We start from the raw sequence: 70,948 nt of genomic DNA on the forward strand, positions 1-70,948 counted from the left end.
AAAGAGAGGAGGACGATCGCTCGAGACGGCTGCAGTAATCGAGCAGTTTGTCGTAACGCTTCTGGATGAGTTTCTGGGGGGCCGTGAACATGCCCTGCAGGCTGGACAACGGGGCCAAGACCAAACGCTCCATCCTGTCTCTCTGGAAAGAAAAAATCAACAAGAACTTTCTGACACTCAGTGAAAGTCCTTTTACAACCCTTATCAGCTTCAGCTGATCTGTGCGTTTTTAGGGTTTTCACGAAAAGTATGAACTACTTCATTTGTTTTGTTTTTTCTTAGAATAAAGATGCTTTCATGTCCGTCTGATCAGACCATCTTATGAGGAAGTAGTTGGTGAAACTCAGCAGGTCAGTGGGCCAGAGGAGGGGTTGTTGGCATAGCGGCAGATGAATCATGGTAACAGGACGTCAGGGAGGCACAGATGAGCAAAGCAAATTAAAGCCCCGACATGAGCTTTTGGAGTTTTAAACTAAGATCATCTTATGACAACAAATGATGGAATTATAGTTTATTAGGAAAAATCTTGAAATCAAAAGCAGACCTGAAACCAACATGTTGATCAGATTTAAGAGGTCATACTTACAAAGTGCTTATAAGGATCATTGCCATTGTTGTGAGATGAACCATTCGTGTCGTTTTTACTCGGATCGAGGATAATGTTTTCCAGTTCCTTCGCGTTCTGGACAGCAACAGACACCATCTCCTACACAGAAGTTTGGAAAACTCAACTTCAGAAGTATATCTTGAAGTATAATAGATTTTCCAGGTTTTTCATTTGTTTTGTTTGGAAATGTGCTTCCTGGTAGGGCGGATGACAGATTTGAAACCCTGTTTAATCATGTTTGAGTTTAAATCTGATCCAGAATATCAGAGTAAATGTCCCAAAGTCCAGTAACCAAGATCACATCCATTTTATGCTCCTAAGTTTGCTATAAAACAACATCTGATTCACATTATTTACCACAGGAGTCACATAAATGTGACATGTGTCTTGCTGTTTTGTCACCTTTAAAGAGACAATGTGTAGTTTTTACTATTAATCTCTGAAAATATCCACTGAAATGTTGAAAATGAATAAAATGATGTCCAGTTGTTGAAAAATATTGGTGGCTTTGTGCCATATAACCATAAAGATTGGGTACATAGGGTTCTAGCATCTTTGGGGGATGCCATGTTTACTTCTGGCCAGCTCTGGGTCCTGCGCCTGTTGATGACATCACACTAGATGATTGGCTGGATCTACAACTTAAGGAAGTTACTTTACCGTGTTCCAAAACATTCAGACAGTAAGAAACACAAATTTAATAACAAAACTGCTAAACTCACGCAAGAGGGTAATGTCGTCGGTCGCTGCGAGCGAGTTGTAAACAGAGCAGCACGGTAGAAAGAACGCACGCTAAAGCTTGGGTCCACTTCACTAAATGTGATGGGTGATCACTGGGTGATGATGAAACCAGCGACAACGATCTAAGTGAGACATCCTCATCTTAATCTGCTCCGGTAGGTAAATAAAATGTTTAAGATAACGTTAGCTTGATATGTTAGCTTCTGTTCCGCTAATGGTGCGTTCGCTTTCTCCTCGGAACTCCGAATTTCCGACTAGAAGAACATGAACGCGCTCTAAAGTTTGGCTTCACTTTACTAAATGCGACGGGTGATTGGGTGAAGATGAAACCAGCGACAACAATCTAAGTGTGAGGCATCATCGTTTTAATCTGCTCCAGCAGCTAAATAAACTGTTTAAGATAACGTTAGCTTGATATGTTAGCTTCCATTGCCACCATTGTTATCATCTAATGGTGCGTTCGCTTTCTCCTCGGAAATTCTAACTTCCCAGTAGGAAAAATCAATTGAAAATGGACGGCAAAAGGAATGAAGATACACAGTAAATTTAGTTCACAGTAAAGATGTTTGCTTCAGTTTAATTATCAGCTTATAAAACTACAAGGACGATGTTAAAATACAAACAGTTGTATGTTATTTATCGTGATATTTATCAAATATGGTTATATATTGAGAAAAATATATATTTAATTATAGAAGAGAATTAAAATATTAAACACTCAAAAGTATCGAAAACAGGTACCGTTAAGTACCGGTATCGATTCGTAGGTACCGGGAATTAGTACCGAATCGATTCAAATGTCAAAGGTACCCATCCCTAGACTGTGATATGGTGTATAACTACCCTGAAATGTATGTGCTGCCACCTAGCACCAGGAAGCTACACACTTTCACATTAAATGTTTCAGATCATCAAATACATTTCAATATCAGGTAAAAATAACACAATTAAATGCTAAATGTAGTTTTCAAATGATGATTTCGTTAAAAAATTATATTAAAAAATTTAAGCATCCTCAGCTATGATTAATATCATCATTTGTGTTCCTGATTCCAATTCCTCCACACTCAGTCCTGTCACTGCCAGCCCTGCAGCAGAAGTAAGGATTTGCTTCAGTAGAAGCTGTATGATGACAGGAAGTGGGCTAAAAGATCTCAAAAAGCAACACATCATCCCTCATTCTAAAAAAAGGAAGAGAAAGCATCTAAAGGGCTGTGATGGGATGAATATGTTTCAACCAGATTGTGATTAAACTTTATAAGTTTGTGTTTCCTGGAGGAAAAGGACCATAAACGTATGTAAATCTGCAACACACTGATGTCAGATCAGCACAGGAAGCTGTTGGAAAAACTGTTTAAAGAGCATTAAAGAGCCTGTGACCCGCACCTTGATACACCATAAAATGTTGCTGTTGCAGCATTTATTTGGGATAAATAATTAAAAAATAAACTCCCATAAACGGTTGCTTCTGAAAACCCAGGTGAAGGGAACTCACCTGAGAGTGCTGCATGTAGCAGTGGACGTTTTTGGCCAGCAGCCTGACTGCTTTCTCCAGACTTCTGAAGAGTTTCTCTTCTCTGTCAAACACTTCATCTCTCACCTTCAGAAATAAATAACACGTCAGTTACACAGCTCCACCACTACACCGCAAAAAAATAAAATAAAACTTCAGTCAAAAAAAAGGCTTGTTTTCAGACATTTTATTACATTTGTAGTCCAAAAACAATCGTTTCTGCAAAAAACAGCTCTACTTGAAATAAAGTAAATATTCTTAAAACTAGCTAATTTAACAGCAGATTGTTTTGCTAAGAATTCTAATCAAGCAACTTTTGACAATTTTTTAAAATCTAAATAAAAAATATAATTACACTGAGGAATATTTACCTTATTTTAGGTAGTGCTGATGTGCAGACAAGAACCACATTTTCTTTAAAGACTACAGACTTTCTTGAAAATCAGTGTTTGCAGTGCAACTGGGGTTTTGTTTCTCATTCAGAACCTCGCTGGGAGACATTTCTGTGCAGCTACAGTTTACCTGTGACTCGACTCCGGTGAGAATCTTGAGGTAACCAGCAAACCTGTCTCCTTTCTTCCGGATCGAGTGGATGTTCAGCTTGTTCAGTTTGCCCCTTAGCGTGCCTTCGTCCTCTAACCTTTTGTACTTCATTACTGATGAGCAGCAGTGACGCAAAATTAAACGAGACAGAAATGACACGTTTGAACGATAAATGATCTAAATCAGAAGCCACACCTATGTCCTTTCTCCTCTTGAACTCGTTGATGTTGACGTTGATGATCTTAGCAGCGGTCAGCGCCTCCTGCAGAGGAAGATAGTCGGGGTGGTCCTCTGGTGTGGCCTGCCAGAGCTCTCCGAGCAGCAGCGGGTACTTCATGATCCTCTGCACGGGTTTGATGATCAAGGAGCCCATATCCAACAAATTAGGTTTACATCTGCGGAGAAACCTTTTTTTGGTCAACGAATTAAACAAAACAGCGAAATTTTGCGAGGAAACATCGCACTTACTCTTTGTCGTATATTTTTCTGCAACACAGAAGAAAACATTACAGATATGGATAGTTCTCTCTGGTTTATGGGACGTAAATGACTGGGTGATGGAAGGGGGTGTGACTCACTTTAGAGCTAATACACATGCAGTGAAATGCTGCTTGATTTGTTCGTCTTTCTCGTAGGATTTGAGCGACATGTTGGCATCGTCGTGGTGATAACAGTAAATCTTATACACATCTTCTAAAGCTGCCTTGGCCTGGATGAATACTTCACCTTCAAATCGGAATAAATAAAATGTTTGTTGACATGAAAAGAGACGGTTAACAGCCGTAAACCTGGAAAAACAAAGCACACCTATAACAACCGCTTCTGGGTCAGGGTCGGCCATGGCCTCATTCAGTCTGTGAAGAAGTGCTGCAGAAACCTCACACACGGTCTCCATGTTGGTGAAAATTCGATCGACATCCACAACCTGAGAAAAGGACGAGGAAACGGAAGAAAAGTGTTGTGTGTGGACAAATTTAGAAGAATATTTGAAAGTGCTGCTGTTTGTCTGCTCCAGTCCCAAACCCGTAGGTGTCCCATTAATCCTCCAGGTATCAGAATGAAAAATACTTGTTCAAAAAGTTTCATGTCCAGACAGGATGTGGAGAAGCTCGTTCATCTCCAGCAGGCTGGACTATTGCAACGGTCTTTTGTCTGGTTTTCTTTAAAAAGCTGTGAAGCTACTGCAGCTCATTCAGAACACTGCTGCACGAGTCTTAACAAGAACCAAGAGAACCAAGCACATCACTCCTATTCTTAAATCTCTGTACTGGCCACCGGTGAACTACAGAATCCATTTCAAAGTGCTACTACTAGTTTATAAATCACTCAGTGGACTGGGGCCAGAATACATGTCAGATCTCCTTCCTGTATCTACGCCCAGCAGGGCTCTGAGATCCTAAGTAGCCAGCTGGTAGAACCCCGGGTCAGAACCAAACATGGTGAAGCTTTTAAATCAAAATTGAAAGCTTTCATGTATTCATCTGCTTTTGAATGAAGTTTTCTTGTGCTGCACCTTCTGCACTGTAACTGCTCTGCCTTTTTATCTTATTCTTACATGTCATTTTATTTGTGTATTTTAAATTTGATTGTAATGTTTTTTTTTGTTCTTGCTAATCTTGCTCCTGGAAATCACCTTGAATTGTTTCTGTGTGTGAAATGCGCTTTATAAATACAGCTGCCTCTGTAGTTTTATTGGAACTGATTCAGAATAAAAAGCATTTGAATGTCTCTTTTGTAGCTTAAGGTACATTCTTCTCAGTTTTTCTGTCCAGTTGCACTAACTGTGAACTTTTAATATGATTTAAATAAGCCATGTTAGACGTATCTGTACATACCTGTAGATTTCGTAGAGGCTGGACCACTTCTCGGATGCACAGCTCCAAGTCAGTGAGGTAGTCCTTTTCCGTTTGCACGAGCTCCTTTATCACTTTCGCTCTGCGGTTCATCTTCTTAGAGCAGACCTCCTCCAGGTCCATGACGGGAGAGGGAAGTGTGGACAGGTCACAAGGCATCAGTTTTTCTTAAAGAAACGTAAAAATAACGTTAACCTTTCTTTATTGTGAAACACAAATGGCCCAATGACCTATTAGTGACCATTTCCTTCTCTAAAAATGATTCCCACACAAATAAGGGATCAGGATATTCTAAAATCATAACACAGGCAATACGTTTGCTCTGGATTGCATACTTTAAAATAAACAGACACATTCTTTCCCACCTGCTTGACATCTGAGTAAAACTCAGGATTTCACCATGATCTAATTATTTTCTACCCCATTGCCAAAAGCCTCCCTAAACATGCCAGTCAAGCTCACTTTTAACGCTCTGCTGCCTAATCAGTCCCAGGCTGTTTCCATACTTTGCATGGCAGGCAGGAGTGTGTTTTCAAGGAAGAGAGATGCTTCCTCACTGCCTAATCGATGCCAAGCAGCGCTTCCTCCTCCAGAGAGAGAGAGAGAACAATAAAGAGCAGAGATGGAGGTGAAGACGGGGAGACAGATGGCTGTGAGGCTCACGTCGGGTTACGAAACTAATCATGCTGCTGATGTAATTCAGCCGTGTGCTCAGGCACCCCATCTTCTCAGACTGTTTGTGTTTGAGTATAGGTGTGTGTGTGTGTGTGTGTGTGTGTGTGTGTGTGTGTGTGTGTGTGTGTGTGTGTGTGTGTGTGTGTGTGTGTGTGTGTGTGTGTGTGTGTGTGTGTGTGTGAGTACAAACATAGACACACACACACACACATGCACATGTAAGGACACTCAATCACTGACACTGATTTGCTGTGAAAAGCGACAAAAACTAAATTCATCCCCCTCTGCCCAGCTATAGACTCATGATCTTTATCATCATCATATTGTTAATTTACTAACCATTACTTTAACTTATTTTTGATTTTTTTTCCCTCTCAAAAAGGAAAAATGTATGCAAGAACCAACATGAATGATGGTATCCGTGATATATCACCACGTCTTCATCATTTCATGGTAGCAGAGGCAGATTACAGACTGTGACAGGGGATACGATGCCACGAAATCAACAGGTGCATTGTGTGATCCTGGCAAACACAATGCAGCCTGTGTTTACATGTGAGTGACGGGGGGGGGGGGGGGGTTGGGGGGTTTGATCTGATCTGCATGAAAGCTAGTGCCTGTTTTTAAACATCTCAGCTGAGGGAGCCATTCTAATGGTCAATGGCAACTCATTCCACAGCCTATGGACCACAACCGCTGAAGCTCAGTTCCCTCTTCAATTCTCTCTTGCTGTCGGAATGACCAGCAGGAGCTGATTGGTCGACCGGAGTGTGTGAGGATGCTCATACAAGCACAACAACTCGGAAAGATATGAAGGAGAAGTTTCACGCAGCGCTTTAAAAACGAATGCAATAAATTCTAAAGTCTTTATCAAACCAGGGTGCCAACGTCAAGACCGGGCTGATGTGCCATCTCCACTTGGTGCTTGTCAAGAATCTAGCTGTATACTTCTGGACCATCTGCAGTCTAGGATGGAGGCCTGGCTTAGCCTTGCAAGCAGGGAATTACAGTGGTCCTGACGTGAGGTCGCAAACGCACGGATGACAGTTTCCAGATGAGCCCTCGATGAAACAGACCTAATCTTGAGATGCGTTTAAAAAAACAGGATCTGACAGTCGTGTTTATGTGTCTTTTCTAGAGTGAGACCGTTGTCCATTTTTACTCCCAGATTAGAAATGACCTACTTCCTAAATGGGGCAAATTTAAACATCTATCATTTGGGCTGAAGAGATAAACCTCAGTTTTGTCATTATTACGACTGAGGAAATTGCGATCCAACCAAGCTTTGACCTTCAATAACGGATGGACCGATGATGCACCATGTTTCAGGGGAGCATAGACCTGGATATCAGCTGCATGTAAGTGAAAACTCATCTTGTGTGTATGGAACAACATGCCTAATGGCAGCAAATAGAGAACAGAACAGGGCCAAGAATAGATCCCTGCGGTACTCCATCATCATCATCATCATCATCATTATTATTATTATTATTATTATTATTATTATTATTATTATTATTATTATTATTATTATTATCATAATGATAATTATTATTATTAGTAGTAGTAGTAGTATTGTTGTTGTTGCTGTTGTAATTGTTATTTTTATTATTATTATTATTATCATAATGATAATTATTATTATTAGAAGTAGTAGTATTGTTGTTGTTGCTGTTGTAATTGTTATTTTTATTATTATTATTATTCAGCAGGATTACTCTGACCTGAATGACTGAGAAAAATAAAATAAACAAACAAATGTTGCATTTTAATTGTAAAAGTGATCTAATCTAAAGAGGGTGTGATATTGTGTGTGAGTAGAGGAGGAAGTGCCGTGTGTGTGAAGATCCTCCGCCCAGTGACAGCCCGGGCGATCTGAGAAGTGCTCGAGGAAGGTGACATTCTATTTTTCAGACATTAAATCTTCTCATGTCGCCTGTTTCTGTGACACATTTCTAACCAGCAGATCTGAAGCTGACCTGAACATTCTGCTTGGTGTGGTTTCCAGGAGTTCCCATGAAAGTGGATACAAGGCTTTTTGCTGCTCAGCCCGGTGAAAGGAGTCCCCCAGAAAGAACACAAAGAGCAGCGGATCATGTGGCTCGATTTGGAAAAACGACCCTTTATGACCCGGAGATCATCATTCAGAAAACAGACTGACAATATACTCAAAATGAAAACACGTATAATCACGTATAATTGAACGTTTGTATAGAAATAAAAACAAAAATCATCAAAAAAATTTGCTAATAAGTATTTCTAATTATTTAAAACATACAAAACCTAATCAATATGCCTTTTTATGGGTGCAAATGATTGAACTTTTCATATTTTAGTTGCTGTAATTCATTAGACACTGATATTCTGTTGCCACGGTTTCACAGCTCAGGGGTAAAAAAAAAAACTTGTCTGACGAGCCGATGAGAACAGTCTGCTCATATGTTTCCTCTTTCAGCGAAGTCATCGTTCTGTCAATATTTGCATTGGTAATACCCTTGTCAATATGTAATACTGCTCATCAGGTGAGTGCAACCTGGGAGTGTGTGTGTGTGTGTGTGTGGGGGGGGGGGGGGGTGCTTTACTAAAAACACCTGTGTGTGTGTGTTTTATTGACAGTTTTCCCCATCATGATGCAGGTAGGCAGGATGGGAAAAGGAGAGAGTGGCTTTGCTGCAGGTAAACAGAGCCGCTGTTGAGAAAGTGTGTGTGTGTGTGCGTGCGTGCATGCATGTGTGTGTGCGTACGTGCGTGCGTGTGTGTATGAGTGTAAAATTGAATATTGTATGTGTATATGTTTCTCTTATTTCCCTCTGGTATTAATAAAGTATTGATTGATTGATGTGACGTGTGCAGAAAAAAAAAACAGGTGGCACAAGAAGACCAACGTACTTAAGCTCTCATAGTTTTAAAGTGACCCCACCACCACCACCTCCTCACACACACACACACACACACACACACACACACACACACACACACACACACACACACACACACACACACACACACACACACACACACACACACACACACACACACACACACACACACACACACCCTCACAATGACGCCGGATGTCATTTTGCCTGAAGTGCAGCATTCCCAGAGCCTGACTGCGCTCCAGGACTGGTGGGGCCAGTTTTTAAAAATGTAAATGTGAGTTCAACTAAAAAGACTCTGTCAGCAATTATTAATCTCACACACATCTCTTTCAGTCAGGTTCTACTTCATGATCTTTTCATTTTAAAACGTTTTGAGAGAAAATGCTTAGCAGAACTTCAACCTTGTTTCCCCTCAGTATAAAACAAGTATTTTGGGAACAAAATGTCCTTTTTCCATCTATCCATGTGTTGTTTACCCGCTGGTCTGGAACACTGTAAAGGCCACTCCTCTGGGCCTGAGTTTGGGATCACTTTGCATATGCGGCTTCATCCCTAAGGGAGTATCTTGCTTTGCTCTACACATAGCAACACAACAGGTGCCCAGCACGGAGCGACGCTCACTCACTGGGAGCGGGTCTGTTAAATTATTTCCTCTGAAGTCACAGGTGCTCTTCTAAAATGTGTGACTTTCTCTAATGTCACTCTAGGAAATCAGATTCTTTTATGTTTTTTTTTTTTTCAAAATAAAATGCGGTGTTTAAATAGTTCCCATAGTTTGGCCCCCAGGGAGTGTGATTAGCTGCTGTACCTTTAAGTTTGGCGCTGTACTCCGTCTTGTCAGACTGACTCCTCCTCACCAATGTCCCCAGGTTAATGTCACCTTTGGCCGTGTCATCAGCTACTATAGTGTCCGTCTTTCTCCTCTCCAGGTAGCGCAGGAACACAGGCCTGGGCCTCTTTCTGATCACTTTCTCCTTTTCCTTCTCAGTCCCGCTGCCCTCCTTGGGATCCATGGTAAGCCTGTCAGTCCCCCTGTGCTCTCAGGCTGCTGAAAGAGAAAGGAAGGGAAGAAAAAAAAGAGAGAGAGCCTGGGAAGTGCAACAGGTGTACTATTCAATGTACCCTGGCTGCCAACTCTGCACAGGTAACTCCTCCCCCTACCTGTCACGAAGGCCACACCTCTCCTCCCTTCAGGTCATCACGTCTATACCAGCAAAAGAAGATGACACACTTCGTTTTTATGAAAGTTTGTAGACAGAAAATTCCTGCTTCTTAAACTAGATGAAACATCCTGAGAAACTCGTTTTTTCTGGTGCTGCCAGCGCGCCAAACGCAGACGGGGAAGTAAAAACAGGTAGTCATGTAAATGACCCGACTGTAAATCACCTGAGACAATAAAGGCAGCTTTGTGTTTACTCAATGCTGAATGGGTGCTTTTATATAGCCTGTCCAACAAGTTGTCTAATATAATTCAACAGGATTTAAGAAAGTAGTCCGATCTGGTTGGATCATCAGGAACACGATAACACAATCAGAAAAATGTTATTTGTCAAAACAGTGAAGGAGTGTTTCATTGTGAGGTCACAGTGATGACTGCCTGATCCAATATGATGTCATCTGTCAGAATTTAAAGACGGCCAAGAATTGACACATTAAAACAAACATTAACACACTCAAAGTCGTTGTTACATTTTAGTTAGCATTTTTACATTTTTTTCTGATATGATTAGATAAGATAATCTGGGTAATTTAATTTTTTTAATTAACTGTCATGTTTCATTTTGACTGTGAATTTTGTGGGAATGCTCATTTAGTTTAGTTTATTTCAAACAAAGAAAACATACATAATTTTTTAAAAAGTACCACAAACAGAAAAAATACATATCATCCCATCTGTGTTTGAAAAGGAGTAGGCTGAAGTGGAAACTTATATATCCCTACCCCTTTATACAAGTCATTTTTACTTGTTTACTTAAATCTAACACAAAACCTACATTAAAACAAACATTAACACACTCAAAGTCTTTGTTACATTTTAGTTAGCATTTTTACATTTTTTTCTGATATGATTAGATAAGATAATCTGGGTAATTTTATTTTTATTTATTAACTGTCATGTTTCATTTTGACTGTGAATTTCGTGGGAATGCTCATTTCCATAAAGTGTAAATGAATCTTTGTGGTGAAACCTCCAGAAAAAGCTTTCCATCTGCAGAAAGTAATCAATCCAATGGGAGGTTTAAAGATTGAATATGGAGCAGTTTACTAAAAAGCTACATAAAAAAATATACCTCCATGGGGCCTTTAGAGGTGTGCAGAATGAAGGTATTTGCTTTAAAAGCCATACATTCATTTGAAAAATAATCAAATATTTGTTTAGACGACACAACACTGGGTTTATGTTTACATCTAGCAGCCAGTAGAAGGCATTGTTGTTGGTTGCCAAATACAGGAACCAGGGGTTTTATATTCTGGTCCTGGAGGGCCGGTAGCTATTTTCTAATCCCACTTATCAGGTGCCATAGATTTCACATATGATGTCCGTGAATTTTTACCCTGTAGAACCAAACCCCTTTTGAAGTTGAACACACATTGGAATAAATACATCAAAATGTAGAAAATACTTTAATAAATAATAATAATAATAATAATAATGACATCGAACTAATATAGCACTTTTTAGGACACTCAGAGACACTTTGATGCACTCTCACATTCACACACTGCTAGTGATGGTAAGCTACTTTGTAGCCACAGCCGCCCTGGGGAGGTCTGACAGAGGCGAGGCTGCCATTTGGCGCCGTCGGCCCCTCTGACCACCACCAGCACAGGCAAGTTGGGTGAAGTGTCTTGCCCAAGGACACAACAGCAGAAGGCCCCTGGTGGGAGCCTGCACTACCTCCTGAGCTACTGCTGCCCCCAATAAAAAATAAATAAATAAAGAAGTTGAAACATTTTCAATATATGTATGGATAGAATGTCACTTGGGATTTTCAAACTTGAATATTTGACTCAAGAAGCAATTTTGCAGATGTTTGAAATTGGTTGTGACATCAATGTCCCCACGGGTCCTGAAGGGTTAAATACACATTTTGATACCAAGAACGCGTTCATTTTTGAACGGGGGAAAATGTTATTTTAGGTTTTGTGTGAAAATAAGTCCAGGACTACAAATACGCAGCAGTAAAGTGACATCACAGAACCAGACACGGAGAAAAACCGGAGCGAAATGGCTGTAAGTTCAGAGAACTTCAAATTGTTCCTTCAGGAGGAAAGAATCACCATAAATCTGGCTGTTTGGTAAGTAGCAGCCACGCTAGGGGAGAGGAGATTCAGTGGTGATGTCATATGTGCAACGTGCCGATATCTGGTTTGTGGTCATGCTAATTCTAAACTTTTACAAGCTGATAAATCTCAAAGTACGTGACTGGCGTGGTTGAAACACCCAACATTACTTTTCATTTATCCCTCTCAGGCTCAAAATACGTTTTGATAAAAGACGAACAACTAAGTCCTTCCGGGGTACTTCAAAGTAAAAAAACGCTCATGAAATACGTACGTGAAGTAACCAGGTAGGTAGGTTTAAATGTTGCAAATCTGCAATGCCTGCCTCCAGAGGTTTAAATTGAAGCACAGCATATGTGCGATCCAGGGCGTAAGGCAAAGTGGTTGGAAAATAGCTCTTTTAGTCGCGTTGAATTGCAATAATTTTTTTGTCCTTCCAGGAACCCATGAGCCAACTGGAAAGGGAGGTGACTCAGGCTACCTATGTGCTTGCACCATGGAGTGGTGACTTACAGTGGTGCTTTGTCGTAATGCAGTCCCAAGTCTAACTCCAGTAATATCTCTGTGTTGTTATTTTCATTTACAGTGAATGTGATTAATGAGGTCACCCAGGAAAGCATAGGGGTCATTGCTGAGTAATTTTCACAACTTTTTCCTCATGAAATGCTAGCTGTTGCCATTCACTTACATTGTTTATGCTAAGCTAAAGCTAACAATCCTTCCAGATTAGGTGAATGGCTGGACTGGTTACATAATGCTTTTCCCCACTGGTCTTACTCCGGGAAATACAGTAACAGACTAAATTTCACTTAAGGGTGGACTATCTCTTTAAACATGAATTTATTCTGCCAAACAAACTCAATTAACCTGTGATGAAAAATAAATAACATAAAAACAAAACAAAAAAATAAACGTGAACTTGATCAGGTTGACAGAAATAAATGTGAAAAGCACAAAGAAGGAAACAAAGTTACCTGTTTGTTTAGTAGGATGAAAAGATGATCTTTGGGGCTGTTTGTGCAACAAAAGGTCAGTTTGTCTGAAATGTCCTGAGAGAAAATCCAGCTGAGAATTTTTCACCATATAGCAGATTTTAAAACTGCTTAAATACCATTCAAGGTAAAGAAGAAGCTCGAAATCAACTGGATGACATTTTTGTTAATCCCTGAAAAAGTTCAAAGTGCTCTTCACTTCTTTTGTTCGTGTTTATCCTCGTCGTCACAGATTTACCTAAAAAAGAAGCAAACTTTTAAACAAACAAAAGCATTCCACCAGAAAACTTTTACAAATCTCTAAAGAAATTTGGATTTTGACTCAATTTACATAAATAATATCAAACAAGCCCACGCCATCGTCTCCAACACACAGAATAAACAGAATATTTGTACAAAGCAGAATCAAAGCTGGTTGGCAACAAACTCAAAGAGAAGCGTGCTCTTAAAGCGGCTTTTTATGGCAGCTGTGTTACCTGCTGAGTTCGTCATTTGTTTGAAGAGACCAACACTAAAAGAGGCACATGAAGGTACGTGGGATGGGGTGTTTGTTTAGGATATAATAAACACACACGGACTTTGATCTCACCGTGTATTGAAGATTAGAAGCGGAGGGTGGGTGGGCACTAAAGCAATACTAAAACCTTTGTTGGTGCGTTTAGATGAGTCAATGCAGGACACAGGTCCAGACCTAAAATCCATAAAGTTAAAGGGACAAATCTACTTTTTCTGTTAAGTTTTAAAAGGTCCGTCCATCCTTCTGTCAGTCCATTCATCCATCCATCCATCCATCCATCCAAGCATCCATCCATCCTTCTGTCAGTCCATCCATCCATCCATCCAAGCATCCATCCATCCTTCTGTCAGTCCATTCATCCATCCATCCATCCATCCAAGCATCCATCCATCCTTCTGTCAGTCCATTCATTCATCCATCCATCCATCCATCTGTCAGTCCATCCATCCATCCATCCAAGGATCCATCCATCCTTCTGTCAGTCCATCCATCCATCCATCCAAGCATCCATCCATCCTTCTGTCAGTCCATTCATCCATCCATCCATCCATCCATCCAAGCATCCATCCATCCTTCTGTCAGTCCATCCATCCTTCTGTCAGTCCATCCATCCATCCATCCAAGCATCCATCCATCCTTCTGTCAGTCCATTCATCCATCCATCCATCCATCCATCCATCCAAGCATCCATCCATCCTTCTGTCAGTCCATCCATCCATCCATCCAAGCATCCATCCATCCTTCTGTCAGTCCATTCATTCATCCATCCATCCATCCACCCATCCATCCATCCAAGCATCCTTCTGTCAGTCCATCCATCCATCCATCCATCCATCCATCCAAGCATCCATCCATCCTTCTGTCAGTCCATCCATCCATCCATCCATCCATCCATCCTTCTGTCAATCCATCCATCCATCCAAGCATCAATTCATCCTTCTGTCAGTCCATTCATCCATCCATCCATCCATCCTTCTGTCAATCCATCCATCCATCCAAGCATCAATTCATCCTTCTGTCAGTCCATTCATCCATCCATCCAAGCATCCTTCTGTCAGTCCATCCATCCATCCATCCATCCATCCAAGCATCCATCCATCCTTCTGTCAGTCCATCCATCCATCCATCCATCCATCCTTCTGTCAGTCCATCCATCCATCCAAGCATCCATCCATCCTTCTGTCAGTCCATTCATTCATCCATCCATCCATCCATCCATCCATCCACCCATCCATCAAAGCATCAATTCATCCTTCTGTCAGTCCATCCAACTATCCATCCATCCATCCATCCTTCTGTCAATCCATCCATCCATCCAAGCATCAATTCATCCTTCTGTCAGTCCATTCATCCATCCATCCATCCTTCTGTCAATCCATCCATCCATCCAAGCATCAATTCATCCTTCTGTCAGTCCATTCATCCATCCATCCATCCATCCATCCATCCAAGCATCCATCCATCCTTCTGTCAGTCCATACATCCTTCTGTCAGTCCATACATCCTTCCATCCAAGCATCATCCATCCTTCTGTCAGTCCATCCATCTATCCATCCTTCTGTCAGTCCATACATTCTTCCATCCAAGCATCATCCATCCATCTGTCAGTCCATACATCCTTCTGTCAGTCCATACATCCTTCCATCCAAGCATCATCCATCCTTCTGTCAGTCCATCCATCTATCCATCCATCCATCCTTCTGTCAGTCCATACATCCTTACATCCAAGCATCATCCATCCATCTGTCAGTCCATACATCCTTCTGTCAGTCCATCCATCCTTCCATCCAAGCATCATCCATCCTTCTGTCAGTCCATCCATCTATCCATCCATCCATCCTTCTGTCAGTCCATACATCCTTACATCCAAGCATCATCCATCCATCTGTCAGTCCATACATCCTTCTGTCAGTCCATCCATCCTTCCATCCAAGCATCATCCATCCTTCTGTCAGTCCATCCTACTATCCATCCTTCTGTCAGTCCATCTATCCTTCTGTCAGTCCATCCATCCTTCCATCCAAGCATCATCCATCCTTCTGTCAGTCCATCCAACTATCCATCCTTCTGTCAGTCCATCTATCCTTCTGTCAGTCCATCCATCCTTCCATCCAAGCATCATCCATCCTTCTGTCAGTCCATCCAACTATCCATCCGTCCATCCTACTATCCATCCTTCTGTCAGTCCATCCATCCATCCATCCATCCTTCCATCCAAGCATCCATCCTTCCATCCAAGCATTCATTCATCCTTCGGTCAGTCTATCCATCCATCCAAGCATCCATTCATCCTTCTGTCAGTTCATCCATCCTTCCATCCAAGCATCCATCCTTCCATCCAAGCATTCATTCATCCTTCGGTCAGTCTATCCATCCATCCAAGCATCCATCCATCCTTCTGTCAGTCCATCCATCCATCCATCCATCCTTCTGTCAGTCCATACATCCGTCAGTCCATACATCCATATGTCAGTCCATACATCCTTCCATCCAAGCATCATCCATCCTTCTGTCAGTCCATCCATCCATCCATCCATCCATCCATCCATCCAAGCATCCATCCATCCTTCTGTCAGTCCATCCATCCATCCATCCATCCATCCATCCATCCTTCTGTCAATCCATCCATCCATCCAAGCATCAATTCATCCTTCTGTCAGTCCATTCATCCATCCATCCATCCATCCATCCTTCTGTCAATCCATCCATCCATCCAAGCATCAATTCATCCTTCTGTCAGTCCATTCATCCATCCATCCATCCATCCATCCATCCAAGCATCCTTCTGTCAGTCCATCCATCCATCCATCCATCCATCCATCCAAGCATCCATCCATCCTTCTGTCAGTCCATCCATCCATCCATCCATCCTTCTGTCAGTCCATCCATCCATCCATCCATCCTTCTGTCAGTCCATCCATCCATCCAAGCATCCATCCATCCTTCTGTCAGTCCATTCATTCATCCATCCATCCATCCATCCATCCATCCATCCATCCATCCATCCACCCATCCATCAAAGCATCAATTCATCCTTCTGTCAGTCCATCCAACTATCCATCCATCCATCCATCCTTCTGTCAATCCATCCATCCATCCAAGCATCAATTCATCCTTCTGTCAGTCCATTCATCCATCCATCCATCCTTCTGTCAATCCATCCATCCATCCAAGCATCAATTCATCCTTCTGTCAGTCCATTCATCCATCCATCCATCCATCCATCCATCCAAGCATCCATCCATCCTTCTGTCAGTCCATACATCCTTCTGTCAGTCCATACATCCTTCCATCCAAGCATCATCCATCCTTCTGTCAGTCCATCCATCTATCCATCCTTCTGTCAGTCCATACATCCTTCCATCCAAGCATCATCCATCCATCTGTCAGTCCATACATCCTTCTGTCAGTCCATACATCCTTCCATCCAAGCATCATCCATCCTTCTGTCAGTCCATCCATCTATCCATCCATCCATCCTTCTGTCAGTCCATACATCCTTACATCCAAGCATCATCCATCCATCTGTCAGTCCATACATCCTTCTGTCAGTCCATCCATCCTTCCATCCAAGCATCATCCATCCTTCTGTCAGTCCATCCATCTATCCATCCATCCATCCTTCTGTCAGTCCATACATCCTTACATCCAAGCATCATCCATCCATCTGTCAGTCCATACATCCTTCTGTCAGTCCATCCATCCTTCCATCCAAGCATCATCCATCCTTCTGTCAGTCCATCCTACTATCCATCCTTCTGTCAGTCCATCTATCCTTCTGTCAGTCCATCCATCCTTCCATCCAAGCATCATCCATCCTTCTGTCAGTCCATCCAACTATCCATCCTTCTGTCAGTCCATCTATCCTTCTGTCAGTCCATCCATCCTTCCATCCAAGCATCATCCATCCTTCTGTCAGTCCATCCAACTATCCATCCGTCCATCCTACTATCCATCCTTCTGTCAGTCCATCCATCCATCCATCCATCCATCCATCCATCCTTCCATCCAAGCATCCATTCATCCTTCTGTCAGTTCATCCATCCTTCCATCCAAGCATCCATCCTTCCATCCAAGCATTCATTCATCCTTCGGTCAGTCTATCCATCCATCCAAGCATCCATCCATCCTTCTGTCAGTCCATCCATCCATCCATCCATCCTTCTGTCAGTCCATACATCCGTCAGTCCATACATCCATATGTCAGTCCATACATCCTTCCATCCAAGCATCATCCATCCTTCTGTCAGTCCATCCAACTATCCATCCTTCTGTCAGTCCATCTATCCTTCTGTCAGTCCATCCATCCTTCCATCCAAGCATCATCCATCCTTCTGTCAGTCCATCCAACTATCCATCCTTCTGTCAGTCCATCCATCCGCCCATCCAACTATCCATCCTTCTGTCAGTCCATCCATCCTTCCATTCAAGCATCCATTCATCCATTCTTCTGTCAGTTTATCCAACCTTACATCCAAGCATCCATTCATCCTTCTGTCAGTCCATCCATCCATCCATCCATCATTTGTGGAGAAATCCTGTGTTACAGTAAGTTTTCACTAATTGTGACATGATGCATCAGTCTCTATTTTATGCTCCAAGACGATTTTTTTTACAGAAATCATAAATAAACTTTCTCATGACAACAGTCAAGTGGTCAAACATGTTCTCTTTACGTTTAATTTGTTTTCTAAGAACATTAACATCGAATTGCTAATTGATGCCATAAAAAATTAGTTTATTTTAGTTTATCTACAGTTTAGATTAGATTTGGTTATGTTAGCTTAGTTTAAGTTTGGTTAGCAAAAAAATCACCCCTGGAATCTTGGTTAACACGAACCCAGGTCTGAAACCTTTAAAACTGTTTTGCATTTATAGATGTGTTTATGTCATGGTTACAAACTTCCTTTCTAAGGCAGCCAGCATGTATTTGGTTTTTCACACTCTGTCTCTGTACCATGGCTTAGATTTTCCTAGGTAAACAATGACACAGTCTGTGTGACATGCCATGTGACGTTAATTGTTTAAGGGTGTATTTACCAAGAGCTTGTAAAGGCCACAACTTCTTAGTCTTTCAATTTTTATAATTGATGCATTTTAACATTACATTTTAGAACTTGGAAAGGGGGTTGTTTATCAGGTGATCAAGCCAATGAAAACATCTTAACACAAGAACGATTTTGGAGTTGAAAGTAAAAGGAACCAATAGGTCTTGTATTTGCTACACTCTATAAAGGTTTTGTGCTCCGTTCAGCCTTCATGTGAACAAAAACATTTTCCTCTTTAAAAATAAAGTCAAATTTTTACCACGTTTTGACTTCTGTTGAATCACACCTCTCATAAGTTGCTGTTATAGGTTCAGATATTTGATTTTCTAACTGTCAATAGTTATCTGATGCAAATACTGTCATGTGCAGAAGGGTGTACGCTTTGAGTCCCACAACTGTCAATGGTGCAGAAAGTACAATGGGATGGTCTATTTTACTATTGTATTTAAAGATACAGTTTTAAAGGGAGACTAGGGAGTTTTTGGCTTACTTTTATCACCCCCTAGAATCTGTTTGTTGAACCAAAAGTAAAATCTATATCTTTGTTGTGTTTGTCTTTTTAACACCTTAAACAGATGAAATGCCTCTCCAGCCTTCATTAGTGTCTACTGCATTCATGATCTAAAACATGCAGGAAACATGCTGAAACCAGACTGCAGTGCTAAGTATATTGACTTCATTTTTTCCCAACTGAGAAGCTCTCCAGTCTGAACTTGCAAGCAGAAGATTCTGGCCACATGAGGCGGTAGGGGCTAGGTGACCTTTCATTAACCCTATAAAGAGTAATTTTAACACATACTGGCTCCAGAAAATGATTTTAACACATCAAAATTTGCAAAGTATCTCTTTAATACTGTCTTCCAATTACATCAAATAGTAACCAAGCTATTACCTCCTAATGTAAGCAGTGGACATACATTGGTTTTCCTGTGCAATTCATTTTTTTCCACTCAATTCTTTTTTATATTATTACGCTGATTGAAATTGTTGGTCACACTGATGTGTAACGAGAAATGCATCTTACAGTTTTTCTCGATTGGCTTGGCTCTATTCCTGAAACCAAGATGACATTCTCAAAACCATAAGGTCATTTGGCCAAACAGTCTGACAGTGCTGCCCAACATTATAGCTCACTAGCAAAATCAAATATCTTTCCCCAAACTCTTCGTCCATGCTTCAAAAGTAGATTCCTTTCCCATATAAAAGGTCAGTACAGTCAAAATAGCACAGATCCTTCTCAATTGCCTTGGCACATGTGCATTCATTTAGTGCTTTTGTCAAAATAACCTGGATGGTTTAGCACAACACCATGGATCCCCTGCAAAAGCTCATACCTCTACCAAAAGAGTTTATCCATGTGTCAAAACTAAATATCCTTCCCATATAAATAGTCAATGCTCCCAAAATGCATTATACCTTTGGCATTGTTTAAGCACTGCAAGTCAAAATGCTCAGACGTTGTGTCACTGAGGCACAGGTCTAGCAACAGAATACCACTATGAATAAAACCAATAGATTTCACAGTAAAATCGGCCTCCAATTAACCACTCATACTCAAGGAAACTGTAAACATTTTCATTTGTACAAAGAAATGTTAACATTAGAGAACATACTGTGAAAAGAAAACATATACAGGATTCTGTAAATGTGAACAGTTATAAACACAAACAAAACAAAAAACAAAAACAACTCTAGCCTACCATACTGTAAATAAGGTTTCAGAACTATAGTACAGTAATATTTTCAGTGGTCGCCATTGTCACCCTCTCTTTCCTGGCCACCATCCTCATCCTCCTGGCCATCGACGCGCTGCTCTCTGTCAGGCCATAAATTCTCATCCACATCGCAACAGATATTTTCTCGTGCGATGCAGCGAGGGAAGAAACGGCGTGAATGTCTCAACCATCCCCTACATTGGTCCCCTGTGATGTCCTCACATGCAGCATCCATTGCATGCAGCAGGGCCCTCTGGTCTTGAGCCTGATGCTCAGACACCCTCCACCTCCAAGCTGAAAAAAACTCCTCAATTGGATTTAGGAAATGAGAGTAAGGTGGAAGAAACTCCATTAGCATCCGGGGATGGGTGGTGAACCAGGTTCTGATGCGTGGGCCGCGGTGGAAGTTCACATCATCCCACACAATGACATAATGTGGTAGCTGAGGTCCTTCTACACCTCTCTCATTTTCTGGGATCAGATCAGTATAAAGGTGGTCCAAAAAATTGAGGAGCTTTTGTGTATTGTAGGGCCCTAAACTGGGAATGTGTGTGGCCACACCTCTTTCTGATATAGCGGCACACATTGTTATATTTGCCCCTCGCTGGCCTGGGACATCCACAGTGGCTCGGTGGCCAATGATGTTACGGCCACGCCTTCGACCTTTGGCCAGGTTGAAGCCAGCTTCATCAACGAACACTAGGATGTGAGGGGTGTCGTTGGCTTCTAATGCCATTATTCTCTACAATAGAATAGAAATAAATCTAATCATTCAAGTAGAGACAGATACTGCAGGGAGGATCTGAATTACTGTACAAACAGGGAGCGGGAAACTGACGACAATTTCTAGGCAAAATGCTCTAGTCACACAAAGCTGCATTCTGAAGGTGAAAAGGATACCGCACAACAAGAAAACAGTGGTAACCATGTCTTACTGTAATAGTGTTACAATGATAGACAACCAGTAGGTGACTTACATGCATATACTGGTACCGCAGCCCTTTCACTCTGAGTTTCTCTCAAATGGTACCCTGTAAATCTGTTTCATGGTCATCAGATGTTTCTTCAATACCCGGTCTATTGTGGAGATGCTGATAGAGTTCGTATTTTGGAACATTACATTGTCTAGCAGGATTGCATTACGACTCTGTCTCAGTGTGATGGCATTATTTGCAATGACCATGTTGCATATTTCTCGTTCTTGTTGTTCATTTAGAAGTTTTCTTCTGCCACCCACTTGAGGCCGTCGTCCAATCCTAGACATACAAGTCAAAGGTCAACACTGTAAATTTGGTACGAAATGAGTTACCACTGTAATTGTACTGCTGTCCTATGGTACTAGAAGTGTGATGCACTGCACAGTGACTGGAATACTATTCACAGTATTTTCTCCATTTTTCTGTCTTTGTCATTTTTATAGTATCATATAACATCACATGACGATATTACAGTACACTAGGCCTACACACACACCAACACTGAATAGTTCAATAGCATAGTTCTGTACCTGTTTTCCCTGCGAGAGGTTTGGATGATGGAGGAGACTGTAGACCGAGCCACATTAGGCTGCACTCGGCGACCTGCCTCTGCCATTGTGAGGCTATGGTTTATAATGTGGTCAATAAGGGTGGCCCGGATTTCATCTGGGACATCATGGTGCCTCCGTGCTCCTTGGCCTCTTCCCCCATTCCTCCACGCATTCTCACTCCTCCTCTTCCTCTTCCTCCTCTTCCTCGAGCAGGAAGTTGCTGTTGTACTTGGCGAGGTGCTTCCATGTTCACACTGCAAATGAAACTGGCCCCGGGCCAAGCTCTGTCTATATACTTTTGGCAGCAGTCATGATCATAGACAACACCTGTCAGGTAACTGAACAACCTGTTTGATTGGTCATCTGTGATGTGGGAGTTTGCTCCTTCGTTAGTTCTAATTTCACCTGATTGATTGTCAAGTACTGTCATAACTTTATCAAATGTTCCAAGATATTCTTTCATGGTATTATATCTTTGATTAATTTTGACAGTTGAACAGACAATTGTGCATATGATGACTTACACAATGAAACCATGCTGATATGTTGTGGAGTGAGTGACCATTTCACTGACAAATCAACTAATCAGTTTAGATCGGCAAGATCTATTTATTTGGGAAATGTGCTAAATGTGGGCTCATTGTGCTAACTGTAGCTACTTGTACATAATCATTTGAAAAGAAGCACAGAGTCACTTGAGACATGTACTAAAGCATTTGCAATTTGATTAAACCAATGAAAACTGACATTCTGTTGTGAACAATTGCAAGGTGGTTTGGAGATTTGTCCATGTTATTTTGTGAATGTCATCTCGGTTTCAGGAAATGAGCCAAACCAATCGAGAAAAACTGTAAACGAGTCTATCATTTACTTTGAAAATCTTTAACCGGAAGTTTACGGATCCTGAAGGGAAGCGTGGACCGGAAACAGGAACCAGTGGATTCAGAGCGTGCATAATGAAAACGCTGCTGCTAGGCTCCTCGTTTAGACGCTTGGCGACGTTTTTGGACTCATCTTCTCCCTTCTGTAATAAAGTCTTCACACAAGCAGCAGCTGGACGACGTTTGTATTGTTTTAGAAAAACGATGCACTATGAAACGGAGCAGAGAGGACACCCGAATTCTCCAGACTACCGCCTTTATTTTAGTAAGTTACGAAGAACCGCGCGTGCTTTATTATGTTCATTGATTTAAAATGGCGAAACCCGTTAAACACGACTATCTGGTCAACGTAAACATTTGACCTTTGAATGCTAGCACTGTGCTTTCTGCACGGGTTGTTACATTTAATTCTAATTCAAACCATGCCAGTTTATAAATGAAACTTGTGCAGCAAAATGGTTTATAAAAGGTGTAGAACAAAATTTAGCATCCTCACTTGGACTTACTTCCTGTTCGTCAGTCACGTGGTTTGGTGAGCACGCTCATAAAGAACACTTCAGTGAATAAAGTAATTTCTGTATTTATTTATTTTTTTGCTTTTAAACATTTTTCATTTATAAAATCTGTGCAAAATGTATTTCAGTTTCTGCAGAGTTGCATGCATAATCCCACTGCTTTGCAGCTTTTGCTTTAAAATCAGTGAATCTATATTAACATTACAAACGGAAAATACTGAGTGCACGTTTTACTGTCTCCTTGGATCTTATTGACAAATGTTTGGTTCTCTTTCCCAGAAACTGCAGATGGGAAGTACATTTCACCGTTCCATGACATCCCGCTTATAGCAGAGTCAGAACAGGTAACTATCGTGCTTGGGGGTGTTCGTTTCTGTTTTAAATTAAAACTGAAAGTGTAATTTTTCCTTTCTCTCTTTAACAGGATTATGACGTGCCAGCTAAAAAACCCAAGAGTGAGAGTGAGGTACGGTTCTGTACAGATGTTTACATTCATTTTATCCCATAGAAAATGAGACCATCTCTGTTCTTTAAGGTACTTTATAACATGGTGGTTGAGGTACCTAGGTGGTCAAACGCTAAAATGGAGGTAAGCAAAGAACCCAAATTCTAAATTTTCATGCATCTTTACGTCTTTTCCTGATATTTTAGCTTTAATAGATTATTATTATTTTAATCCGATATGAGCAAATGCACTCATGGTTTACTTGATGTTTTGCCTCTGTCAACAGATTGCAACAAAAGAGCCTCTGAATCCAATCAAACAAGATGTTAAGAAAGGAAAGCTCAGATATGTTGCCAACATTTTTCCTCACAAAGGTTACATTTGGAACTATGGAGCACTGCCACAGGCGAGGAACACAACACACCTAGCAGCAGTTTTCAGATCGTCACCCGCTCACTCTTTGTTTAGTTGATAATTGAAATTTCTTGCATGTTTTTTTTTTTTAGACATGGGAAGATCCAAACCATCAAGACAAAGAAACAATATGCTGTGGTGACAACGACCCTATTGATGTTTGTGACATCGGGACCCAGGTAGGACCGCTGAACACCTGTATGCTGCTGAATATCTTATCCCTGTGAAATATTTCTCTGAATCATACGTTTTCATTTTTTATCCACCTGTTCAGGTGTGCTCTCCAGGTCAGGTGATCCAAGTAAAGGTTCTCGGCATTTTGGCGATGATTGATGAGGGAGAAATGGACTGGAAGGTCATTGCCATCAACGCCCAAGACCCAGATGCTAAAAAGCTCAGCTGTGAGTGTTTTAGGCTAACAGTGCCACTGTAATAGAGTGGAATCGTGTACATTTTATCTAGACCAATGAAATAAAGTACAAGAACATTAAAGCAACACTTAATACTTTTGAAAGTAGAATTGCAAGAGTCGTAAAAACGGAGTGCTAACAATGAGCTAACGCTAAAATGAGTCTTCTGATATTTAACTCATTAACTGCCAGCATTTGCTGACCAGTAAAGCCCTTCGCTGCCAGCGTTTTTCAGCGTTTTCACAGTTTTTTTTTAAGAGTCGCAGCACGTTGTCCGCTAGGATGATGTCAACGTCAAAACTACCAAAACAAAGAGGAGACGCACCTCTTAGATCAGGAAGAATCCACACATTTCGAGCTTAATCCATTCTTTCATAATCCGTTGTCGAATTGTGATCGGCAGAAGTTTCTCCGGTTCGGGCCTCACTTTATTTATTTTTTTTACAGCAGCGGCCCAAAACGATCTCCTAACACATGGATTTTCTGCTTCCTGATCATGTGACTCGTGACGTACGCAGATAAAGATCGGCTTTAGAGCTGGGTTGTTTGTTCTGGCAGTGCGGGGCTCGTGCCGATGCCCACACAGTAAAAACATGCTGATGACAACTTTTGTCATCAATGGCAGTAAATGGCTACAAGGTGAAACCATCCACCCTGTTGGACTGAAAAATACTACTAACAGGTCTGTTAGTAACAAAGCCAGGTCACCATCAATTTGCTGTTCTGAAGCCTCATTCAGGTCCCTCAAACAAGTGTAGGCCATGCTGATGTTCACCCTGGGTTTAGCTCTTTGCTTCACCGTCAAAGACATTACTCTGTTACTTTTACTTCCAGGCTCCGCCATGATACCAAAAAAAAAAAATCTTTTCCTTTTCGTGCTTTTTAGTGACAGTCGGCTAACTGAGAAAGCTAACTGCTAGCTTTTATATTAGCTATCGACACAGTAAACAGTTACTGCCGTAAAACAGGCAGAGAGCTCCCCCTAGTGTACCTATCCGAACCACAAAACTGTCAAGTGCAGTTTCTGGTTAGCTGAGTGCTGTCCAATGTAAAGTTGGTCTAGTTTCTGCTTCAAGAATCACTGAAACCAGTTAGAAAGCAATAACGTGTGGAAAAACTAGTGTTGCTTTAACGTAACTGTACAACTTTAATTTCAAACCCATCTGGCTGCACACTTAACGGCTAGCTAAAAGGTACATGGCAGATCGTCATAATGGATGTGTTTGCTCAACAATAAACACCAGGTGGAGTTTTTATTGTCAACATGGTTTTGTTTATATTCCTCTCTTCAGACAGATCATAAGACCTTGTTTTTTGCCCAGCAAGCGTGTTTCTTAATCTAAACCTGTGTTTAACCCACCTATCCTTTCTGCTGCTTAAAGCACAACTATAAAGTTGATTGTTTTTATATACAAAGTTGCGTAAAAACTTTCTAGTTTCTTACTGTTTTTAATGCCGTTTGCATCTCAGGTATAGAAGACGTCCGCAAGAGCCGACCAGGTCATTTAGAGGCCACCGTTGACTGGTTTAGGAAATATAAAGTGCCTGATGGAAAGCCTGAGAACCAGTTTGGGTTTGATGGACAGTTCAAAGACAAGGTTGGCCCCCGTATAATAACTAATAAAACACGTCCGTTTGTGGTGAAGCTGAACTGACAGAAGTGAGTAGACCCAAAGGTGAAATCTGTTGCTCTCTGCTGGCAGGACTTTGCAGTTGAGATCATTAAATCCACCCATGAGCACTGGAAGGCGCTTATACAGAAGCAAACGAATGGTGGAGAAATTGAATGGTGAGTGAAAGGAAGAAACAAACACCTGCTGCATGTTTTATTTTTGACTGCAGCAAACTCGGCTAACTTCTTTTTTGTTTTTCAGTAAAAACGTGTCTTGCTGTGACAGCCCTTTCAAATGCAGCCATGCTGATGCCACAGCGGTCGTCCAGAAGGTGAGAAGTTTGTTACCAAACACAATAAAAGCTTTCAAATCGGAACCGAGATTCGAGTCATTCACATAATGATTTGGTCCAGGCTCCTGCTCCTGGTAGTGCACGTCCTGTATCTTCAGAAGGTAAGCGTGCATTAACCTTGGATCAGCTGTAGTCATTCGCCAGCATTTAATACTCTAACAGATTGTGTTTCACACCTGACACAGTGGACAAGTGGCACTTTGTGTGAAGATCCTGGAGCCAAGACTGAATGTGGAGTGAAGAATCACGAATCATCAATGCAGCTGGATTTATTTTTTATAAACACTCCTTTCTGTCATAAAGTTTCAACTGGAACTATGTGATGGGGACAGAGCTAATACCCCCCCATGTGGACAAAATGAGCTAGTGCAGACGTGTGCTGCAGTAATGGTGTGTGCTGGAGTTCAGCTTGGTGGGATTCTTTGGTGTTAGTTGTACAAAAAAGAAAACTCCCAAAGTGAATCTGCCAATGTTTTTGAAATTATACATTTATGGGCTCATTTGGCCACTTTGGAGTGTGCTTCTGTGTAAAGAGTTATAGTGTCTACCATCTACCAGTTTCTGGAGAAATGATTTTTTTTGGTCCGGCAGGATAGGTGAGCCAACTGCTAGTCTGAGCGACGTCAAGATCAAAGTGTGTTGATGCGAGCTGAAAGCAGCCCCAGTCTCCAAAACATCTGTGCTTTAAGAAGATGTTTACATAAATCCTTGCTCTGCTGTCATAATCTGACATTTTGCAGCTGCTGGTGATCAATATTCCTGTAAACACCCACAGAATTACATGTAAATTATCATGTAATGCTAAACCGATGGCTGTGTAAAAGTTTTTAGGAGAACATGGCAATTTCAGCCGTTACACTAACGTTTTAGAATAGCTCATCAGTCCTGTGTGACTGAACCCAGTTTGGGAAGCCGTCTATAACAGGTAGGATCACAATTAGACCCAACTTTTACACAAACACATTTCAAAGTGGTTAAAATGTTTCTAAACTTTGCTTTTAGAATCCTATAACAAGGCAGCAAAAGGCTGTAATCTGATTACACATGAAATCAGTTTGTCCACCAACAGATTTTCTATTTGTGTTTCTAATGTTTGGTTAAATAAGCATAAAAATAAGTTGTGAACTTGCACTCTGTCCAGTTTCTTGTTACTTGACGCAGAATAACAAATCCAGTTGCTTTAAATAAATATAAGTTTTAATAAAAACAGAAACACCCACATATCAGCAACATCAGGAATGATACAATAAAACAGCTTTCAAATAAACTGCATCCAGTACAATACAATACTTACAGTATTAACAACCATCCGTATTTCAGATTTTTTTCTTTTAGCATACCAAACTGAGAACTCGAGCCTTAAAATGTTAAACTGCAAAAAGTTGCAATTTAGTTTCATTTATTATTCGTTTTAGTGTCCAACTGCAACAAAAGACCGCGCGTATGAAGTACCAGCTTAACCTTTGAGCTGAGCATAGGAAACGCACAAGTTAAGCCAGTAAAAATCATTCAAGTAAATCTTGACTCACTCAGAAACGTCTTCAAGTATGGCTATGCTTTAAACCCGCTTCTGGCATCGTGGCTTTCTCAGCAACAACCTGCTACTCTAGCTGGGTCCTGTACAGGAAAATTCAACATTTTTATATGTAGGTTTACTTAACCCCCCCCCCCCCCCCCAAAAAAAAAGGTTAATGAAACTAGATCATCTAATGGCTGAGCTAGTATCATCCTCTAACTGTAAACATTGTCATGACAGAGTCTAATATTTACAAAAACTTCCTGGATAATCCGTTAACCTGGAAAACCCCTATGAATTTTTTTAAAGGTTATAAATGAGGAACAATGGGTTAATCCGACAGGGAAAAAAAGCACCTAACATGAATATCAAAGAGTGAGTTTTACTCCTGCAATACAAATTCTTGTATTTACAATCTAACATAATTTATTTTTAACACATATACAATTTCATTTTAAATAAAGCATTTGTATTTTTTTACATACTTCTTTTGCTGAAAAGAATTGAAGTGCTCTCAGAAAATGAATACATGAATAAAATGGGCGTGAACGATTACATTAATTTGACTAATTCAATAGAATCGCATCAGTTAAATGGAATATAGGGAAGAAATTAGGTATTCAATTGCCTAGTGGTTATAAATACATTTCTTTATACATGCGTACTAGACGTGCAGCTACACCAATCGCTGCCCTGGTCTTGCCTCTCAGTAAAAGTGAATAGGTTGCTTTAACATTTTCAATAATATTCCCTTTAATCAACTCAGTGCATATTTGTTCTGATTAATTTTCACCATCCTACTAGCTAATAAGAATTTGCAGGACAGCGTCATTTTAGCGTCACAGAATTTTCTTTTTCTTTTCTGTGTGATCGGTTTTAAACATGAACGCTATTGGGATTCAGGATGCAAAGATGAGTCCCTGAAAGTGAAAAAAGACGCGATGATGAAAGCAGATTGTAAAGATGCACCCAAAATCAGTTTAAATTGTCCCTGATTTTACAGAATTACAGTTCAAGTAGTACTTTCCCAGCAATGGAAAGTAAAAAATGAACTTCCGCGCCATTTGGTGGGCAAACTGTGAAAAATCTGAAAGTAGTAGTAAAATAATAAAAGATATGTAGAAAAGTCTATTGCCCAACTAGTCTTGAGGTATATGACAGGTTCATACTGTACTAAGAGCCTTCTCATTGCCCACACAGTCTCACATTGTACATTTCTAGTAGCACCGTAGGAAATAATCAGTTGAAACCAAAAGAAATACAATAGAATAGACCACTGCGACGCTTTACAACATTAAAACTCTTAACAATAATCCAACATTGGAATTAATTTACTGTACAAATCTCACCTCCCTTGCTGTTCGATTACATTGGATAAATATTCCACAGCAAGTCAGCTGCCCTCTGACACTGAGCTGACTCTGTTCTGTGTTCCTCAGTGTATAAAAAGCACATTTAGTGAGCACCAGACATAAAACTACATGTAATATTCACAAAGCAGGATGTTCGGTAAACCTGCTGTAGGGAAAAGTAAAAACAGGCGCTGACATGATCCTTTTCCAGGTTTACTCGCCGTATAACTGACTCCGACTTACAGTTTGACAGCATCTGTTTGTGAAAGAAGCACCAACAAAACGACAGTTGTGATATAACACCTTGTTATAAACTCACGATAATCTGCTTTTGTTTGCGATTTCTAGGAATTATAAAACATTTATTCACACTGATCAAAAAGTGCTCCAAGAAACACTGACTTGTTAAATATTTTTGATGCTCATGATTCGAGTCGGGTGTTCTAATTCACAGAAGTCATTGAGACACTCGTAGAGTGGTTTTAGTGTAAACGCATTTGAGTGTAAATAAACTGTAATAAGCACAGACTTTAGCACCGAGAACTATGTTGTTTACAAAATCAGTGTTTCTCTTTTTAAGTAAAATTGCATCTTGAAAATTTTGTACAAAAAATTAAGCCACCAAAAATCAAACATAGTTTCCAGCTAAAAAGATGTTTATGAATCAAACTGAAAGCACCGCTGACTTGGGGGGGTGTGTGTATGTACACTGCAACATTTGTAAAAAGAAAAAAAAACATCAGAAGAAGAGCTTGGTTGTGAACGAGGTAAAAGGCCTAATGTAAATGTGACGTTTGATTGCTGGAACGACAGAGCTGCTGGTAAAACCTGGATGTTGGTGTCGTGTAAAAGCACCTTAACAGAGTTGTTTTCTACACAAATTGGCTGTAAGGCCCTGTGACCTTAGTGAATGCATATGGAGTTGTAATGGCATACGTGTTCGTTGTGCATGACGAGGATCCTTCCATTAGTGCTTTAATAAAACGCTTGTACGGAGGTTCCCCGGTGGCCTCCGAGTCCGAGTGTTCACGCTTTACCCCCTTTTTGCTGCCCTTGCTAGGCGTTCCCTCACCACCATTCCTCTCTGCCTCTTCCTCCTTCTCCCGAGCCTTATCTGCCATCTTAGCTTCCCACATTGCCAATCCGTGCTTTGCCTCATTCAGATTCTTATGCTGGTAGAAGACTAAGGAGATGCGTGTTGGGTGGTTCCGATCTGGGTTTTTGAGCGGTGTTGTGGCATGGAGCTCCCGTTTTGCACACTCAATAAGGACTGAGCCGTGACTCGGTGCCACAGCCACACCACCTATCTCGGGGTCTAAGAAATTGTGCTCGTTGTCTGACCACATCTCGGGCTTTGGTGGGGCTGTGGGTGTCTGAGGTGTCCCAGGCTCCTGCTTAACGTTGGAACCCAAAACACCTCCGTTAGGCAGACCCAAACTTGATTGTGTTTCAGGATTTAAACACCCACCACTGAACTGAGCTGAAAGCATTTGTGGGCCAGGCATACCCGGCTCTGTCTTGATTTGCATATGGAAAGGATCTTGACCAGAGGGTAGGAGGTGCGGGCTCTGAGGCAGATATGGATTTGGGTATCCCCCAAACTGATTGCCATTGTTCACAGCACGTGCAAAATCTGCCCCTCCATGGGCAGTGGGCGCTCTCGACAGGGGGTTGATAAATTGAGCATCTGGTGTCCTGTGAGGGCCATAGGGACTATAATGCGTCATGGCTTGACCTGGTTGAATGGCACTGTAACCATTTACTTGTAAACCTGGCTCACTATATCTTGGATAACTGACCTCAAAATGCTGATGTACGCCATACTGCTGCTCTGAGTAAAGCGCTGGCTGCTGATGTCTATACATGTCCGGGTGCTTTTGGTTTGAGGTGTAGAGGGTATGGTAACTGTCCATGGGCATCCCTCCATTACAATGGGGACTTGGGTATGGACTATTTGTCCCATTCATGTAAGAGTTTGGTACGTGGAACGAAGAAAGATAAGGGCTGGCTGGTGAAGGTGGCTGAGGAGAATACATGCTGCCTGGCTTGGAAGTGCTTGGAAAAGGCCCAGTATGGTTGGAGAACCTTGCGATTGCAGCATTTGTTGGGGCAGGATAAGGGGGAAATACGTCCTGATGCTGATGTCGCTGTGGCTGGACCCCTAAGGGGAACGATGGATGACCTGACTGTAGGGCTGATGCCACAGCACCTATAACATAAAACCCAGTCCGTCATCTTTTTTACTCAATCTATTGTTCATGCAATATTTATTATATAAAATACATTTAAAAAGACATTTCAAGAAATGTTACTTTACCTGGCAATGGAGTGCTCTGAACAGCATTCTCATAAGTGCTTGCTTTTGACTTGGCCTGGAGGGCCTTTTCTGCCTTTTCGCTAGAACCTTCCAGCAGGGCATTCTTGTTGGCAGCTGCCTTTTTTGCATCCAGCTTTTTTTGCCGACAGGACTTGGCAGGCTCTGCTAGCATGCGCACCTGGCGGCGGAAGGCACTGAGGACTTGGATGGCCCCTGACTTCATCTTTTCCTGCTGGCCCTCCTCACTGCCAAATTCATCAGTTGTAGAAGCCTTATAAAGCGGTAGGACATGGAGCTGCTCATCCTCTGGTATCTTCCCAATTTCTCTGTTATCCTCCCTTGTTAATGTACACACCTGGAAAACAATAAAACTGTTATAGAGACTGGGCTGAAGTCACATTAAAATGGGGCACCATGACCATGCGTAGCCAGTGGCGTATTTTACCACCATTCATTGGAAGTAGGTTCAAGAGCTGTACTGTAATGATCTGTGTCCATTAACTATGGAGGGACAAATAAACGCCAAGAAACATCTTTAACAAGGCTTTCGCCTGCTTTAGTGGTGAAACAAATAATGTATTTGACAAATTATCCATATGTGAGATTTATCTTACCACAGTGCTGCCACCCTGCATGTTGTGAAGGTCTCTGTGGGCATGGGCGCAGAAGTCCATACAAGCAGTGACCCCAGAGAAAGGGCGACCCTCTTTGAGTCCCAATCGACAATCTGGTGCCCTATGCTCATATTCTACCTGTAACCAGCAAAAAGGGTGTACAAAAAGCTAAGAAAAGAAACACTGCAGTGTACTTAACTCATTCACTGCCATTGATGACCTAAGTCATCATTTTAAATCCAACCGTTCACTGCCAATCACGACTAAAGTCGTCATTTGCATTTTTTTCACTGTGTGGGCATCGGGACGAGCCCCCGCACCGTGAGAACAAACATCTCAGCTCTAAAGCCGATCTTCATCCGCATACGTCACATGTCACTTGATCAGGAAGCAGAAAATCCATGTGTTAGGAGATCGTTTTGGGCCGCTGCTGTAAGAAAAGTGAGGCGCGAACCTGAAGCTGGATCTGCAAAATTTAACAAATTCTTTTCAGTTAAGCCGGGCGGACACTGTGCGACTTTTTCACTCGTAGCGCTCAGCTTCAGCTCAAACTGTACGACTTCCTCGCAGGGCAGATCTCACGAGTCATGTGCTCACACTGCACGACCCAGTTCTCGGATGCGACCTGACTGCTCACACCGTACGTCTGGTAGCAACAGGTCGGACCTAAAAAAATGCTAAAAATAGCTGTTTTTACTCAACACGTCAGACTTTTTTGTCTTGTTTTGCCTGTTGTCCTTCGGGAGTGCTGCAGGAGGACACACAGGGATTTATGGGGGTTGGATGAGGAAAACGAAATAAAGAGAGTAAATCTGTGTTTTGTGATCAGTTTAATTTGACATGAACACGACAAACACGCTTTCTTGACAATCTTTGTGAGTAAAAAAACGTGTAGAAACAAAAACGAACAGCGTGTGTTATTAGGGAAATAGCGAGCGACCGGCGTTGATGCAGGATTGCGCATGCGCCGTGAGCGGTTCTGATACTTTTTGGGTCGCAGCTGCTCGCAGCGCCGCTTCAACAGTGCGATACCCTCACGAGGGACGAGCAAAATATTGAACACTCCAGAAGTCCGTGCGAGCTCACGATTGCTGATCGGTAGCTGGTCACGTGGTGTTAATCGCCTCTCGTAACCCCCTGTACACTACACCACGCTCGGCGCAAAACTCGCCCCGATCTCGTGGATTCTCGCACGAGTGGAAAATCGGCTCAAAAAAGTGAAAAAGTCGCACAGTGTACGCCCGGCTTTAGGCAAAACAATCTGCAAACATTAAAAACACGCCATAGTGACAGGGCTTGGTTGCTGAAAGCTCTTGATACACTAATATATAAGCTCGAAACGCGCGGATTCTTCCAGATGTAAGCGGTGAGTCTCTGCTTTGTTTTGGTTGTTTTGGTGTCGACATCATCCTAGCGCGCAACGTTCTGTGACTCTTAAAAAACAGTAAAAATGGTGAGAAACGCTGGCAGCGAATGAGTTAACATTACTTATTAAAGATGAACAGATTAATCGGTAACAAATGAAATTACCGAGTTCAAATTATTTTTAACCAATCATTGACTTCAGTTATGCATTATCTTCTCTGTGTCTTTTATGACCATCTGTTAAGCACCGGGAAGCACAATACAATGTCCAGATGTACTCACCTGGTTTCCATATGCTTCTGGTGCCATAGTTTTATACAACGGTCCCAGTAAGGTTGCTAAATTTTGAAAGTTTCTTTCAATTCTTTCTTCCTGAAAATTTTCAAAATCAAGATAATTAGAGCATTTTTGTAGTAATGATGTCTGCATAAAATATGTGTTTTAATGTGCATAAAATACCTCTCTAACATCATCTCCCTGTAGCTTAAATCTTCTTGGAACTTTGCTCCGGGCAAACTTGCAGCCATTATAATACATGCTCCAGGAGCATCCAAAAGAGAATGATGCTCCGGCGGCATCAGGATTTAATCCCTGGCATGCACACGTCCTCCTGAAAGTGTACAATCAGTGAAAATAAGGGATTCGTGTCCACAATGTTGTAGATTAAGTAAACTGATGGCAAAATACCAAGCAGGGAAAAGAACTGAATGTGAAGAAGCTTTTTGAACAACAAAATAACTTCCCAATTTAACACAGTCTTACACCTATTTTTGGCATAAGAAGGGTTAAGTCATGTATTGCTCTCTTACTCTTCATTGAAAGCACAGCGTCTCTGGGTGTGGGCTCCGTGTTTTGTAAGAGTTTCACTCAGCTCGAGGTAGAGGCGGTCAGCCAGACTGGTCTGGATGCCTTCCCAGACCAGGATTACCACTATAATGCAGGCAGTGTCACATCTATGACCATTACGTTGACGCACCAAGACAAGTACTTTCTCCTCTACACTGGATCGACGAATCACCTGAAATATATACAGTAAGAGGTGTAAGAGTGTGTTTAAACAAAATAATGAGTAATAATCAGAAATGATTGATTTGTTTAGGTTTCAAACAAAATACATAAAAGTTGTTTATACCCATTTGGCTATGGGACATCCTTGGGTACTTTTCCCTTCTTTGCCCGTGTAAATTACTTTCTCAATCCTGATGGCGTGGCCAGTCAGACCCGACCTTTAAAGCATGATAGAAAAGTGAATTGCATGGCAAAAGATTACAATAAAATGCTGTATGTCCTGTTAACTTATTTTTTTATTTATGTCTAACCTTTTCTCCATCATCTCCCGTATGCCAGCAACACTAGGGGCTGAGCCCAGATGAGTGTAATATGGACCTTCATCTTTTTCAATGATTTGATCTAAATCCAAAATACAATGTGTTAATATGTCCAGGCTAACTAATCAAACATTTTCAGCACCTATTTTACAGGACTCACCAACGCAGTGACAGGACGGAATTTCATATTGCGTTTTCATGGGGGTATCCAAAAGATTCTTTATAGGGGTATCCAGTAGCTTCATGGGAGATTCTATGAAACTCTTTAAGAGTTGTTCCTTCTTAGGAGTGGAGTTTTTTAAAGCTACGGTGGATGAGGTGCCTGCAGCTGATTCAATCCCATTCATGTCTGTGTTGGTTGACAAAATGGTTACAGGCCCTGAAGACTCCACCTTGACTTTATTGGATGAACCAATAACAAGAGGTTTCTTCTCAAACACAGGTGACAGCTGGTACTGCCTCAGACTTTGCTCCATAGATGCCAGGATACTTCCCTGCTTTTTGTTTTGAGCACACAGAAACTGATGATTTTCTTGCTTGATTTGAATCCCACCCATGCCTCCCTCTTGCATCTGTAACAGCTGCTCTTGCCGCTGTGAAACAGTCGATTCAAATCTGGGCTCGTTTTCCATTTTCACACCTCTAGTAGTTTGTTTAGGGTCACTGGAGCTATGAGGAGGATGAAGGGGACCGTGGCGCTCCTGTTTTTGTAAAAGGTGCATACGCAGAGCTGCATGCTTCTGAAAGTCTCCATGGGGCCCTCCTGGCCCCAGAGGTAGTCGAGGTCCCGTTTTGAACTGAGTGCAAGAGGTCCTCATCTGCTGTTCAGCTTTAGGATGCATCTGCGTTGTCACTTGTTGGTTTACCAGCCCTTGTGGTAAGTGCGGTTGCGACTGTGTAGAGGTCTGTGGAAAATCCACTTGGTTGGTCTCATGGCAATGGTTGTTAGGCTGCTGTGGTTGAAAGTGTTTGAGGTGTTTGCTGCCTGAGTTTGAAGGAAACTGCCTGTGAGGTTGTGATTGTTGCATCTCTGTTGTGTTATTGAAAGTGAATGCCAATGGCTCAAAGCGATGAATGTCTTGGCTGGATTGAGCTGAACTGTTTGTGTGAGGCTGATCTGTTTGAGGCTGGTGCTGACTTGGTGGAGGCTGACTGTGAGGTCTGTAATTGGGAGACTTAAGTTGTTGCACTTCAAACTGTGGCGGATGGGACAGTGGGCGCTGAAGAAGGCAGTGCTGTTGCTGTGTTGTTACAAAACCTGCAGACAGGATCTCCTGCAAGTCCTTATCCTCATCTAAGTGCTCTGGCTCTGGCTGGGATTCATAGCAGTTGTCTACTTCCTGATTTTGAAGAAGTTTTCTCTGCTCAGGTATTTTCTGGAGAAAAGTTTGCTGCATTTGAGAAATTTTAGGACTTAACTGTTGCCACTCAGGGGCAGTGTTGTGCTGAATTGATGCACTCTGCCTTGGAGATGATAGACAGTTTTGTTGTTCTTGCTGTACGTTGTTAAACCTTTGGCTCCTATATGTGAAAATTCCTTGTGTCTGTTCTTTACCGTATCTCTGCACTGAGTTTGGCTCCGGTAACTGGCTGTGAACTTGGGGGCCATCGGCCAGCTGTTCTGACTGAGGCTTACCAGGAAAGCCCCTCCACATGTCCTGCTCTTGTGGCTGAGATGATGTGTCACTTGTTGATTGCTGCTGGGAATGAGGATTTCGTTCTATCCAACCTGTCTGACTAGGAGTCGAACATGATATGTTAGCTCTCTGTTGAGATGTGCCATCTATACCATTTTCCAACCCAGTGTGGTGTTGAAAACCAGACCCCACGTGACCCAAACCATCAGATTTATGTTGCTTTCCAACATTTTCTTGGAAATTTGGAATTTGCCTTCCATATTGTGGTCCCCTACCAGGCCCATGATGCAGAAGCTTATCATTGTTAGGTTTTTCACTTTGTTTACTTTCCTGTATCCCAGAATTGTGGAAGGATCCATATCTAACAGAGTTATACTCTTGCTTGGCTTTAATATGTATACTCTGAGACTTTGTGTCATTTACTAAACAACTTCCACCATTGGGATGCTGTTGTGAACCACTGGCAGTTTTTGAAAGTGAAATCATGCCTTGTGGTGACCCCAAATCAATCTCCTGGCTAGAGTAAGATGGTGTTTTTTGCAGGTGGTGGTGTTGCTGCTGTTGTCCTACTTCATAATTATTTGAGTATCCATTTACTGAGTAGTTGACAGAGTTATAATTGTTTCTGCCATTTGCAGATGCCACAGGCTGCTGTGAGTCAGACATATTTGATGAGTTGGAGAATCCTGATGCTAGAGCAGGGGGCTGTGCACCTTCTTTAGACAACTGATTGGCCATTGTTTCAATCACAGTGTCCAACTGTGACTCGGATGTTTGTGGTGCAATTGACACTTGCTCAGGAAAATACTGAGACAGCGTTTCTTCCAACAGGTCACCCGGAGTGCTTTGAATGGTTGAAGAGGACGATGCATCCCCATTTGGAACTTGTTTATTTCGTGGCAAACAAAAAATATCTCCGTTGGGAATATGACAGTTCCTTTTATCAAAATTGATCTCTGTCCGTTGGGAACTGCTTTCCAGTTCAGAAAAGCTGTTAGCCAAATTATAACATTTGTCAGGGTTTCCTTTATTTTCAGCATCTACTTTCATTTTCTTGGGCTGGTGGACCAATACGGATTCCTCAGTAAATCCATGATTCAGCTCTCCATTTGTCAAATCTCCATTTATCTTGCACGGCCCCTGTTCTAAAGATGGGATGTCACAGTTCTCCCTGTACCTCTTCATGGCGCTGACACCTTTGCTAGGTTTGTAATGTGCTGTGTTTGTAATCCAATTTGAGTCTTCATTGATCTGCAGAGAATCTTTTTCTGAAGACTGAGTTCCATTCTGGAGTTTGTGAGGATGGTGGCAAGATGTCCCATATTGTGCCAACATCAGACTTTCTTCCGTCTCATGTTTGGCCTGTTCTGTTTCCATCTGGCCTGCTCAGAGTCCATACACAGGGCTGCCCTTTGTCCCTCCTGTAAGGCAGACAAAATAATTCAGTCTGATTAGATTTTTATGTTTTAGTTTTTCTAATGTATTAAGAGTTAGTTGCTATGCATTATAAACTGTTGTGCTAAGTCCTGCATGTGACCTAAAAAGTTTGAAAGCAAAATAGTGAGTAATTGTGCAGAGGACAACTCGTTTCCTGAATTCTGACACTACTACAGTTTACTTGTACAAAAATGAGCAGTTTGGATTCTAACCTGACTTTGAAACCACTTTCCATTAGTAGACACTGAAATGTCAAACTTAAATATAGCGTTGCAGTGCACTTGCCAAATTAACTGATGATCAGTTTGCAGCCTATCTGATAAATTAGCCATTTAAGGCTCAGAGGAGAGATTTATTAGACCAAAACATAAAAATGTCAAAATTCCACGTTTTCAACTACAGGTTATATTAATACGACTATTTTAGATATTATTAAAGTTGTTGCTTAATAATTAATGCTACAGCTGTAGCATCTGCAACATCACTGCAGTGTGCTAAAGAAGAGTTGCAGTTTAATCCATCATAAATATCAACAATCAATTTACAAGTGACAAAGACCTGGTGGTGAGTAGCAAGAAGAGAAAACAAAGTGATGGTACCATTTACACAATTTAGATCTGATGTAAGATATGTTCATGTTGCTTTTTGGGGTGAACCTTTGACACACACACGCACACACACACGCACACACACACACAAAAATGATTAAGAAACAGTTTGTATAAAATAATAATAAACTTCACCTGAACCTAATTTAATCGATTTCAAAACTCTTCTCAAATGAGATTTAGAAGTAAAAAATTTTGTTATCATGAAAAAGATCTAACTGGTCCATAATTCATATTAGTCAAGTACAATTCTTGCTTATTTTAGCAATAAATATCATAATTTCTTCATTATTAAATTAAACCTTTATTTAAGATATTTATAAAGCATATTTTTAAAAGTAATCTAAGTTTAAGAGTTTCTATTTACATTTAGCTATACTTCTGTGTACTAATCGCAGGGCACGACCACCAGCTAGAAGTACTACTAATATCTGCTTTTACACAAATGCATCAAAATTACTTTACTATGAAGCTAAGATCTAACTGGATCCAGCTCTAGATCTGCACAAAAGCTGATGTCATCGAAAACCCCTACAGGGTGAATATATGGTTGTGTACCAGTCTCCTTGGATGTGATCATCACATCTGGAATAGTTTACGGCTGTTTCTGTGTCTGCCATTTTCTTCAAATGTCATCCCAATCAAATCTTTTTTGTGTGTGAAGAAATAGCTACGTATGTCAGGTATGGTAAATCAGGGTAATTTCAGTTTGATTGTACAGTTGGCAAGGTTTGAAATTCTTGTTTGTTTTTTTAGGAATAGTTTTTTTCTAGAAAACAAAAGCCCTAAAATGTCTTTATGTTGTTTTATTTGTTTATTATGAAAGGTGGGGACGTCACTCATCTAGGCCAAGACAGCAGAAAACCAACATGGCCAACATCTACACATAATGGTTGAAATAAGTCTGAGTCAATCATCCTTCCAGGACATTAGCAGACCTCCAAAGTTGGAGTGCTAAATCTCCCAAAAACAAGACAAGCTGTTACAAGGGTGTCTAAAAGTTCCCACAGTTGCCACGACAGACACGGCAGCTGCCTGTCAGCAGCTGGAAAATAGAAGCAGAACTCCAAAATCCAAGGCTGGTGTCGGTACAAGATCGGCTCGGGGTCCTTCGACTGCCGATGACGTCAAAGTAAGGCAAACCCACTCAGACAAAATACACTACACATCTATACTGATGGAAAGAATTTAGCAGTTTCGTTATTAAAATAATGTTTCTTAAGACGTAAGTTTGTGTTTATAATGGTATTTGTAAAATAAAATACTATATTTTATTCATAATGTTGAACTCCTCTTTGGGCACATCCCTTGAAGGATCATAGGTATTAGCAACACCTGTGAAATTGTATTTGCAGGAAAGAAGTGTGTCCCGTTTATTGAAGTATTTTGTGTTTAGAGTTTTTGACGTCTTGTCCATGCGTAGTTCAGGTACGCTCATAGCTGCTAGCCAAAACTCTGGAGTTAAAAGTTTTCTGGCTTTACTAAAATACCTGTCTGTACTTATTTGATTGATGGTAGTTTTACTTTCTATTAGACTCCAAATGTAATCATTTGGCACGTTTCTAATTCATAATTTGTAAGAATGTAATCGGTGATATTAGCATTAGCATTCCTATGGGTTTTTCCATGTATATTAGCATTGCGCTAACCACTCGCTGCCAAATTGCAGTCTTTGCGATTAGAAAATCTCCTTTTGTCACATCGCAATTTAATTGCACATGCAATTAATCGTTCACTCCTCCTTGAACCGTCACCTTATCGTGGTGGAGGAGTTTGAGTGCCCTAATGATCCTAGGAGCTATGTTGTCTGGGGCACTTAGTGCCCCTGGTAGGGTCTCCCATGACAAATTGGTCTTAGGTGAAGGGTGAGACAAAGAACGGTTCGAAGGATCTTTCATGGCGGTGAAAACGGAGAGTCGGAGTACCCGGCCCGGAGGGTTACCGGGGTCCCACCCTGGAGCCAGGCCTGGGGTTGGGGCCCGTGAGCGAGCGCCTGGTGGCCGGGCTTTCGCCCATGGGGCCCGGCCGGGCCCAGCCCGAACCGGATACATGGGCTCGTCCAACTGTGGACCCACCACCCGCAGGAGGAACATGAAGGGTCCGGTGCAGTGTGGATCGGGTGGCAGACCAAGGCGGGAGCCTTGACGGTCCAATCCCCGGACAAGGAAACTAGTTTTTGGGACATGGAACGTCACCTCGCTGGCGGGGAAGGAGCCGGAGCTTGTGGCAGAGGTTGAGCGGTACCGGCTTGATATAGTCGGACTCACCTCGACACATTGCATTGGCTCTGGAACCCGAGACCTGGAGAGGGGTTGGACACTCTACTTTGCTGGAGTTGCTCCGGGTGAGAGGCGGAGGGCTGGGGTTGGCTTTTTGTTAGCCCCGAGACTCTCTGCCTGTGTGTTGGGGTTTACCCCGGGGGACAAGAGGGTAGCTTCCTTGCGCCTTCGGGTCGGGGAACGGGTCCTGACTGTTGTTTGTGCTTATGGGCCAAATATCAGTTCAGAGTACCCACCCTTTTTGGAGTCCCTGGGACGAGTGCTAGATAGTACTCCATCAGGGGACTCCATTGTCCTACTGGGGGACTTCAATGCTCACGTGGGCAATGACAGCTTGACCTGGAGGGGTGTGATTGGGAGGAACGGCCCACCTGATCAGAACTCGAGCGGTGTTTTGTTATTGGACTTCTGTGCAAGCCGCAGTTTGGCCATAACGAACACCATGTTCGAACATAAGGATGCCCACCGGTACACTTGGTACCAGGGCAGCCTAGGTCACAGGTCGATGATAGATTTTGTAGTCGTATGATCTGACCTGCGACCGTATGTTTTGGACACCCGAGTGAAGAGAGGGGCGGAGCTGTCAACTGATCACCACCTGGTGGTGAGTTGGATCAGATGGCAAGGGAACATGCCGCGTAGACCTGGCAGACCCAAACGCATAGTGAGGGTCTGCTGGGAACGCCTGGCAGAAGAACCTGTCAAAACGGTCTTCAACTCCCACCTCCGGCAGAGCTTTGACCACGTCCCGAGAGCAGTGGGGGACATTGAGTCCGAGTGGGCCTTGTTCCACTCTGCGATTGTCGAGGCGGCTGTTGCTAGCTGTGGCCGTAAGGTGGCCGGTGCCAGTCGTGGTGGCAACCCCCGTACCCCCTGGTGGACACCAGAGGTTCGGGGAGCCGTCAGGCTGAAGAAGGAGGCCTACAGGGCGTGGCTGGTCTGTGGGTCTCCGGAGGCAGCAGACAGGTACCGGATAGCCAAGCGGGGTGCAGCAGTGGCAGTTGCCGAGGCAAAATCTCGGGCGTGGGAGGAGTTTGGTGAGGCCATGGAGAAAGACTATCGATCGGCTCCAAAGAGGTTCTGGCAAACTGTCCGGCGCCTCAGGAGAGGAAGGCAGCAACTCGCTCACACGGTTTACAGTGGGGATGGGGAGCTGCTGACGTCAACTGAGGCTATAGTCGGACGGTGGAAGGAATACTTTGAGGAGCTCCTCAATCCCACCAATGCGCATTCCGAGGAGGAACCAGAGCTGGGAGGCCTGGGGATGGACTGTCCGATCTCGGGGGCAGAAGTTGCTGAGGTAGTCAAACAACTACACAGCGGCGGAGCCCCGGGGGCGGATGAGGTTCGTCCTGGGTATCTCAAGGCTATGGATGTTGTAGGGCTGTCATGGTTGACATGTCTCTACAACATTGCGTGGTCATCGGGGGCAGTTCCTAGGGAGTGGCAGACCGGGGTGGTGGTCCCCATCTTTAAGAAGGGTGACCTGAGGGTGTGTTCCAACTATAGGGGGATCACACTCCTCAGCCTCCCTGGAAAGGTCTACTCCAAGGTACTGGAGAGGAGGGTCCGATCGATAGTTGAATCTCAGATAGAGGAGGAGCAATGTGGTTTTCGTCCTGGCCGTGGAACTGTGGACCAGCTCTATACCCTTGCAAGGGTGATGGAGGGGGCATGGGAGTTTGCCCAACCAATCCACATGTGCTTTGTGGATTTGGAGAAGGCTTATGACCGTGTCCCCAGGGGCACCCTGTGGGGGACGCTCCAGGAGTATGGGGTGGGTGGCTTTCTGTTAAGGGCCATTCAGTCCCTTTACCAGAGGAGCGTGAGTTTGGTCCGCATAGCCGGTAGTAAGTCGGACCTGTTCCCAGTGAGGGTTGGACTCCGCCAGGGCTGCCCTTTGTCACCGGTTCTGTTCATCACTTTTATGGACAGAATTTCTAGACGCAGCCGTGGTGTGGAGTGTGTCGAGTTTGGTGGCAGGAGAATCTCGTCTCTGCTTTTTGCGGATGATGTGGTCCTCCTAGCTTCATCCAGCTCTGACCTTCAGCTCTTGCTGGGTAGGTTCGCGGCCGAATGTGAAGCGGCTGGGATGAGGATCAGCACCTCCAAATCTGAGACCATGGTTCTCGACCGGAAAAGGGTGGCTTGCCACCTCCGGGTCGGGGGAGAGGTCCTACCTCAAGTGGAGGAGTTTAAGTATCTCGGGGTCTTGTTCACGAGTGAGGGTAGGAGGGATCGGGAGATCGACAGGCGGATTGGTTCGGCATCTGCAGTGATGCGGACGCTGAGCCGATCTGTCGTGGGGAAGAGGGAGCTGAGCCAGAAAGCCAGGCTCTCGATTTACCGGTCGATCTACGTCCCAATCCTCACCTATGGTCATGAGCTTTGGGTAATGACCGAAAGAACGAGATCGCGGATACAAGCGGCCGAAATGAGTTTCCTCCGTAGGGTGGCCGGGCTCAGCCTTAGAGATAGGGTGAGGAGCTCGGACATTCGGGAGGGACTCGGAGTAGAACCGCTGCTCCTCCGGATCGAAAGGAGCCAGTTGAGGTGGTTTGGGCATCTGGTCAGGATGCCTCCTGGACGCCTCCCTGGGGAGGTGTTTCGGGCATGTCCTGCCGGCAGAAGGCCCCCGGGTCGACCCAGGACACGTTGGAGAAGTTACATCTCCAATCTGGTCCGGGAACGCCTTGGGGTCCTGCCGGAGGAGCTGGTGGACAAGGCCGGGGAGAGGACGGCCTGGAGCTCCCTAGTTGGGATGCTGCCCCCGCGACCCGGACCCGGATAAGCGGAGGAAGACGAGACGAGAATTAATCGTTCAGCCCTAATATACATGCAGCTCTATGCTAAAAGTGTATTTTCAAAGAGGTACTGATGGATTTCTTTGTAAAAGTTGTCCATCTTTCCAACAGAAAGATTTGCCTGGGCCAACATAACGTGATAACAACGTAACGTGATTACGTAATTCCGTAAGGTTCATGTTCAGCCAATCAACTACTTTGACGTCATCGGCAGTCGAAGGACCCCGAGCCGATCTTGCACCCGAGCCGATCTTTTAAGGTAAAAGGCAGCAGACACAAGAAGGTGTCTTTCTGGCTGCACCGGGTGAACGGGGGCATCTTGCTGGCGAAATAACATTTTATCAGAAAAACCGTTGTGCTTTAACTTAGTCTATAGTTTTATTTTATTCGGTGGTAATGACAATATTAATAGAGAATGATTTTTTTTGCTGATTCTGCATTCTTATTAGTGAATAGCGTTATGTGAATATACAGTCAAGTCCACAAGTCCCTTCTACAACATGTAAAAGTATGATTGTCTTTAGGCGAATGTTACATGAGCACTGTAATCTACAGATATACACCAATTGTCAGCTAATGTTGTTGGTTCAAACCCATAAATATGTTGTTGGGTTGCTTCTTCTGAATTAGTGTCAAAAAGGCACCAGGATAATATAAAAAATAAAAATATAATAAAAAACATGTTTCCAATTATTCTCTCCTAACATTTACTTACATTTTTATACTAATGATCTTTATGCCTAACGGTGATGATTACAACAAAGTAGTTAAAAGTAAACTGATGCTGGTATATTTGATCACATTCATCCACATATAGAGCATCCTCCACGGTGCAGAAATGTGAAAAGGGAATAAATCCTTCTTCCCAACCCCATGAGTCCGTCTTTGTTTCTCTGGCCTTCAGCACACTATTAATCAGCAGCAGTGCCTTTAGGTGAATGCTGGTGCTAAGCTGCTTTTCAAGGCAGCTCCATTCCTAAGGGACACGCCGTAGTTTGCAAAGTGCCAAATGGATCCAAGCAGCTTGTCACAGTTGGAAACACCCACACAGACAAAAAAAAAAATCTTTGCAAACCCAGAACAAAGCCAAGAGATCCCAGCTGTGTGTGCGTCTATCCAGGCTTTGTACAAATATACAAACACACACATGCACACAGCAATTAGAATTCAACTGGAAGGTTTTCTTAAAAGAATTAGACAGCAACGTGTTCATGGTTTTTATGATTGACTGTGAGGTATATTTCTGCTCTGGAAAGAGCAGTAAACTAAATGAGAACATTGAAGTGGCTGTAACTTGGATGCCTGCTGAACGTCCTAATGCTTTGATATGTATATTTTGTTTTTTATAGTAGCTGATGTCCTTGAAGGAATGAATCCTCTGTTTGGGTTTAAAATATGACTCAACTTACTTGGGTTGAACAAAATGTATAAGTGTTTACTTTTTCTCTCCAGAAGGCAGTTTCTTTGTCTCCATGTTGCTGATTCTTTTCCTCTTTAACAGCCTCACCTCTCCTTTGTAATTACAAGTCAGGCTGGTCTTTACTTCCGTCTGCCACTCATCCGTTCCCTCTTGTTCAGTCCTTCATCTAACCTTGACAACTTATCGACCTGGTTGGACTCTCTTAACCCTGAGGTGTTTCATACTCTTTTTCATTACCTATTTCTAAAACATAATCTTTTAGTATGTTAGAACATTTCCAAAGAGAAACAAGAAAATGAGCACTATGTAAATGTTTACCTACCACAAAACTGTTGTAGGTTTCTCAAATGGGCAGGAGTTTGGACTGTGCAAAGGTTTGAATAACTCGGTCAAAAGAAATCTTTGCATAGGTGTTTCAAATACAAAATATTTAATAGTGTGCAAAATCATAAAATGATAAAGCGTGGGGCGGATCCATTATGCATGAGGTCTGTTTTGTAGCCAGTGGCATGGAAAAAGTCAATAGTCAATTAAATAAGTTAGAAATAGCAAAAATTGTTGGAAGAAAGTAGATTATCATTTGTAAAGGACTAAAATAAAACAGATTTTATTTCTTTAAGGGACTAAAACACAAAACACACCTTTAAATGATAAAGATCAAAATCAACAAATAAGGTTTTATGTTCTCCCATTTCCTCGACCCATTAAAGATCTTTGTGGCTGCTTTTTAAAAATGCAAAATGATAAAAGAATGTCGCAAAAGCACAATGGGAGTTCTCGGCTTGTGATGGGATTAATCAACATTTGATACGATCAACAAAGTACATTAAAGCCGTAATGTGTTGATCAGTTGATACAAGTATCAAGTTATAGACGATTATTCCAACACATGTTGGTAGTTGGTCAAATAAACAACTACTGAGGTGTGTTTTATGAAGTTAGATAAAATGTTGTGCAAGCGTTGATCTATTCACTTTTGACAGTCTTTGAGAAGGACTCAATGTTTTTATTTGCCTTATAAAATGCAGATTTTTTTTGCTAATTATTTCTGAGCAAAAATGTAAATGTGAGCATTTTCTTAATGAAATACAGACTGTTATAAAGGTTTAGGTGTTTGAATGAGAAAGGTAATTAATCTGAAAAAAGGTTTTTATTTATCCATGATCATTAGTGCAATGGTTTGTTTTGCACTAGACTCACTCTCAAATATTTCAGTGCTGGGGGGGGGGGGGGGGGGACATGTGCGGAGCTGTAGTAGAAGTGGACTGTTTGGCGTGACTTGGCAGCCTTATGTGACATTCACCACCACAACAGCTGCTTGGAGTCTCAGGTCTTTGTGCACTTTTAGGCTCAGACATTGGCAGCCAAGCACAAAAACACAAAAGAAAGCTAAAAGTTGAGCACATAAATCAAAGGCACTATTGCCAAGTCACAGTAGATTTGTTGCCTAGTCTCAAGAATAGGCCATAAAGTCAAGTGAATATTTCCTTTGCTGAAAAGGACTCAGCTGTATTTTCCCGTTTTAAAGAAAATAGACCATGCACAAAGTTTATTTTTGTGATCAGTACCAAACCAAACCCCATTAAAATCCTAAACTGGTGCATTACTGCTAAGGTTTGTTCACACAATAAATTATGAACATCGAACTTGGTAAACGACTTGTGACGGTGGCACAGGAGTTAAGTGCTCGCCCCGTAATCGGAAGGTTGCAGGTTCGAGCCACGCTCAGTCTGTTGCTGTCGTTGTGTCCTTGGGCAAGACACTTAACCCACGTTGCCTGCTGGTGGTGGTCGGAGGGACCGGTGGCGCCAGTGCTCGGCAGCCTCGCCTCTGTCAGTGCGCCCCAGGGCAGCTGTGGCTACATCGTAGCTCATCCCCACCAGTGTGTGAATGTGTGTGTGAATGGGTGAATGACTGATTGTGTTGTAAAGCGCCTTGAGGGGTTCCAGGACTCTAGAAGGCGCTATATCACATACAGGCCATTTACCATTTAAATAAATGCATTTTTTTCAGTTTTATTATAGAAACTTATATATTTTAAGCCAAATGTGGGAATGCTTTTCTGTGTACTCTGAGTGACAGACTGTAGATAGTTTAGATGGTATGTAGCAGAGCTGGTAGTGTAATCTTATCCTTAGCAACCCTGTTATTTGTGTAATTAGGTCAGATGACTAGGGTTGCAGTGTTTTTAAATCTCCCTCATAAATACTGAGCTCTGCAAACCTAATGACCTCCAACAGTATCTTCATGATCCTGCATCTCAGCTGACACACACACACACACACACACACACACACACACACACACACACACACACACACACACACACACACACACACACACACACACACACACACACACACACACACACACACACACACACACACACACACACACACACTACTGTTTCCATGCTCTGAATTTTGTAAACAACAAAAATTCTTAACTAATTCATGTTGTTTATCTTTCATACTGAAGTGGGAACAAACTTTGGATCAGGGCTAGTCAATCCTGGATTTCAGGGGCCACTACCTTCGTGTCGTGTTTTTCTGCACCAAAACACCAGTGAGTGTTTCTGGAGAACACCCTGAAGAGGGGATTCAATCAGGTGTGTTGGAGCAGATAAAGGGCTAAAACACGGTCGTCCTGGAACAGGATTGAAAGGGCTTGCTTTAGAAGTTTCTCTCAAGTTTGTGCCGAACGATGAGTTGACACTATTGGAATGTGTGTTCAAAGTGGAGGACTGACTGGAACGCGTGGAAGAATCAGAAAACACAATAGTCATAAAGAACATGAAGCAAGTAGAATGTGGCAGGGCAGACTTTCACTCGTTTGTTTGTACCTCGTAGGGTTTGTTGAGCCTTAAGCCTAATTTAACAAGAGCGAGACACGCACGGACGGAGATGTTTTGCTTTCGGACTTCTTCGTCTCCTGGGGAGTGTTGCAAAGCAATTCCCCGTCAGGACAACAGAGGGCGTAGCGCTTTTCTGGGGTATCTTGTCATGTATCCGGTCCAAGATAGTGCATTTACTACTATGTTCATATTGTGTTTTTTTTTTTGTATTTAAAATTAATACAAAGCTTGCTGCATATCTTTTCACTCCTCCAGTCACAGGAGAATTTCTCTCTTTATGTTTCTGAGGGCGCAATGGCGGCCCTGTCGAAAATCACAAGCTTACGTTCTCCGTCTCGTCAGATGGATGTTTAGAAAAGAGAGCTCGATTCCGTCCGTCATTTTTTTTAACTATTTCCAACATTTGATGCACAGTGACTAAGAAACTAAAGCCTTCTTCAGCCTTTATACTGCTTTACTTTTTAACGTTTGGAACAAAACTGACCCTTCAGAGTCCAAAATAATGTTGATTGTAAATTTACAATCCCAAAGTCCTCAAAATGTCTTTAAAGACAAAAAAGTATACGCAACAGTTAAGCCTTAGAGGGCTGTCTGGGAAAAGAATAAAAAGACAAAGTCAAACACTTTTGTCTGATCTCTATCAATTCGCCATTTCTCATATCAAATTCATGTAACCAAAAATCTCTGTAAAGCTCAACTTCTTTTTTCTAGTAAGACGAGATTTTTCTAACTGAATTTTAGAAAGAGATGCAGTTTATTACTTTAGACAAAATAACCAACTGTGACTTTACTATTCAACACAATCTGATGCTTAGAAGCGCAGAAATAATGTGTCATTACAAAACACCTACTCACTAAAGACAATTCAAAAGCCTTTTTCATAAAACAATGCAGCCAATTTGCCGCACAGCCGAGGTTGCACCAGGGAGCCTTTGGTCGTTAAGTAGCCAGACTGTGGCGGTAATGTGGCGCTATCGTGATTTTCACAAAGGGGTGGTCTCTGTGCTGTCATGGACTTCCTTTTAGCTCGGACACAACTTGCCTATCCTACAAAGTCCGTGGGAACTGTGTGGTGATCTAAGCTCCAGCTCTACTGGAGAGGAGCCCTGCATCGCTCCAGTTTATCATCTCAGCTGATTCTGTTTACTAAAGTGAAACTTACTGCCTGTGTTTATTTTCATTTTCAATTTAGTTGCCAATTGGGGCTCAGCAGACATTCCACGTGATGATGACACCACCCTCTGTTGCGCCAAGGCGTAATTATCATTCACAAGTCCAGCATTGTGGCAATATCACTACCAAGTAAGGCAACATGAAAGCAGCAAAACTGCCGTATTGCCTTGCGGCCACGGCGCTTTCAAAAGACACACCGTGGCGGCAGTATTACGCTGATTTGCCAGCATGGTGTGGTTAATGAGTAGTGTTTTTGGTTGGGTTCACCCACTATGTGCGACAACTAGCAAATATAAATGTTTCTTCTCAAGAAAACTAAAATCTAGCAATGGTAAATCAGCAAAACAAGCTAGCTGCTGAATGCAAACACGATCACAGAACTCTCACCCTCCCATTGGCCATCATCCCCGGGCCACGTCCGCCAAATACTGGAACCCACATTGCCAGATTAAACGAGAGAGCACAAAACAGTAGCAGTTTTCCGTGACTTCCACTGGTGTTTCTCTTTTTGGGACTCTAGTAGTTTGTCTTAAAGTTGAAGTGGTAGCAGCCGGCTGTTTCTCCTACTACTACTACCTCTCTCAGCTTTGATGTTCTGTAAAATGCGCTAACGCAAGAGTAGAGAACCCAGGGAAGTGCGGTGGTTCAGTGAGAAAGATAACCAAATGGTCTAATGGTGGCTTTCGGTCTGAGCTGTCTTATTGGCTGAGGTTTTCAGAGAACCAATTCATTAATATTTTTATTTCTCCACAATATATTTATAGCTATTGTAAATGAAAAATATGTTTTAAGCTAGATTGTTTTGCAGATTTGGCGTTGTACATTTAAAAACATAAATCAACATGTAGTGTTTTTGGTCAGGTCCACCCACCATATGTGCTAATATTAGCCAACATAAATGTTCCTCCTCAGGAAAATCTTAAGCTGAAGCTTTCCTTATTGCAATGACAGTCTTTTACATGTCTGTTGCTCAGAAGCAGGCCCATGTGAAGGTCATTACCTGGAATTCAGAGGCTTGACATTCAGGGTTCCTCACGCGACACATGCTGCTTCCATTAATAACAACAGAGGTTGCTGCAAAGCTTGCAGCATAGGGGTGGGGGGTTGACTGCATTGCACAACCTCAGGTTTAGTGGTTTTAGAGCAGAGGAGTTATCTGTTAATGCTGTATGTAGCTTAAACACTAAACTGACATAATGAAGGTGGCGTCACATCAGTCAGGAGCAACAACCCTGCTTGTCCTTCATGTTCTTCCCTCACACCACCCCCATCTGCTCCAATCGTTGACCAAAACTAGGGCAGCAATACAGTTAGCAATAACTTCCACAAAACCTGAACTCTTAACAGCTTGCACCCTCTTCCTACACTAAAACATTACTGTTTTCACAAATTTAATTTATACGTCGGTTACAAATTTCCACAATATGCGAGTAAAGATGAACCCTTTTTAGCATCTTGGTGGTTTTACTTTGATGACAGAAGCAACAGAGTATTGCAGAGACAAAGAGGACACACAGACTTCTGTTTGTAATTTCTTCCCCAGAGGGCCTCCTCCCCCTCCATACGACGAAAGAATCTGTACAATTGACATTGTTCCTGATGTGTAATGTAAGACAGATGTGGACAACACGAGGAGGCTCCCATTACCATCTTTGTACTCACTCAGCTCTTTGTGACGTTAACTTCTGTGGTTGCATTTTGACTAAATTTCTAATTATAAATAATTTGGAATAGAAAAAGTGACCCATTTTATTTCTTGTCTTGTGATTTAGTTTCATGAACTCTACAAGAGTTACTCGTGAAGCATGAACTCTTTGTTTTCGTTCCACCTTGAACAGGATACGAGGTATGAAACTGATAAAGACAACATTGGTGTCGAAGCATTTTATATATATATATAAATGTATTTTTTTTTGGATATCAGCTCCTTTTTGAACGAGTCTTTCTTGACAAACAAACAGGCTCTTGAATCTATACGTGACTGCAGAAACCTGACAAGAAAGACTTTAAAGAATTCCACAATAGAAGTGTCATGATGTCTTATCAGAGGAATGCGTTGCACCAAGGGTAGCCACATTTTTACAGTGATCTACGGCGGTGGGGAGCTGGTGTACAACCACAAAGTTATCAGAGAGCCGGGGGGTTGCGATTACGGCCACAGATGTGCATCCACCACCAGCTGTTTATGACCACTTACATGTTGCAACCGTTTCAGCTATATTTCTTAGGGTTCTGAACCAACAAAAAATGTTTTTTTTTAGTCACACACACACACACACACACACACACACACACACACACACACACACACACACACACTTATAAACTAACTCTCAGGTACCTGACGCAATATTAAGTTGAGAATCATTCACCAAACTAATAAACCACTAACACTAACAATGATGTGACTGATGATTGATGGTCAATATTAAAATAACCACTTCTGAGACATTTAAAGACCAAGTCACCCCCAAATGAACTTATTTTTTCTGATAAACCATATAAATGTGTGTCTAATCGTGCTGCAGACATGTGTAGTCAATAGTTTTGCAATTTAGTGCATTTTATTTAAAATTTTCATTTTCAGCCTAAAACTGTCAGTGTTGTGCCGTTGTCAGGTAAAAACTCTGCACCGCATTTGAATTTAAATCTGCCATCGTTATTGGCTAAGAGGTACCCTAGTATGTTAGCTGGTACCATATGATGTCACAATGTCATTGTGAGCCTGTGAGTGTGTGTGTGTGTGTGTGTGTTTGTTAGCGGCTCCTCCTTCTCAGTCTGCTAGGCAACAGCATTTGTTGCATTTTTCAAACAAGAAGTGAGAGTTGAGTAAGAATCTGGTAGGGGTGACTTGCTCTTTAAAGAGCAAGTCACCCCCAAATAACCTTTTTTTTTGCTGATAAACTAAAGAAACGAGTGTCTAATCGTGCTGCAGACACGTGCCGTCAATAATTTGGCACTTCAGTGCATCTTAGTTAAAATTTAAACATTCTGCCTAAAACTGGCAGTGTTGTGCCGTTGTCAGGTAAAAACTCTGCACTGTATTTTAATTTAAATCTGCCACCGCTATTGGCTAAGAGGTATGCTATGATGTAAACAGGTAGATTATGATGTCACAATGCCTGTGTGTGTGTGTGTTTGTTAGCAGCTCCGCCCCCTCGGTCTGCCAGGCAACAGCATTTGTTGCATTTTTCAAACAAGAAGTGAGAGTTGAGTAAGAATCTGGTAGGGCTGACTTGCTCTTTAAGGAAATTTCTTACGAGTCTTAAGGTGACTCCAAAAGTTATAGGCACTCATCCAATAATTACTTTGTTGCTGTTTTTTTCACCTGTCCTGTGGTTTATGAGACTTTTTGCTAACAGAAACACAAAAAACAACCCATCACTCGCCTTTTGCATTCTTGTAGTTGGAGGTAATACCAACAAAAACAGGGAAGAGAAAAGGAACTGGAAACTAACACAATAATTGGCATGACTTAAATAGTATTTCATTACTTACTACAGAAGTTTCTTATAAACAATTCTTTAAAAGAAGCACAATAACCTTTTATTTAGTCTAAAAAGCAGTAGTTAAGAAACATTGTTTTCTGTGCAATTGCCATGTGACTAATTCTGAAACTTTGTAAAAAATAATAACTAACCCCTTTTAAGATCGTAGTCAACATTTGACCCAAATCAGAAACGGATATGAATAATGGGGGTGAATGTATGAAGTAACCAGTGACTCAAACAGCAACTCTCCATAAGTGGCATGAGTAACATTTCCTTGGTAGTGGATAAACCCCGCCTCTGTACAACCGTGATACAACTTGTTTTACCGGTATTCCAGGAAAACTACACAAACTTGTACACAACAGTTCCTGTGAGTATGCGCTGCTTCGTCTTAGGCCACTCTGATTTGCTCAGCATCTAAATCCAGCTTACATTCTTAATACAGCAAGACATTTTGTTTATATTCTTCCGTTTGTTTATTAAGACAATTTCTCATTTGAAAGAGTTTTATGTTGCAGGTAAACTTGCTAAATTTCCGGCTATTTCTCCAAGGGAAGTAAAACTAAGTGAACAGTTTTAGTAAAACATTGCCGCTGCGCTGATATTCATGTGAGCATTGCGCATTTCCAAGAACAGGCCAGAGCTGATAGTAGACAGCAGTTGAACATTAGCTCAAATCCTGTGAGCCTTTGATTTTCTTTTCCTGTTTCATCAACACAATCAGAAAATGTAGCATACCTTTGCTTGGAAGCTGCCTGAGCAAAGCTCACACATAGTCTAAACCTGCTTTACGCCTTCAAGCTGCATCACATGGTGACTTAAGAAATGAGCTCCTGAGCATACCAACCCACTGACCTGACCCCGACCACTTGCAGTGCTTAGCGTTCCCATTCAAACTGCCTCTTTTCCCCATCAAACCCTTTGTCTATGCAGCAGTCAATCTATATCTGACCAATGTGATTAAATGTGCATGGAGCAAAGTCAATTTCTTTCCGAGTTGCACGGTAGCCATGGCAACCAACTTATGGGTTCTTCAAAGCCCATCTGGTATAAACATTAGCCCAGTAAGAATGGTTTGCTTTCCTAAGAGGTGCACATGTGCTTTATGCATGAGTTCAACATAACAGAAACCAATATTTTCCCTTGTGCCTCACAGGACATTTAAACTTGATGCAGGTTTCAAAGTGCAACTGGTACGGAGTTGTTAAATAAACTGCGATACGCAATATAATATAGCCTCATATGACCCCTCACCCCTCATCAATTTTCACTAGATGTTCCACATTGACAAATGTTGGCTTATGGTGAACACTTCTTCTCTTGTTGTTTCCAAAAGGTATGACAAATCAAACCTAAATACGTTTTATGTTACTTTTCTTTCAATGTGTTGCCAAAAAACTCAGAATGTCTAAGGTACGACATAAATATGGTTGTTTGACTAAACTGCTGCTGCTATAAGCTCCTCGTCTTTCCCTCCACTGAGTGGGGGGAGCACGTGGTTCTCATTTAACAAAACATCACAAATCCTCAGAGTGAAGGATATTTTTGACCGGTATTATTTAAGCCAATATCTCACCAGGCTGATGTGTTTTAAGTGCAAACAACTCTACAAGTTGGAGAGGGTGCTCGCTGCAGGACCACAAAGGTGGAGCTGCACCAGAAGGCGGAGCTGCACCAGAGTCAGCCCCGCCCATTCACGCAAACTCAGCCTAGCCCACTGACTTCTTCTGTTTTTGTTTTTCAACTTTATCGCAAACCAACCTGACCCACATGAATTACGGCTGTTACTAGTTTACAACTGTTAATGCTATGTTCTATGCTCCAATTAAACAAGATAAATATAACTTGCTACATGACAAAGCCTGAATATATCCCGAAGCGAAAAGTTTTCTTTTAGCAAACATCTGCCCACAGCCGCTCTAACAAAAGCGTCCTATACAGCATTTAAGGCTTATTGTTTTGTGGATTCTGGTAGTCCAGTGGCAAGATCGTCTGCCTTGAGGTTTACTTCCCCTCAGCTGATGCTGGTTCGACTCTCGGTGGGGTAGGTAGCAATCTATTTAACCAGCTGAAACATTTAATTTGTTTATATATTAGTTGTAATGTTTATTTTCTGCAAAATATTTATGTCTCTAAAAGTTCTTTGAATTTGGTCGTTCCTAAACAGCATTTTAGTTGAAACTCTGCTCACAAATGGACTCGCACTGGCTAAATAAACCAATAAATAAATAAATAAAAACACATTAGTCATTATATTGTAAACGGTATACCAATAAATTGTTGTAAACATAGTAGTGGCAAGTGTAGCTAGAAAAGAGGAAAAAGGGTTTTAAACTACCAAATACTTCCGCTACTGGGAAGCGAACCTGCGCAAAACTGCATGTCAACCTGCCTCCATAAGAAGAAGAAGAAGAAAGTATCATTTCTATAGCGCCTCTCAAGATAAAAATCACGAGGCGCTTCACAAAAACAAAAAATAAAAAAAATTTAAAACTATAAAAAAGCATTTAGAAAATGTTTAAAAATATATTTAAAATGAGCAAAAATAAGCTATTGCGATTTAAAAGAAAAAATGTTAAGAAAGAGAGAGAGTGAATAGGAAAGAGGGAAATCATAACCACTACACCACCACATCTGATAAAAAAGCGAGTGGTGTTACATGTAATTGTGCCATCCAGTGTGTCTTTGTAGACGGGATGTATGGTTTTTCCGGCGGTGTCTCACTAGAAGTCATTTCAGAAATAATTTGTCAGAAAATTCACAGAATATCCAGATTTGAGAACCAAGACCAGACCGGCTTCGGGGGAGGAGACCAGATTGAAGCCGAGATGGGAGGTAAATGCATGAATGAGGCCAAAAATGGCTTTGGCGTGTTTCTTATGAGGAAATGACAATATAACATGGTAAAAAGTTCCAAAAGTTAGATTTTTTTATTATATGGAACCTTTACAAAAACTGTTCAATTAACTTCTCAACTCCGTCCTCCATCTTGCATTTTAGATGATATTAGCTATAACACCCTCTTTGGTTTCAGAATGCTATCAAGTCCGACAACTGGAAGGAATTGGACGGACTCTGATGGAATGGGCGGAGCTGACTCTGGTGCAGCTCCGCCTTTGTGGCTCTGCAGCGAGCACCGCTTGAAAAGTTGTGGAACTTCCGTTCAAACTTTCTCGTCGAAGTTTTTTCACGTTTTTCTCCATCTGATATTTAGAAACTAAACAGGGAAAGAGTCAAAACGGGCATCAGGTTTGGACTATTTTGAGAAGCATTTTTATAATTACAGCTTCATGAAAGCAACTCAAGGTAATTGAAAAACCCTACAAACATTTTGAGAACTTTGGAAACTGCTGTTTGACTAGCTGACAGTTGGAACTCAGTGAGATAGCAGCTTTAAGCCTAAGAGATGCTAAAAAAGATGCTACATCACTTAAAATGTCCAAAATTTAATTAATAAACATTTTATAATTATGTTAGGTGTGTTCTTGCTGTGAGTTATTTCTAATTCCATGTTGTCGGCGAAACGTAGCGTCAACAACAGGTAACAAAACTGTTTTAGTGTATTAAAAAAGAACGACAACATGGAACTATAATTATGTTTCTCTAAGTGTTTCCCTAATTCAAAAGCTTCTGTTCATCAAGAGCTAAAATAAGATCACAAACCCTATAGAATACACACTGATTCTGAACTCAACAGCTGCTTCACTTGTACATTCTGCTTTTGAAGCCTATGTGGTGTTTAGTGGTGTGATTATTCAAGGCATGCAGAAGGTTGTGCCTCTAAAGAACAAGTCAAACCAGCTGTCCCTATGTAGAGACGGGACCCTATGGGGCCCAACCTTTTCAGAGACAGCTCCTACAGTTCATATTCGACAACCATTTTAAGCACAACCATGTACTCAGACCACATTAGACCTTTATGGACCAAACTGAAAATCATGGCTGGGTCATTGCCTTTGAAAATGGTTGTGTTGGACATTGAAGCAGGTAGAGTGTTTTGTTTAGACAAGAAATTCCATGTTGACAAGCTAAAGTATTATTAATGCAAACTATTTATTTTCTGCGGGGTGATGCTTCCTCTGCCTTTTACTGAAAGGGATTTTTTTTTTTTTACACAAAACGTGTTGGTCTATACGTATTTAGAGTCCAACTGTCACCTCACTTGGCTCTGGGAAACTATTCTTACAACAAGTAAATCTGTGAGGTCACATTACCTCTAAAGTGCAATACAGAGCAGGGAAAATCGACAGTCGAGTCAAGCTTCTTTCTTTACAGATCCCTGTGTATTTTTTAGTTTTTCACTTTTCAAAACGTGTTATGTGGACACTGAGGTTAAACGTCAAAGTACCTTTATCTTATGTTGCAGCTGGTATTTGAATTTCCTAACCCGACACTGATAATAAGACCTTTATCGACAGTAATACAAAAAAAAAAAAGATCTATGCTTAGTCTTGCCACGTTTGTGTGCTTTGTGACTGTGCGTCTTTATTCCTTTTGAGATTTTAGGCTTCAAGTAGCACGACTAGTAGTCGAGTAAAATCGTCCCGGCGGAGGAGCAGCTTGGCAGGAAGAGATGCTATTCGCTTTATAGCCGTTACGCAACATCTCACCCGTCTCTCCGCGGAATGCCAGGGCACTGTTTGTAAACAGAAAAGCCACGTGCGAATCCTCACGTGGAGGAAGCTTTTCAGTCGCTGCCCTCACTCTCTCACTCCTGAGGTAAACCCTGACATCGATACATGCTCACGGGGCCAGTACGACTCCCCCCAAGCCCTGCGCGTCTCAGACAGGCCCTTATCATTCTCAGTCTATACGCTTGGCTAACAGCATCTTGGAGCAAGGAAAGCTACAACTGACAACTGGCACTTATTGTGTACTTCAATAACAACTTCTACCTTGTAAAAGCATTAGTAATGATTCACAGTTGACCAATAAACCTGTTGTGTGCCACAATTACATCACAGGCATGGACATGTTGGGCTGAACTGGGTCAGTGGTTCTACTGAAGACCTGGATCCAGTTTGGTGATTTATTTTTTTTACTTGAGATATTCTGTGATTTGGCTTCTGTTAAAAGAAATTCATTTAAGTGTTTGGCTCTCTATTGATGTGATGTGATTTGGATGTTTTGGTACATTCGAAAGGTTTTAGAAGTGCATAAAGGAGGTATAAAAATGTGATTTATTAAAAACAGCTGTGCAGCCTTCAGGTATGTGTACAAATGGGACTTCTTTTTCCACTAGACTGTGGTTTCCTGCTTTTTCCTTGATCCCCACAGAAAACAAACCCCCACCAGCAGACAAGGAAATCAATATAGCAGAAATCAATACAACTCTGAGTATCTCGCCATTTTGTCTAGCAAACTAAACGTAGTGCAATCTAAAATGTCTAACCCACCACTGGGCTTGTTTCTGTGTCGTCCGTGCAACAGCCCCTAGGTGGAAAAATGATACTTGGGCTGGACAGAGTTGGGTCAGAGGTGAAGGCTTGGGTAAGGGCTTGGGCATTGTGAGTGGACAAGCATTGTTGTAGAACGCTATGGCAACTGGACATTCTTCCTAAAGGTGATATTGTCTTTGCCCCGGGTCTGACTTAGGGGGCTTACGGCCACGACCGAGGAGCAACCCAACCCCGCGGCTTTATCTGTAGGTGCGGATAGATGAGAGCAGCTCTGTGTCTGTGATTGATTTATGCTGCCCTTCCCCCACTCTGCACCCAGTAACCCCGTCAATGCTACTGCCTTTGCAGCTACTGCCTTTGCAGCGACTGATGTCAGCCTCATAAAGACCCATAAAAACATCCTTTTATAGAATCTCGAGTATATTTTTTAATAGTCCAGGATGCACACTTTGCAGTTCAGTGCAAAGAGATACTGTAACCTTTCAGTTTGAAGTTTTTTTCTCACTATGCAGTGGTTTATTTGATCTGGTCCAGCTAAACAATGCAGTTCATTCAGCTTTTAAATAACTCTTCCAAGGAACATCAGCTGCAACATCTCAGCTTAGCAAGGGGCTGCTATAAATACAAGTAGGTACACATACCAGACCAAGGATCTCCTTAACTCACCGAGTCACAACAAACTTGACTACTGCAGAGAATGCCCTCGTGTTGACACTCCACAGTCAGCGGCCATGTTTGTGAGACCAAAACAAGAACAGGTTTTCACAAAAAGCAAATGCCACACAAAGGTTGGCTCACTGTCAAAGAATTGTTGCTAAAGTTGGATTTTCTCCTTAAACATGGAGACTTTCTGCATTGAGTTTGGGAGAAACAAGCATTTTACACATCAAAAAGGAGTAGAGGATTCATGATGGATAGATGAACACGAGGAAGAGCGCAGCACCAAGCTCAGTTAGTTGCTCGCCTTACATCCTGGTGTCTGTAGTCACATGACTAGCAGCTGAAATTATTTCTCCTCTTTAAAAGCCCCCACCGTCCATCCATCTACCTCCAGTGTCACATATCCTCTGTGATAGCTGAAGGTTTCTGAACACTGTTGAGGCCTCTGAGACTCCTGCAGACAGCTTCACTGTTATAAAGGTTGGTCATTACCATAGATGTGTTTTATTTGACTTTTTGACCTGAGGCCAAACTCTAGCGAAATTACAACTGTAGTTAGTCGAATACACAAACCCAGAGGGAGCTCTGCCACTTTCAAATGCACCATTCAGATGTAAATCACAGAGTAATTAGCTCTTTATGAAATTAAAAAAAAAACTGTATTTTTTGGTCGCCATTTTAATTGCTTTATTTGTAAATTTGATACCTATTTATCTTAGTAATTTTTACTGTTCAGAAAGTCACTTTAGTGTTCCAATTTTATTAATCAATAATTAATTTTTCTGTAGCTCTCTTTTCCGAGAACACAACTTGTTTTCTGTCCACTTGCAAAATTCATAAATAAATATTCTATATTTAAAAGAATTTCACTTTTTGAGACAACACTTTTTTTTACCCCCCTCTTGAAGCCATTTATATTTTAGTTGAAAGTAAAAACTGAAAATAAAATGTACATTTTGGTTGAAGGGTTGTGCTTAGTTCCTCTCAGAACCTTCTGACCTTTCCCGTCTGCTTCGGATTTCCTTGTTTGACGTCTTTGGGAATTTGCCTTTGTGTTTGAGTCATTTAGTGGCGAAAGCAACGAGAGCTGATCCACAGAGATACACTAAGCCAGAAGCTATTTTCGTTGTAGTGTTGTGCAGACACGTCCAGGTTGGACTTTTACTCTGCCAGATAAAATACTGAAGACACACATGAGGAAAATAAGAGGCATTAGAACACACTAACATCTGTAACTGAACAAATACAAAATATTAGTGTCCTATAATTGCTGTTAATTGCACATAAAGGTTAAAATGTGTCAAGCATTACAAAACTTGATATACATCTAAAACTCCTACATGTTTAAAAATGTGCCTGATAACAAAGAGAAGTTGCAACGCTGAGGCGGAGCACCGCAGAGACCTTTAAACGACGCCTGAAGAAAAACTAATGAACAACCATTTTCTATGATGCGTTTAAAAGCAGCACGAATCTTGAGTGAACACAGCACTCATGAGAAAACACAGGCAGCGTCTTTCAATTCCTGCTGTCAGCCATGTTGGACTAGCTTCATCTATTATCCCTTCTTTATTATGTTGTCTCTTGCCTTTTTTAACGGTGGTGGTGGAGGGGGATTTCTACTATGCCTCACCTGATTAAAACACACAATTCTTCTCAAGGTTATAGGGGAAAAGGTCAACAGAGGATTAACACACTAAGCACATTCTCACCTTTTTATGTCCCTCCACTTTGTAGAAATTCCAACAAACCGACCGGATCGCCTCTTTAACAAATCCTAAAGGGCAGCCATCTTGCCTCCTTCTGTTCTATGAAACGGTCTATCCTCCACATCAATATTCATGGAAACCAGCCTGACGTTGGCTCTCATCATCAGGAGAAGCCCGGGTGTCGCTGTTTCACCGGCCGGAGAAGTGCTCTCATAAGTCCCTCTGGTGAGACGCAGCTTTGCCACGAGAGGAACAGCAAGCCTGGCTTCAGCTGGGAGACAAGAGTCCGGTGACAAAGTCAGAATAAAAAAACTAAAAGTCGCAGGATCATCTTCTTGCCGAGTTCTCACACAAAGAGTCAGGGTTTCTTCCCCCCCCCCCCTCAGCTCCCTCTTTTTCTTCTTCCCTCAGCCGTACACAATAGTGCACACTATGATGGCTGCTCTGAAGCAATGGAGTGGATTCTGTGTAGAAAACAGGACTCCACCCCTGTGAACTTTGTTAAATATTGCACGGCTCTCAACTGTCTGACAGAGAAGAAACTGCCTCCACCCCCTTCCTTTTCTCAGACAGGAAGCCAAGTGACTCAGGGTTTTTCCCTCCCTTTTCTTTAAGTTGTTTTTTTCTGTTGGAGGTTAGAGAACTCACCATTTGGTGTTTGTGTGCTGCTTCATGAGAACGTTACAGCTAGGTCTAGAGTCTGAATCTCATTTTGGCACACCTCTGAGCTGGCTGGCTCAGTTTTACAGCAGGGTGGAAGAAAACTCTGCAGCCTGAACACAAGAGGCATACTTTACCTCCAGCCTCGGCCAAGATCCACCTCCTGTTGACACCGGCCACGTGGGCTGGAACCAGATAGAGAAAGTTTGTTAAAGAGAAAGGGAAATACTATTTCAGCCCTGGAATGCGTTAATTCGACTATTTTTATTCGTGTAAATATTAAACAGTTTTATGCAGGATTGAGTCAGATTTATAACAATCTGCAAGTGTTTCTGATCTTTTAGGTCCTGAGCATCGTCTGAAGTCTCAGAGGCACATTATATATATACATACATATATATAATTAGCTCTTAGTTGTGTTTCAGGCTTAAAGCAGAGCCCGCCTCTCTCCCAGAAGCCCGTGCCAAGCTGCAGTGACACTTGTTGACTCAATACTTTCAGAGCAGAAAAAGAGGTTTGTTTTTACACAGACTGGGGAGGGGAGGAGGCAGAAAGGAAGGAGGAGTTGAGTCTGGACTCCAACTCAAAATCTTACACAAATGGAAGGAACTGCACCGTGTGCTGTTTGCATTTTTTACTGTTAAGATGGTCAGGATGACAAAAGATTTAAAAGTAAATCCCTTTTTGTCATTCTAAGCAGAAAGTTCACAAAAGTATAAAAAAAAGTATGAACACCCCCCCCCCCCCCCTTTTTTTTTTCTTTAACTGTTAAGTAACTAGTGAACAAATGAGTGCTTACTATCTTTGGGGTTAGAAGTTGTTCCCCGTCTTTAACTGACATGAACGCTGCCGCAAGCAAGGCAGTAACGCCACCCTCCCTCCGAAGTTTACCTCTAATCAGCGCTGCAGGGCGTCCGGTCGCTGTTGGAACCGGTGGAGCTCCTTCCATCTCCCCGTTCCCTCAGGTTGATGCTGAAAACAAGAAAATCAGCTCAGTAGGAATTCAATCTTCTCCTACAGGAAAACAGATAAACAACCTAGGTGTTTTTAAACATTTGATGTTACATTTTTTATATTTTAGTTTTGATTCATCAAGCTGATACCAAACGTATGATCGTTTAGCTTCCCGTTCAATTTTAGTTCGCTGGCATTTTTTGCTGCTACATGAGCTTACACTAGCATCTCTCTTTACCTTATCTGCTTAGACAGTCACCATGGAAACCTAATCTAATCACCCCAAATCTGTGGCTGTGAAGAGTAAAACTTTTTTTTCTTTGCCATACCGCTTATCGCATCTGGTCCGGATGCCTCCTGGACGCCTCCCTGGTGAGGTTTTCCGGGCACGTCCAACCGGGAGGAGACCTAAAGGTAGACCCAGGACACGCTGGAGGGACCATGTCTCTCACCTGGCCAGGGAACGCCTTGGGATTCCCCCGGAGGAGCTGGCCCAAGTGGCTGGGGAGAGGGAAATCTACGCCTCTCGACTTAGGCTGATGCCCCTGCGACCCGACTCTGGATAAGCGGATGAAAATGGATGGATGGATGGATGGATGGATGGATGGATGGATGGATGGATGGATACCACTTATCGTATCATCCCAACTTCTTAAAGGTGCGGAAAACTGAAAAGCCATTTTTATAATCTTATTTCTGATTATAATCATTCACTCTGAGATTTTCATGCAGGCTGAACATGAAAATAGTCTCCTACATCTCTTGATGTTTGCTGGAAGAGAAAATTAGATTTTTCTTTTTGTTTAACTTTGCATTTGTAGTTTGGTTGAGGGACGTATACAAGGCTGGTATTTAACACGGTTAAAGTGTTCAAAAGAAGCCTCGTCTTTGTTTCCCTGTTGGGGCATTTTATTTCAGCAAAATGTTTTTTTCCTGAACAAAGACCACTGGGTTACTTTCATTTATGAGTTTGCGTAGGAAATGGAATAAATCGCTGCTGCATTTGCTCGCAGCCAGAGGTCACATGATCCATTATCCCCATCACTTTCATTTTAAAAACTATAAATTATCATTTAATACCATTATGTTTCCATTCATTTTAATTAACATTTTGTCCTAACAAGGTGATCTGAGTGCCCTAGTAACACAAACAATGCAATTAAACGATTTCACTTAAATTAGGAACATTTCTCCTGCTTCTGCTCCACGTTAACCTGAACTGGTCAGCTGAAGCTTGTGAGTAATCAAATGTCTCTAAGGAGCTTGCTGAAGAGGCTGTGAGGTTTTGGACTAAGTCCAGTGGACTTTGCCTCAGACAGACTCGTGGAAGTTTAAGGCCCTGTCCACACGTAGCCGGGGATCTGCCAAATCGTAGATATTTTTCTACGTTTTGGCCTGTCATCCACATGAAAACGGAGTTTTTTCACATGAAAACGGATCTTTTTAAAAACTCCGGCCAAAGTGAAGATCTGCGTTTTCTCCGTTTTGGGTGTCTGCGTGTGGACGGACAAAACCGGAGTTTTAAGGTCCGCAACGTCACTTTCCGCGACGAAAAAATGCTGACATCACGTGTGCGACCTGTGTTTACACTAGCCGGCATCATGGATGCCCTCAGAGCTGCGCTCGCTTTATCAATCGTCCAAGCGCTTTTTGCTTGTTTGTTGCTGCAAGCGGAATTACTGCTCCTTGTGGAAGACCACAGACGAAGGACGAGGTTAAGAACGGGGGAAGTACTGCCACCTACAGGTCTGGCATGTCCTTAACAACGTATTTATCCGGGTACGTGTGGACAGAGTTTTTTAAAAACGAGGTGGTGTGGATGCAAGTTTTTGGAGGGGCGGATATTCGTTTAAAAAAAAAACCTGGCTACGTGTGGACTAGGCCTAAATGTTCTGGATGAATCCACGCTCCGCTGACACTCAGCAGGTGCTGAACAACGACGAGCGCGACTTCAGTCAAAGTTTTAAAATCAGGAAACACTTCTCCAAATGAAATAACCAGAAGTCTTTCAGACTCTCTGAAAGACAGAAGAGTTTCCACGTTCCACTCAACACCGCGTTGTTGTGCACAATGTCGAGTGCGTCACAGACAATCTCCGAGCTCCTCAGCATGCCCGCCGTCAGCAGCGAGAGGCGGAGAAGGTGGGAAAATGCTCAGATAGGCTGATGGAGATCTTTTCCTAATTGTTATCTCCGCGATGTTCTCTGTGCATAACGTGTAAAATATTTGTCATTAACAAACTAACTCCCGGGCAAACAAACAAATAAATAAAGAAACGAATCACTTTCTGTAAAAAAAACAGCCGCCGTGGCTCAGCCCGTCACTGATGGTCGACTCATTCGTCCCATCGCCAAACCGGAATTCACTTCTAATAGAAAACAGACAGATCTTCATCACACCGTCACTTAGCATTCGTGGACTCACCCAACTTGGCTCACGGCGGGGAAGGCTGTTGTTTTAGCGTCCAGGAGACAGCAGTGAGAGTTTCAGCTAGTAGAAGCTAACTGTTAGCGTTAGCAACTTCACAACACGACAGAACTCCTCCAGGCTTGTGGTACTTGTGGGGAAAAACATCCACGATGCAAGTCGGCGGTAGAGTGGCGCTGCTGTAATCCAATCTGAGGCAGGATGTCCAAACATCAGGAAATAAGACTCTAATCATGTCGTCCGAAGCTCAGCTGTGACGTGGGTTACTTCTAGTACCTGGAAATGACACACTGGTGGCTTTTTTTGTTGTTTTTGTTGCTCTCCGAGTAAAACTTGCAAGGTATTCATTCCTACTAGAAACTTCTGCTAATATATGTTTTGCTTCTTTGCAAACCTAAAATGCGTAAACAATCCATCCAGTTTGGCTCACTTATCCATCACTGAAGCTGGAAGGAAAACGGCAGGACACAACCCTTCCTCGCCTCCTCCTCTCCCTCCTGAAACTCATTAAGAAAACATTTATTAGTTGCTGCCAGAGAGTCATCAATAATTATTTGACTGTAACCTCTCGCCTATTAAAACCTGCCCACTTTTACTACATGATCATATCGTCACACCTCGTTCGTTATTTTGGAGCAAAACAGATTTAAGCGTTAAAGATTTTCTCAGCAAACGTTTTTAAAATGTCTTTCGTTAAATTTCTAAATATTTCAAGACAGACAACAGTTAATGTGTGCTTTGAATTTCAACAGATTAAAGAAATTCTAATTTTCTAAAGTTAAATGAGCAAAGGTCATTTGTTCAAAGCTCAGAGCACAGAGTGAGGAGATGTGGTTTCACCAGGTTGCATCATTTCTATTGTTTCCTTAATAATTTCAATACCTGAAGGAATAACTGATTAATGATGAGGTTGTGCAGCACTTACGGATGTTAAACTGACTGAATCCCAACGACTGAACAAATAAAGAGTAACCGGATTAGCAACAGTAATGGTGGTCATGTTGCAAGACTGCTGGATGCGTTTATAAAACAACGTCATCAAAAATAAACCGTGTGTATAGAGCTGTTTATGCTAACACTAACAACTTATGATGCTTTTCTTTGCTATTAGCATTAGCATCAGTCGGAGCAGTTTAGAGCTGCTTCTACTCACAGCTACTGTAATCTGTAAATCACAGATTATCTCGTCGTTACACTCAGGCGTGTGCCATCCCCTGGTGTGTAAACACAAAGCCATGACCTCAGCCTGACCCCGGGGCAATCAAAATTTAGGCACACTTGCCGCTTGTCTGCTTTCACACCTTAAAATGCATTAGCGTGGGAATTTAGCCGCTTTAACTCACGATGATTTACTGCAGCCGGATATGGGATCTGCTCTGCTGCTTCTGGGTTGGTTTCATTGTTTAACGCGTCTAAACATGATTTTTTTTTTTGCTCTCATTGGGGCTGCAGAGAAACGTTTTGATAAAACTCTCACTGCTATTAAAAATGAAGTTTCAATCATCTACTTAAAAAAAAAGAGTTTAAATCGTTTAAAAGTGTATACATGTTGCCTAGATATGACCCGACATTTAAGAGCTCTTTTTATATTTGGTGTGAGTCATTTGCAGCCTAATGAGGATGAGACTTTCACTGAAGACAGATTTGTGATGTATCTGCTGATTTACAGCCGTCTGTCTGTCCTCTGCTCTCGGAGCAGGAGGACGTGTTTTTCTTAAAGAGGACTGAGAGCCAGTGAGGCGAGAAACGCAGCACCTCACACAATCACTTGTGATGCTGCACGTCTCACCTGGGGCGATCTAAACACACAAGCCTTTATGTAGGGTAATAACTATTCCCTCTGCTTGGGCCAATACACAAAACGTGTGACCCCCCAGGATCCACCCCACCCCCTAACAAGATGTCACCCAGCACTGCCCCTCCTCCTGTAGACAAGAGAGAGTCGTTAGTGGGGGTCTCACGTCGCCATATTGTTTAAAGCCCAGCAGGAGACGTGATTTGGGGCGGTGGAAACGGGGGGGAGTGGGGGCAAACACAGAGTGAATGGAAATCAATTATTTATGTGCCAAAAGCAACTTAACTGAAGAGTTTGGTGCCGTCATACCATCTTGTATATTTATGATTAGAAGACTTTGGCCCATCTTTAATATAGCATCTGTTTGTCTAGAAAGTTTGTATCTAAACGCGCGACCCGATGACTGAAACGCCCACCCTGGAGACATGGAACGCCACGGCTCACTGTTGCTCCTGAGGAAACCTGCTACTTCTGAGGGTTTAAAGGCTTGGCTCCCACATAGTGTTTAAGTTAAGGATGTTTTGATCCGGTCACGTGATCAGAAATAGGGCCCGATCGCCGATTTTCAAGGGATCCGAATCAGATGGGAAAGATCTGTTTCAACCATAGAAAACAACAAACAAGACTTTTTAAATTCATCTTGAGATAAAGATATTCAAACAAAATAACAATGGTTTAGTTTTAATCTCAACAAGTTTCTCTACATCAGTATTCTTCGTCTCTTGGACAAAACCAACATCACACAATTTACAGCGGCTGACTATTCAGACACCATAACATGTAGCTGTTAGCTAACAGGCTAACGCAGAGCTCATTTTTTTCCTCAGGAGAGCAAAAGTGTCAGCAGTTTTGGTATTTTAAAGATATGGTTCACTCTTGTAATCACTATATTTGCAGTGGTCTCTAGTGGGAATGAAGCTGGGGGGGGGGGGGGGGGTGTTGGCTCAGATGCAGGAATACCTTGCAAGTCATGGTGGCGGTGGAGTTTGCTCAGATGCACTTGTTTGAACTAGCAGAATGCCACATCTGAATACAAGGTATTCATTCCTACTGGAGACCAGTACAAATGTACTGATGAAACGAGTGTCCCACACCTTTAAAACAAAAGTATGCAGATGACCAAAAGAATGCATTTGCACTTTGCTGCCTGAGTGTGATTTTAATTAACAAATCTCCTCAGATTATGAAACACACGGCCTTACATGACTTTCTAGTGTCACACAACACCCAGTATATGATTGATAGCCCTTTTTTTCCCTTCTTAGCACTTGTTCATTGCAGGTCAATATGTGCAGTCACGATTGCCAACATGTGCACCCCAACACCAGCGGCTTCAAGACTCACTTGCAGGTGCTGGGAGGAAATTTAAGGGGTTTCATTGTGCATCGGCAGCAGCATGTGGCATACAGTTGCTCCTCCACTGGAGATGTCACTTGTTTCTCCTGAACAGAACAGAAAGAGAGAGAGAGAAGCAGTCACTCTATGTGCAGACAGCTGGCCCTTAACATTTGTGACTCCTACTGTCATGTCACACAACAGCAGCTTCGGAGGGTCCCGAAGCTGTCTAAACAACATCACTATTCTCCCTCCATCCTCCCACAGGTGGCTGCTGGATTCTTTACAACAAAATAATGCAATATGCTTTTTTAGTTGCAAGTTCAGCACACATTTATTGTTGCTGCCGTGCATGACATATTATCTGGTACCACTACAAAGAAGTGCGTAAAATAGTTGGTCTCTCGTTCACCCGAGAAACATTTAATTATGTATTCTATTAATGTATTTTTACGGTCTCCCAGTACATTTTTAGGCGAAATGTCACAAATTACTTATTAGCATTAGCATCGTGACACCTGTTTACCTTTGAGCCATCCATGTAGCCACAGTCATTTCCGTCCATTGCCAAAAGATAAATGTATGTTTCAGGTGAGTAGAAATGTTTGTGTCCTCTTGAAAGGCTCTGGAGCATAAAAGCTCCACATTTTTCTGTAAATAAAGTAATTTTTCCCATATTTCTCTTCATTTTCAGCGCTAATTTTCTGCGCTAAAACAAAAAAGGGAGGGGGCGGAGCTTAGCTTCTATGCTGCATTTGAGAGCAGCTGGAAAATTTTTAAACTTGACGGTTTGTGGTCTATAAAAATGAGCAAACTTAGTATTTTTTCACATGAAAAACGTTAAAAGATGACAAAGTAAAGCGTGAATGAGTTTAAAAGTATTTCTACGCCATAAAACCTCTTGAATAAAATGATCATCATCTTGCCGAACTGCAAATCAATCAGTCTTTTCATGCAGTTCTTCTCAATGTCAGCTGTTATCATGTTGCCATGCTGGAGAATAAAGATGTTTGGGGGTTGGCCTACAATAATCTGAATTTTATTTAGAGCTAACATTATTATAAAGGACAGAGGGAAAATGATTTCACCAAATTTCTGGAAACATTTTGAAAAAGACAAGCATGGCTTCAAATCCCAAAATGGCTTTGAGAAAAAATAAAATAATTCAGCAAGTTTTGTTCTTTTGTTTATATCTGTTTCTAAAATGAGAGAATGGAAAAATAATTCAAGAATTGCATTTTAAAATAAAGTCTAATTTCGATTAATGAAAAAACAGAAATTGATGAAGTGGTTTTGTTTACTTTTGAGCTGTAATCTGGTTTGATTTGCAAAGTAAAAGAAGTAATTTTCTCTGACATCATACTTGGATGTGGTTCAGAATTCCTTAAATCTCTGGAAACAATTTGACGTTAATGCGTGGCCATGGTCTAATAAATAAACGATTCATGTAGTAACATAACTGATGATAGACTTTTCAAAAATGTGTAAATAGTAGAAACAGTAGAAATATTTGCAAAAGGGAACAGAAGCTGATCTGTTTTAACACAAATGAATTTCAAAAGTCATTTTGTTTTTGCATTGGCGTTAAAAGTTTTTCAGTTTCAACCCAGTTTTCAAGGTTTGATTCCAAACAATACAGCTGCTTATCATTTTTTACTCAACATGTCTGTCAGGCTGGACAGGAGAGCAACCAGCCTGTTGACCAACCGTCCCACAGATGCAGCAGCTGCTTTTCTCTTCTTATCTGAGCACTGGCAGCTGATATGGTCTTTTTTAGGTAGCAGAGACATGAAATCATCCCTCCACATGCTGAGGTTTTGCTTCAGCAGGATGAGCATCAACTGCAACAACTCCCTCCCATGTCACCATGTCTGTCACAGAGCAAACGACTGTCAGAGTTGTGCAATACCTAAAACTGACAGGAAATGCTAATGATAAGGACAGCAAATGTTGTTGTCCCCCACAGCAGGATGAGAACACAGTGTGTAGGTCTAGATGGAAATAACTTATTTTATCTTATCAGGGGTGGTGATATACTAGTGCAACCACGAAAGACCAAGAAGGGGTGGACTTCCTGTTCCGTCACCAGAAAGAGACGACAGTCTGAGTAAATCAACATGAGTTAAAATCAAACACGAGTCCGGGTCACAGGGGTGGCATCTAACCTGTTTAACCCTAACGCCCCCAATTGGGGGCCTCTACAGTTTCATGTCCCAAACATCTACAACTGTCCACGTTCCCCAAACAACTAAAACCACAATCAAACAGTCCAGATGGGAAACAAGGCCATTTTAAATGGTAATAAATTAAGATACAATGATGTTTGAACTTTATTTTAGAAGAGCATCTGGCCTTCACTGGTGTCTGCTGGGAAAAAAAACTTGAACAAATTTAGTTGAGGACCCCTGGAATAAATAAAACAATTGACTAAATTTCCTAAACGGAATTTGAACTCACTTTCACACAGCGCTGCGCTTCTAAAATAAAGTTCAAGTATTATTTTATCTTAATGTATCAAAAACCAAAAATTGTGTTGTTTACAATCTAAACTGGTTTGATTGTAGCTGTAGCTGTGCTCGGGGAAAGCAAACAATCACTGACACTTGGGACATGAAACTCCAAAGGCCCCCAATTGGGAGGCGCCAGGGCCCAAAGAAAAAAGGCCTAGGGCCCAAAGGACTAAAGTAGGGCATCTCATACAGCCCTCTCCCCGGCCACCTCCACCAGCTCCTCTGGCAGGACCCCAAGGTGTTCCGGGGCCAGAGATTTACTTGCTCCAACATGTCCTGGGTCGACCCAGGGGCCTCCTGCTGGCAGGACATGCCCGAAAAACCACCCCAGGAAGGCGTTCAGGCGGTATCTTGACTAGATGCCCGAACCAACTCAACTGGCTCTTCTCGACGCAGAGGAACAGCGCCTCTACTCAGTCCCTCCTAAATGTCCAAGCTCCTCATCACCCTATCTTTATGGCTGAGCCTGGCCACCTTCTCATTTCGGCCACTTGTATCTGCGACCCGCAAACAGCAGAGACGAGATTCTCCAGCCACCAAGCTCGACACCCTCCACACCACGGCTATGTTTAGGGAAAGAACGTATTTTTTCATTATCATCCAGGAATGAGATCATTTACATGTCAACTATCAGAAATCTGATTTTCTTCCCTCTACTTTGATGCTGACAGATCATTTGCTGCTGTGGCCCCCAGACTCTGGAACTCTCTCCCCCTGAGCCTGAGATCAGTGGACTCAGTGGTCTCCTTTAAAAAGCAGCTGAAGACTCACTTGT

The 70,948-nt window shown here is 42.0% G+C and overlaps 3 protein-coding genes across 8 annotated transcripts in view; 1 reads left to right on the forward strand and 2 right to left on the reverse strand.

The window, feature by feature from the left end:
- arhgef38 (Rho guanine nucleotide exchange factor (GEF) 38) overlaps positions 1-13,635 on the reverse strand; it is a 20,860-nt gene extending 7,225 nt beyond the window's left edge. Inside the window, exons 1-13 of one of the 6 annotated variants that reach the window (XM_015943714.3) lie at positions 13,568-13,635; positions 13,074-13,329; positions 9,976-10,018; positions 9,623-9,862; positions 5,240-5,424; positions 4,212-4,329; positions 3,983-4,130; positions 3,873-3,890; positions 3,600-3,799; positions 3,384-3,517; positions 2,844-2,948; positions 587-706; positions 1-142 (exon numbers count right to left, since the gene is read on the reverse strand). The exon at positions 1-142 is cut by the window's left edge and continues 215 nt beyond it. In XM_015943714.3, coding sequence (XP_015799200.1) covers positions 1-142; positions 587-706; positions 2,844-2,948; positions 3,384-3,517; positions 3,600-3,799; positions 3,873-3,890; positions 3,983-4,130; positions 4,212-4,329; positions 5,240-5,424; positions 9,623-9,827 — 1,375 coding nt within the window. In that variant the 5' untranslated portion in view covers positions 9,828-9,862; positions 9,976-10,018; positions 13,074-13,329; positions 13,568-13,635. The other 5 variants (XM_054744825.2, XM_015943718.3, XM_015943715.3 and 2 more) reach the window with 5 other exon arrangements.
- Positions 13,636-22,680: 9,045 nt separating this feature from the next.
- On the forward strand, positions 22,681-27,044 carry ppa2 (inorganic pyrophosphatase 2). The gene is made up of 12 exons (XM_015943722.3): positions 22,681-23,045; positions 23,575-23,639; positions 23,720-23,761; positions 23,831-23,884; positions 24,027-24,146; positions 24,247-24,333; positions 24,429-24,555; positions 26,035-26,162; positions 26,268-26,353; positions 26,439-26,508; positions 26,591-26,630; positions 26,715-27,044. Exons 1-12 carry the CDS (start codon positions 22,856-22,858, stop codon positions 26,735-26,737), a joined length of 1,032 nt encoding a protein of 343 aa, XP_015799208.1. The 5' UTR covers positions 22,681-22,855; the 3' UTR covers positions 26,738-27,044.
- A 3,032-nt stretch (positions 27,045-30,076) lies between these two features.
- On the reverse strand, positions 30,077-60,635 carry tet2 (tet methylcytosine dioxygenase 2). Its single transcript, XM_015943720.3, has 10 exons — positions 60,496-60,635; positions 35,182-38,079; positions 35,013-35,103; positions 34,826-34,919; positions 34,503-34,711; positions 34,153-34,303; positions 33,976-34,065; positions 32,329-32,466; positions 31,715-32,069; positions 30,077-31,606 (listed from the first exon to the last, which is right to left on the reverse strand). The coding sequence occupies exons 2-10, from the start codon at positions 38,033-38,035 to the stop codon at positions 30,270-30,272; spliced, it is 5,319 nt and encodes a 1,772-aa protein (XP_015799206.3). The 5' UTR covers positions 38,036-38,079; positions 60,496-60,635; the 3' UTR covers positions 30,077-30,269.
- Positions 60,636-70,948: the final 10,313 nt, after the last annotated feature.

The sequence above is a fragment of the Nothobranchius furzeri genome, chromosome 6, assembly GCF_043380555.1.
Source record: "Nothobranchius furzeri strain GRZ-AD chromosome 6, NfurGRZ-RIMD1, whole genome shotgun sequence".
Classification (NCBI taxonomy): domain Eukaryota; kingdom Metazoa; phylum Chordata; class Actinopteri; order Cyprinodontiformes; family Nothobranchiidae; genus Nothobranchius; species Nothobranchius furzeri.

Excerpts from the sequence above, each read along its gene's own strand:
- ppa2 (XM_015943722.3), top strand. The coding sequence starts at position 22,856 with ATGAAAACGCTGCTGCTAGGCTCCTCGTTTAGACGCTTGGCGACGTTT. Across the intron at positions 23,762-23,830 it reads AACCCAAGAGTGAGAGTGAG|GTACTTTATAACATGGTGGT; the intron begins GTACGGTTCTGT and ends CTGTTCTTTAAG. Across the intron at positions 23,885-24,026 it reads GGTCAAACGCTAAAATGGAG|ATTGCAACAAAAGAGCCTCT; the intron begins GTAAGCAAAGAA and ends CTCTGTCAACAG.
- tet2 (XM_015943720.3), bottom strand. The coding sequence starts at position 38,035 with ATGGAAACAGAACAGGCCAAACATGAGACGGAAGAAAGTCTGATGTTG. Across the intron at positions 34,304-34,502 it reads CGCTGTGCTTTCAATGAAGA|GAGGACGTGTGCATGCCAGG; the intron begins GTAAGAGAGCAA and ends GTACACTTTCAG. Across the intron at positions 34,066-34,152 it reads AGGGAGATGATGTTAGAGAG|GAAGAAAGAATTGAAAGAAA; the intron begins GTATTTTATGCA and ends GAAAATTTTCAG.